This window comes from Panthera onca, chromosome B2, assembly GCF_046562875.1.
Source record: "Panthera onca isolate mPanOnc1 chromosome B2, mPanOnc1 haplotype 2, whole genome shotgun sequence".
Classification (NCBI taxonomy): domain Eukaryota; kingdom Metazoa; phylum Chordata; class Mammalia; order Carnivora; family Felidae; genus Panthera; species Panthera onca.
Genome location: NC_138343.1, coordinates 104,486,632 through 104,547,579, shown reverse-complemented (window position 1 = coordinate 104,547,579; position 60,948 = coordinate 104,486,632). Strand labels below are relative to the sequence as shown.

Here is a 60,948-nt window from a genome sequence, read left to right as displayed (position 1 = left end):
CCCCTAGCACCCTACTTTTGGAGCTCAGGGTGTTTTCATTATTCATTGTCAGATGTAGGAGGAGGATCCTCCTGACACCTACAAGGCCTTGGCAGGTTGGCGAGCTGTCTCCCGTTGCTGTATTCCAGCACAGTGCTATGAAGTGTAGTATCAGAAGTGAAACCACCAGGGCTGGATTCTGGCTCTATCACTGTAAGTATGGGTCCTTTGGCAAGTTGCTTGACTTCTCTTTACCTCAGTTACCTCATCAGTAAAATGGGGGAACTTATTTTATGGGAGTAATATAGGCTTGGGTTCCCATTACGACCCATGGTTCCCCAGTTATCTCATAAAATATCAGTGAGAAAGCATTTCATCTGTGTAGAACTTTACACAAAATTTCTTCACATTCTCTGGGTTGCTTAACTCCATGTCAGCAAGTCATATCAGAATATGTGATTCTGTTTCCCAGTTTGTTGCAAGGAGGACTTGGGATAATTCGTTTGAAGTAGCTGGCATACACGAAGCACTACATTTTGTTGTTACGACTACTATCACCACTACAGATGGGTGCAGATACTTGTCTGGCCGCTGGGGGGCAGCAGAGTAAACAACAATCGAAATCCATTTCTTTGTAAGGTTCTGATGTACTGAGATTAGAGAAGTTTAATCATACTTAGTGGTTAGCACAGAAAAAATAATTCCATTTCAGGAATGATGTAATTTACCTCTCCGGAAACACCATTTATTGCTCTTTGGTCCACAGGTCACATTTAGAGATGTGTGCCCCCCAACCCAAAGAGCTAGTTGTGTAGCTGTGTAGCCTGCCAATATCTGTTCTTTAGTGACTGGGGCTAAATTTGCATAGATTTATGTAGAAGCCAACATCGTGTCTCCACACCATATATTTTGAGGTAGCAAATAACTACTTAGTCTTGCATTTGGAAGGCCTTTGTTTGGCTGTGATCTTTCAAAGTTTTAAGGTTAATGTGATTTTCCTTGGTGTTAAGCAAAATGCAGAAAAGTAGTTTGGAAATTCACATTGTTGTTTCTTATTACAGTCTTGCATTTGAATTTTTTTTTTAAGGGAGAGAGCATGTGAGGGGGACAGAAGGAGAGAGAGAATCTTAAGTAGGCTCCACGTTCAGTCAGCATGGAGCCTGATGCAGAGCTCAATCCCATGACCCTGGGATCATGATCTGGGCCAAAACCAAGAGCTGGACACTCAACTGACTGAGGCACCCAGGTGCCCCTGCATTTGACTTTTTTTTTCTTAAATGTTTATTTATTTTTGAGACAGAGAGAGACAGAGCATGAATGGGGGAGGGTCAGAGAAACAGACACAGAATCTGAAACAGGCTCCAGGCTGTCAGCTCAGAACCCAACGTGGGGCTCGAACTCACGGACCACGAGATCATGACCTGAGCCGAAGTCAGATGCTTAACCGACTGAGCCACCCAGGCGCCCCTGCATTTGACTGTTAAAGTTGAAGATTGAGAACAGAGAAGGGAGACAAAGAAGATGAATATAAGTATGATTCCACAATTCGGCTTTGGAAAACATAAAGTTGAGTAAAACACATCTAAGATTGTCTCCTAGAAAGGAGGCAGCTTAGATTGTGGTGGGAGAATGGGAGAGCTGGCAGAGTTGAAGTTAAGAAATGAGCAAGTCTGTATATATGCCACAGCATTTGATGTAGTAGCCAAAAGCATTTGGTAACAAAATACAAGGTAGTATTAGCACATAATTAACTTTAATTATATGTCTTAAAACTACATAAATCCATTAGGCATAAAGAGGAGGAAGTACAATGTTCCTGATGGAAAAGTCTTGTCTCACTTGCTGTGGAACAAAAGAATATTCCAGACAAACATACGCACGTGCACGCACACACACCGAGAAATGGGAATTTGATTTATTTAATTGGAAATGGATAGTATACAATGAAATGCCACAGATGTGTACTACCCTTCAAATGTTCACAGATGCCATAAAGCCCTTTGAAGCCATGTGGAGGAGCCAAAGAATACTTAAAATCCTTTGCTAGAAAGCTACGGTAGAAGATCATAATTACATGATTTAGAATATTAACTGTGCATGTCATACAGAAGTTTGATGTAGAAAGCGCTTCCAGGGTCTAGTGAAAAGAAAGTTTCCTGGTGTTTAATGTGTATAAACAACTATTATCTTCTTTCTTTTCTTTTTTAAATTTTTTTTTTAACATTTATTCATTCTTGAGGGACAGAGAGAGCATGAATGGGGGAGGCGTAGAGAGAAAGGGAAACACCGAATCCGAAGGAGGCTCCAAGCTCTGAGCTGTCAGCACAGAGCCCGACGCGGGGCTCGAACCACAAACTGTGAGATCATGACCTGAGCCGGAGTCGGACGCTTAACCAACTGAGCCACCCAGGCGCTCCTATTATCTTCTTTCTGATGATGTAATACTTTTACTTTATATACTCTTTGATTTTTCTGTTAACTGAAAACTTATTAAAGAGTATTTACTGTGGAATATCCCCCCAAACACTAGTAAAACAATTCTGAGCATGGTGTAAAGTGTTGATTTAACTATTATGTTCCAAATGGAGAAATTTCAAAAATTACCAGATAGAGGGATAGAATTTTAGTGCTGGAGGAGACAAAGTGGACATGATCTTCCATATTTACACAGCTCATTTATATCAGAGCCAAAGGAGGACTCTAGTTACCTTCCACAACTTCTTTTTTGTTAACGATCCCTCTCGTGATTTCATGTCAGTTTTGTATATGGATTTAGGTGACAGAGTGGAATGGCTTCCCTTGGCCATTTGAAAAATATCAGTACATTAACACTCTTTTGAAAGTGGAATGCAGCAAATGTCTTTAGAGGAAGAATTGAACTCAGTAATACTTTCCTTGTAATGGAGACAACCTGGGCCTACTACTATTCCAGAAGATTGTATACATCTGGACCTGTATACGTACGAGCATAAACACAAAAATATTATCAGGTTTAAACAGAATCTCAAGAATACATTTCTTTCAGTTCCTTTGCCCTACAACAGGTAAGGTATCATCTATGTTTTATAGATGAAAACAGTTGAGTCCCAGAGACACTAACTGACTTGCCCAGTAAGTAATGATGAGGGAGGGACAGGTCTCCTGTCTTAGCAAAGTGCATCACTTCTAGATTTTTAAAAAAATGGTCTTTGGGGTGCTTGGGTGGCTCAGTTGGTTAAGTGTCTGACTTCAGCTCAGGTATGATCTTGCAGTTCATGAGTTCGAGCCCTGTGTCGGGCTCTGTGCTGGGCTCTGTGCTGACAGCTCAGAGCCTGGAGCCTGCTTCGGATTCTGTGTCCTCCTCTCTTCCTCTCCCCCACTCATACTCTGTCTCTCAAAAATGAATAAATGTTAAAAAAAATGTAATGGTCTCCTTAAAATTCTTTTTCTATTTCTTTCCGTTAAGTGTGTGGAACCCATAATTGCATACAGAATAGACTCTTTCTTCCATGATTGTGTAACAGAATAGTAAGTATTTGATTGCATTTTAGGTACTCAAGTAACTGGTTTCCTTGAAAATGAGTCTTGAAAGTTAGCTTGACTATTGGGAGTTGGTCCATTATTACCCAGTAAGCGGCCATTGTTTTGGCTTAAAAAATACACAAACGCCTTCATTTTGCTTATTTTGGCCAACGAACCAGTTGCTTAGGTGAATGTGACAAACATGAGGCATAAGACACTATATATATCAGAAATAACCAGGATCAATTACAAAACTGTCAAATTTTAGAGGTGTAAAGTCACAGAGAAGAGTCAGGCAGGTCTCCGCTTTTGGAGTTGTAGATAGTGGATACATAAATACGTATAGCAGTCGTACTTCCCCAAATGGATTTTGAACAAGGGCACAAAGTGATAATGAAAAGGCACAGATGGCATCTCTGCAGTGGAGCACAGAAGGGAAACTTTCTGGAATAAACTTTATATGTTGTGACTATAAAAATGCTCCTAGTACGGAGGTGCTACAAAAGAACATTTGTATGCTACAAAAGAACATAGGATACTAATGATGATAGAATAATGCATCATCTTCCCCTGGTTATGGCAGAATGACTCAAGACCTTTCTGCATGAGCTTCTCTCTTACATGTTACCAGTTTAGAAAGGGCATTTTGTCCTGGCTCCCAAAGATCAGATATTTAAGATCAAAGGAAGGGGTAGAAGCAAGTGAAAAGTTCCTAGATATTACATAGGGGTAGAAATAAAACCAGAAATTAGAGTCAGGGAAATAGTGATAAAGGACATGGGATGCAAGGAGAAAGGGGGAAAGGAACATTTATTGGCACTTATTTTAGGAAAGGCACTGTGCTTATGTTATCACATTTAACCCTCACCACGGCTCTGCGAAGTAGCCACTGTGTGCAGGTAACAAGATGGGGCTCAGAAATATTAGTTTCTACAGAGATACTGAGTCATAGAATCAACATTCTAATTTTGATACGACTTCAAATTCCATATTGTTTTACTTACACCAATAGAGGCATCACCAGACCTATATTATACCATTACCACTTCCACCAAGGAAATCCCAAAAAGAAAGATTGGCACAATGATCAGATAAAGTGACTTTGGAACTAGCATCTTGGATGGGCTTATTTAAACAAATACCAAAAGACACAGAAAAAGTTACAGAGATGACACTGAAACTCCATCAAAGTATCTGTTAAGCAACCTGACCTGTGAGAGGTGCTATAATCAAGGTCGTAATTCGATGCCTTCAGATTTGCTTTCCTCACTCTCCTCATCCAGCCTGTCTCTACGGAAGCTGTAGTGACCTTGCAAATCGTCCCCCATGCAGAGAAGACTGGGTGCTGAAATCTCTTTCCAGTCCTGACACGAAGGAATGCGGATGCGTTTGACGTCTTCCTTTCCAGGAATGAAGCCAAAGAGTTTCTGTATGCGCTTCGTGATGAGGAGCCGCGAATGCTGTTCTGCAGCTTGTTCAAAGAGCTCCCTCTCGTTGCGGAGGTGGTTGGTCCAGTACCAGTGCTGCCGAGAGGGGAGGGGGGAGCAGCACGTCGCCAAGCAGCGGGACACTAGGATAGCGATGGTTGCCAAGGTGATCAAAATCCAGCCCAGCATCTTCACATAATCGTTTAAAAGAAAAACAGCATCAATATAGGGAATATTCGAGGGACAATCATAGCAATGGGGATTTCTACAAAACTGGGGGTAAGAAGTAAACTGTGGGTAAGAAGCTTGTTTTCCTAGTCTTTGAAATATGAACAAGGTGCTGATCACTTGGTATGGATACAGGTGCGATGGAGAGAATAAGCCCAACCATTTCAATTTGGTTTTTGGATCACAAAGGATATTGACCACTTAGCTTGGAATGGATTATAACTACTGTTCTTGAAGTGACAGCTGCTATAACCCACCAATTACTCTTGTGGAAGGTACCTAAACTACATCTTTTGGCTTTAGCTGAACTTTTCCCCCCCAACCATGAGGAACAGGCTCGACATCTTTGGGTGCTTAATAACTATTTGATAATGATGGTGATGAAAATGATGATATGATAGATAATAATAGTAGCTTCCTACGTGCCTTCGTAATAACGTGCTAACATGTATTCATTGACATTTCTTCCTGAGTTGCTCTTTTCTTTTATTTTTTGTGACCAAGGAAGACTCATGTCCCTAAATGTAAGGCATCTTATTATTTTCCTTTTCATATCCCTCCTCCTTTAAATAGTTATTTGCTGACCAGTTTTATGATTCATTTTTGAAATATACTTTGAAAGGAAAATTAACAATATTTCTCATCTGCAATTATTTAGTTTCCTCTTTTAATGACTGACATAAATGGCTGTTTTCTAGTCTTATTTTTTTTAATTTTCTTTTTTTTTTAATGTTTATTTCTGAGACAGAGAGACACAGCATGAGTGGGGGAGGGACAGAGAGAGAGAGGGAGACACAGAATCTGAAGCAGGCTCCAGGTTCTGAGCTGTCAGCACAGAGCCCGATGTGGGGCTCGAACTCACAGACCGCGAGATCATGACGTGAGCCGAAGTCGGACGCTCAACCGACTGAGCCACCCAGGCGCCCCTGTTTTCTAGTCTTAGAACCCTTTTTTTTAAGTATTCTTTTTTCAATAGTTAGTGATTATTATATAAAGTGAGAGAGGCAAGTTCCATACGTGTAGGGAAGCCAGCAGTAGGCAGCTTCCCAGCCACAGTCTCAGAGGTGAAGTTCTCTCCCACAGCTTGTGATTCACCGGTAGTCCTGGAATTACCAGTGTGAGCACAGCGGGATAGCTGTGCTCAGTGGAGGCTAAAACCTACAAAGTGACACTTAGGGCAATTTAATTTAATAGAGGCCAGCATGGTGGAGGAAAGGGCATCTGAGATGCCCATTAATTCATTAGCTATCATTTATTGAGTCCCAGGTTGACCTCACACCATGTTCTCTATACATGGTGCTTGGTTATAGGGACTCAGATGTGAATAATTTAAGTTACGTTCATCCTTTCCACAGTCTTTAAGTCTAAAGAGGGAGACAAAATAGCAAGCCAAGAAATATGGTAAAATGTGATCATTTTTGATATCAGTAAGCATGATGGGACAGAAGTGAATTTACTTAAGGAAGAGGAGTACCAGGGAATACTTCCCAGAGGAGATGATGCTCAGACTTAAACATTAAAGAGGAGTTCACCAGTTGCAAGAAGTTGAGAGCTCTAAAAAGAGAGGAAGAAAAGTAAGAGCGTGAAGAGTTGGGAGAACCTCAGGAAGTTTGTCCTCACGGGGTCATAGGAGTCATGTGGAAAAGTGGTCAGGAGCCAGACATTGAAGGATCTTGTATTCATGACAAGAATTTGGATTTGTGATTGGGCTTGTAGAAAATCAGTGAAGAATTTTATATGGCAGATGGGGTGGGGCTCATCATTCAGTTTGCATTTAGAAAGATAATTTTGACATGGTTGTAGAAGATCAACTGAAATTCGGTAAAACTAATGTCAGGAAGCTATTTTAGAATAAAGTATGGGCAGAGAAGCGGTTTGAAGTTAATATGATCTTGTCGGTCATCTCAGAATAATGAAACTTATAGTGTATATTCCTCAAATGAGACTGAAGTTCAAGGTAGTTGTGAAAGGCAACCTGGTGAAATGGAAACGGCATGACCTTTGAATATCTCTATCAGTCATTTATTAGCTCTGTGAACTTACAAAAGTTACATGAACTCTTTGAGCGTTGGTTTCCTCGTCTGTAAAATGGGGTTGATTAAACCTTTCTCTTAAGATTATGAGGGTTATAATTAAATAGGAAATATTTATACAGTATATGAGAAGCGCCTCAATAAATATTAGTTTTGTTGCTGCTGGTCCAAGAAATCCACTGGCTGATGGCACTCAGAACTATACAATTGTGTCTTATCACAGAAGTCCTTGCATGCATTAAATAAGATATTATCACTTTAAGAAGATCTTACCAGTGTATGTTACATCTTAGTTTTTCTTGAGCGAGAACATTTTTTAAAGTTAGAATTCCCCCATTGATTATTTGACCTCTCACCTGTCTTCACACAGTTCCTCTGGCTGACCTTTAGGACTAGCATAAAAGGTTGAGACAGAGATACCTTAATGGGATATCTAACTTTGCTTAAATCAGGACATAGGCAACACTTGAGCATTCTGTGTGCCGATAGTAATTTTTTTCAACAAAATAGCGTTATCACTTCCTAAATTTCAATAACTAAAAAGTGATGGGTCAAAAAATGTGTATGCCTTTGCAATAAGTAGTTTAAAAATAATTCATTTCAATTTTATTTCAGTGGTTTGAAAATGTGTTTTTTCCCCCCAAATCCCTTGCAGAGAGTAATGTATGCCAATTACTCTTTCTGTACGGACAGAATGCACTCTTACACTTCTTAAATTTAAGCCATAAGTGCCGTGGATTTAGGCCTTTTCCCTACCTCACTCCACCCCCTCGCATAAATTTGTCTAAGGACATTACATTTAGAACTATCACTGGAATTTATTTTAGTCATAATTAAGCTTCTTATAGTTTTAGGCAAACTGTTAATATGTAGAATGAATATTTAAGAACGTGTATATGCAGAAAGCATCAAATAATACACTATATAGTAATAATAATTTTAATAACAATGTCTAAAATTTATTATATTTAATATCGATTCTGGACACCATACTGAGCGCTTTACATGTATGCACTCATTTATTACTCAATCCAACTTTATGTGGTAGATCCTACCAGTATCCCCGTTTTACAGCTGAGAAAAGTGAGGCATGGGTAAGTTAGATAACTTGCTTAAGGTTCTGCAGGTTGATAAAGGGCAAAGCAAGATTCAAAAACAGATCTGCTGACTCCAAAGCCCAACATCCTAACTATATCAAATAGCCACTCAGTAGAAATCACTTCGATGAATAGCGTCTAGTTTGCATTTTATATTCAGACAATATCAGAAGCGGTAGGAATGTGAAGTGTGTCCAGTGACTAGTTAAGATGGGATAGCATAGCATCAAGAACTTACTTGTGACTGGTATCTGTGCAGAAGAGCTACTTCATCTCTCACTTGGATCATGTCAGATGGAGTTGATTTGCAACATGGAAACCCAGCGAGGATCTGTTCCCGTCTGCTGGCACTGACATTGTCGAATACTGCGTAATGGTCCACAGATGCGAATTCACTTGCTGCACATTCATAGTAGGTGCCTGTCAGCAGGGTTGCCGCCAGCCATGTTAACGGAGCAACAAGTGCCCTCCCAGTGATGCTGAAGAACCTAAGGCAAGCCAGCTTGCGCTCCAAGAGGCTGATTCTCCGGCGTGGAGGAGCACAGCTGCAGCAGTATTCACGGCTCATTGTCCACATCTGGCTTCTCAGGGCATAGCCAGCAACCAGAAGGAGCAAGGCTGGAATGAGTAGAAAAGCAGAACCATAGTAGAAATTTTTCCCAACCTGGCAAGGACATTTGAATGTGAAAGAAGAGAACAGCTGTTGCCCACCAATAGTCGAAGCAGCAATTAAAGAATTGATAAATGTTCCACTTCTCTGCAGGGAAGACACAATATTGTTGAGAGTCGGGCTCATCGTCGGGAAGCTCTTACACGAATCAGCTTCCGGCCCTTTCTGATCATTAGACTCCACCAGCTATAACCGTTTTATGGGACCTTACTGGTTTAACTGGCTGCGTCAAGCAACCCAATATCCTCAAACATGTTTAAAGGATTCAGGCATCTTTCCTTATGTACTTTGTGAATCCTGAGCTAATAAATGTACTTCAGATTACAGCGGGAAGAAACTAGAGAGATTCTTCTGGTACGAGTGACAGGGAAAACTACTTCAGTGTATCTTCCCACTAAAAAGAGAATGGCCTGCTTGCACAGCAACTGCTGCCATCTTTCCACGTGCTGCCTTGATCAGCACCGGCAAATAGGGCAGTGGCAGCAAAACGGAGAACATTCTTACCCTGTACTAGCCCAGGAGTTAGTTACCATAAAATTATGACAAAAGGCATAACAGAACTTACCAAATAATAGAGACACCCAAAATTTAGGGCTGTCTGGAACATCCATAACCTATGAGTTCTTCCAGAACATCCCAAAAGCTTTTCCCAAAAGAAGAACAAGTCTTGGGTACCCCTAAAGTCAAACTGCAACAAACTAACTTTCTAACTTTGCATAAAAAATGTGTTTGTATTTATGCACAGAATCTAATATAATAATGTGTTGCTTTATAAGCTAAGTTGCAAATCTGTTTATAAGGTATCTTTTTGTTACATCAAAATGTGATAGGTACTAATAAAATTATATACCTATAAAAAGAAATTAAATAATCAAATATGTAAGGTGTTTTCTATATTTATTTCATCAGCAAATATTTATTGTATAACTTCTATGTAAAAGGCGTTGGACTAGGCTTGGTTGGGCTAATAAAAAATGAATAAGAAATAAATTTCTTTTTTCAAACTCTCAACTGGATATGGTTAATTACATAATTAGTGAATTGGAACATAATGCTGAGGAATTCACCCAAAGTACAGTATTAAAAGATAAAGAAATAAAATAATATATTTTAAAATCCAATTCAAGGAAAAGGAAACAGAGGACAGATTAAGCAACTCCATAATAGGAGTTCCAGCAGGGAAAAATGAAGGGATAGGCAGAGAAATACTATTTGAAGAGAAGTGACTGAGAATTTTGTAAAATCAAAGAAAGTTCCCACATCAGAAGAGTGTTAGATGTTCTGAGCAGTGTAAATAAAGACAAATCCACATATAAATACATCATAGTAAAACTTCAGACTGTGAAAAATGAAGAGATATTATTAAAAGCTACCAGAAAGAGGAGGCACGTAAGCCACAAAAGAATGACAGTAGACGGACAATAGATGTCCCACTGACAACAGTAGAGACCAGAAGGCAGTTGTCTTCAGGCTGTATGGTTTTGTTTTTGTGTGTTTTTTTTTTAAATTTTCATTTTATTTCTTTTGAGAGAGAGAGGAAAAAAAAAACGAGTGGGGGAGGGGCAGAGAGAGAAGGAGAAAGAGAGGATCCCAAGCAGGCTCTGCACTGTTAGCACAGAGCCCTACACGGAGCTTGATCCCACCAACTGTGAGATCATGACCTGAGCTGAAATCAATTAGTGGGATGCTTTACCGACTGAGCCACCCAGGCGCCCCTCACACACAAAAAAATTTTAAAGAGCCAACAATTACTGTGTGCTTGCTACATGCCAGTCACTGTTTTAAGAACTATGATGAGGTGCTAATATTAGCCTCAACTTGTTTACAGATGAGATAACTGAGGTGTTATGAGATTAAGGAAATTGCACAGGGTCACACAGAGATGACAGAAGAATCAGGAGTAGGTCCCCGGTGGTCTGTCATGCTCCTAACAACCACACCGAAGCTGGAGCAAACTCACCTCCAGACTGATTAAAAAATAGAGTCACACTGCTTGCAAGTGACACCTAAAACTTGACTGCACACAAAGCTTGAAAACTAGAGGTATTGAAATATATATAACTGGGAATCATAATATAAGGCAAAACTGAACCAAAGTCAAAAAGTGTCAGAAGAGCTAATTTTGAACACCCCATCATAATAAAAGGAACAATCCATTATGAAGATATAACAATTGCCAATTTGTAGGTCTGTGACTGCATAACTTTGAAAATACATAAAGCAAAAACTGATCGAGTTATAAGGAGAATTCTTTTTGACATTTTAAACATAGTTTTATAAGAAAGGATTAAACATTAGGATATAAAAGATGTGAAGAACAAGCCAGCTTTATCTAAGATATATGTAGTATTCCACTACAGTATTTTCATTCTATTTCATTATTAATGTCTAATAACAAAGAAACAGATTAATAAGCCACAGAAATAGAATGCTCTAGACTAGGGGTTGATCATGTATGGCTCAGAGACTAAAGTGGCCCACTGCCTGTTTTCTATGGTTCGCGAGCTAAGAATGGTTTCCCCATCTTTAACTTGGTTGGGAAAAAAAAAAAAAAAAAGTTTAGTATTTTGTGACCCATGAAATTCAAGAAATTCAAATCTCTGTATTTAAAAATAAAGTTTTATTCGCACATGGGCACACCTGTTCCTGAATTGTCTGTGGCTGCTTTCTCACCACAATAGCAGAGTTGAGTGGTTGTGACAGAGTCCATATGTCTGTAAAACTTAAAATATCCTCTCCCTGGCCCTTTACAGAAGTTTGCTGACCTCAGCTATAAGAAGCTGGGAAAATAAATTCACTAGAGTGGCAGCTATGGATCTGGATAAATCCTAAGGAGTAACTGGAAGGGAAAATGCAAGCTATAGAATACGTGCAGTATAAGAAATTTTGTAAAGTCTTAAAACAAAATGATACCACATAGTCTTTGTGGTTACTAACATTTGTAGAATTTAAAAACGTATAGGAATGACAAATATCAAGTTCTGCATAGCAGAACTGAGAAGGACAGAATAGAATTAAGGAGGGTACTGGCTATTTCAACTGTATCAGTATTGCTTTATTGCTGAAAATAAAGCCTAAAGTATAAATAGCAACTTGTTCGGTAGAGCTCGGTAGTACGAACTGCATCTTCCTTATGTTTAAAGTCCATTAAACATATTTAATAGTCCATTTAATAGAGCATATGGGAAGTGAGGAAGTAGAAAAGGAAATTGTAGACCACTCTTTCAGGCAACATTGTAAGAAAGGATGAATGAAGCATGGATTGATAAGAAGTCACTATTGAGGTATCAAAGTCTTGCTGTAAAGGAGTTTGTTGATGACAAACTCTTAAGCCTTATTGTTTACAGTTGAAAGAACTAATGACTTCATCAACAGTATCTGTGTGTAACTTGTCAATGATTGTGAATGATTACATCTGTGAGTAATCATTTTTCTTCTGGGTTTTCTAACCAAATGGTCTTTTTTTCTTCTTTTTAAGATAGCTTGCCGTCACCTGTCTATCCAACATATAAAATGTCTACTCCTTGGGGCACCTGGGTGGCTCAGTCAGTTAAATGTCCAACTTCGGCTCCACCCACATCGGGCTCTGTGCTGACAGCTCAGAGCCTGGAGCCTGCTTCAGATTCTGTGTCTCCCTCTCCCCCACTCTCTCCCTCTCTCTCTTTCAAAAACAAATTAAAGCATAAATTTTTTTTTTAAAAAAAGAAATATAACCTCTACACTTTCTTCTATTTAAGTGAAGACTGACAGAAAGAAAGAGCCTGTGGCACACCAAGCTTCCTTGGATCATAAGAGCCGCTGAAGGCTAGTGGGTTTCACAGTCTGAAAACCAGCAAACTGGTGTCCTAGCACCACAGGCTGCAGCTGTATTTGTGCAGATTGTGCTCTCATATGGGAACCCCAGGCAGGGACTGCTTCCTTAAGCCCTATGGTCCTGACCTAAGACGCAGGAGAGAGGAGAAGGTCAATCAGTCTGGAGGAAGAGCTGGCTTTTCCTAATGCACCCATCATGTCCTGAATTATCATGGTGGCCCTGATGTCACCATACCACAGCCATTAGAGTTTAGTGAAATTGATTCCAGGACCACTACTCCCCACCCACCAAATACACAGGGCTTTTCTCGGTTTTTCTCGGAACCCAGAACTACCCCCACAGTAGGCTCAGCAACATTCTCTCATCACACCTTAGTAGCTTTTGTGAGTCTGCCTCTAAAACCTTTGCTCTAACATAATGGGAGTGTGTGCAATAGAAAAAAATTTTGATTTGGAGTCAGCAAATTTTGGATTTGGAGTCACCAAATCCCTCTTTGTTGCCTACCACCCAGCCAACTTTGAACAAATTTCTCAACATGACTTTTAGATTCTTATCCTATAAAATGGTAATGATTACAGTACTGACTACTTCACAGATGGTAATTGAATCAAAATGAGATAAAATGAAAACCATGTTATAAATCGTAAACTTTATATAAATATAAGGTGTCATGAATCTGCCACTGAAAAATACCCTCACACACACACACCACCACCCAGCAAAACTGACTTTTCCTGAGAATGGAGTCATAAAACATAGGCACTAATGGAAATACCTTAAATATTGAAGAATTCCATTCAAAACGCTCACCTACAAGAAAAATCTATAGTAATTAGTGTTTATATGGTGCATTATAATGTGTTTTATAGCACACATTATCTCTTTGATTCTCCAATTGTTCTGTGAGATGGGCATTATTATTGCCATTTTGCAAATGTGGAAACTGAGCCACAGAGCAATAAAATGGCTTGTCCAAGGTCGCACAGCCAGTAAATGGTAAAACCGCAGCTTAGTCTGAGCCTTCCAAAGTCTCCTAGCTCTTTCAACTACACCACACTCTTTCAAAGTATTGAGTAGTCTGTCACGGCATAGCAAGAATTTTCTAGAACACATAGGGCCAATTAACTCAGATGGTAAAGATGGAAGAAGTAGGAAACTACTTTCTTAAACTGAGTTTTATGCTTCTATTTCTGGAACAGTTCTGATCCTCCACACCCTGCAGTTGTCAAGATGAGGGAGTTTCTTGTTTTAACTTTAAAGGTCTATACTCCTGCATAAATAAAGAGAGCCTTCAATAGCTAACATCTCAGGGACTATCAAAAGAAAGCTAAGGGCTTGCTTTCTCTGTCAGAAATATTATACATTATTAAACTGTAGAACACTCATTATGACCAACATTTTATGAAAAAATACCAATACCCCAAATCTATCATTCTTTAAAACTGCTGCTTATGAAAACAAAAATACCAGATACATTTGAATTTTGAATCACACAAGATGGGGTCTGTGATACTCATTAGAGTCATTGATTATTACATTTGAACCCAAGACATAGTAGGTACAGATTGCTGATCCTGTCTCGAATTCACACAACAATCAATACAAAGACTGAATAATGCTAACATTTAGATTTATCTTGGATTGGGAAGGTTTCTGTTTGTGATTTTAGAACAATGTGTTGGCATGAGAGCAAAACACCACTCTTATATTCCCTTGGGCTAAAGAATTTTCAGTAGCTGGTGTTTCTGGTCTGACTTCCCACTATCAGCTTTTATGTCTCTAGATTACAATTTGTCCTCACAAGTGAAGCAGTATTTGATCGGTGGCAAGGGACGTGCCTACAAGACAGTTCTGCTTGTGATTGTTTTCCTCTTCAGTTCAGCAAAGAGCAACAGCAGGGGAGTGCAGAAGTAGCACTCTTGTCTCAAAGCAAAAAGGAACTTGCGGAAACAAAAGGACGGAGATTGATACACCTGTAAGATAAAAGCCAACGAAAAGAAATCGAAGATCACATCCTTCATCTCTCAAGCACAATGTCTCGCCCTGCACACAGAAGACCAGAATACCATAAAATAGTAAGATCTTTTTATAAACATATTCTCAAAGAGGCTTTTCTTCTACTTCGAAGAAAATATTTTCTTCAGTGATTTCTGATTTATTTTAAAAAGTGACACTATAAACAGACTTTTTTCAGTGGGAGCAAGGGAGTGTTTAGTGGGTTGGATCATAAATGATACCTCTGGGAATAGTACAGTGATCAGTGATCTCTAACACTTTATAACAGAATCGATTCTTTATGCATATTTTAGGGTTTTCCTTTCTGACTAATTAGATCTATAAAGTGCCAAATGTATCTTCTGTCTCTGACGGAAAAAAGATTAAGCAATTCTTTGTATTTCATACTTAGAATTCTTTGTATTTCATACTTCATGAACTGGCAAGTGAAATGTATATAAAATAGTTGATTACGTGTTAAATTAACAGGAATAGATCAGCAAGAAACTCAGTATTAAAAGATTATTGCTTTTGGAAATATATTTCCTTGTTTTAAATGTAAGTATCTCTCATTATAATTTTGTATGTGCTACTGTCCTTTCTGTATATTCCAAGCTCAGAGTTATTTTTAAAACTTATTTACAGATTATATTTGGAAAAATATTCCTCTTTAATCCTCTATTAGGCATTTAGAAGTTACAGAAGTGAAAATTTATCATTACACTTAAAGCCCTTTTAATTATTTCAGGAAACTGATGAGCATTGGATAAAATTGAGGAATCTCAGTTATGGGTACTTGGAGTTGTATGATTAACTGGCACACCCCAGTTGGGAATGCCTGCAGGTGCCCCCTTTGGCATTCTGGGATCCTGACTGATTTTTATGTGGGGCTCTGAAATACGAAAAGATATTGTAGATTTCACATTGCACCTAAATCCCTTCATTTATATATCAGCTAAAACACACTTTTATCCTGACATCTCCAAAACCTCAAATAACTAATGGTGTTCTATTTTTCTTATGTGAAAATGACTGTCTTTATTGTTTTATAAACTGTGAAGATAAATTTTACGTTGACCTTTTCTGTGATCAGTAGTATGGATTTGAGACCCTCCCGGACATGTAGTTCAAGGTTCAGCCTTTTACTAAAAGGAAGCGGGATGGAGAAAACTGGCCCTCATGGGTATTGAACTTGAAACGCAGCTGCAAGTACAGTGTAGTTAGTACTCACCCATCAGAGTAAGAGAGAAAGAGAAAGAAGAAAATGCCATGATTTCAGGTTGGCCATAATTATAAATGAGCACAATGCTACGGCTCTGGCATGTAAATAGGGTATAATTTTATTTCCTTTTATCTCTTTTTCAAATTCTTCTGTTTTATTGCTGGTGGCAACAAATACATTATCAGTCTTTCTGTCTCTCTTGCCTTCACTGGTGCCCATTTTTATGCTGTGGTATTACCACATAGCAGTAATTGATCTTCTGTGGTGGCTCCTTAGATTAGGAAGATATTTCATGTATAATTTACAGACATTTCTTAGAGTGGATGATTAGGTTTTTAAAATTAAATAAGAACAGAACAAAAATTGAATATATTGTGACCCTTCAGTGATTTTGTTTAACAATATTTTTGTTAAAATCACTTGCTTTACATTTCTTGTTTTCTACTGGAAATATTAATGTACTTATTATTTTATTATACCTGACTCATATATATATTAGTCCTTGATGTAATGTTGATTAATATATCTAACATATATTCTACAGACACTTAGGACATTTTAACTTATTTTTTCAATACGGACACAATTTTTCACTACAACTATTTAGATTCTATCCATTTACAACTTATTTAGTTATAACAAATATTCATTCTGATTAAAGAAACATTTCTTGTGATATAAACCCACATATAAGGAAGGAGATTCTGGTGGTATTGGGCAAATTTTGTAAGTATTTGGATCAAAATTATATCATGTTTTACAGAAGCTACTTTGTTGAATAAACAATTTTATTGATTTGTTGAGCCATTTCTGCCTGTGCCTTAAAAAAAAAAAAATGAATGTATCTTATCGGATCTTATCTTACCCTCCACGTTAGGCTACCCAAGATACCTAGGTCTAGAGGTAAAGACGCCTCTTCTAACCTGGAATTCACATTTAGCTTTTTGTGATAATACCAGATTATACACAAAATAAGATTATTTCCAACAGTGGTTCTCCTCCCTACCTCTCTCTCTCACCCACTTCTACTTCAAATAAGTCTCTTGTGCACCTGAGAAATCATCACTACGTCCAAGTGGAGCCTGTAGTCTCGGGCTCCTCCCTGGCTCCCAGTTGATGGCTGGTTGGGCAAGTCATTCCCTCCTCTGTAGGACTGAGAGCTTTGGAATTGATTATCTCTAATACCTCCATCCTTTACTTAGTATTCAAGAGCAGAAGCAAAACCGAGAGACTTCTTTAAATGGATTGACTGAGATTTGTGTGCTCTGTTTCCCCTATTTTCTACCTGCCTATACTAAACCAAACCTAAATTATTCTTAGTTGTCATTCTCATATTTACTTCACTCTGAAAATAGGACATATTTTGGAGTTCTATTAGGAAAGTACAAATTCTCCTTTTTTCACTGTGTAAAGAAAATAACATCTCACAAATTTGCTGCTCTAGTTGAGTTCCTGCTGATGGTCTCCTTGGCAGATCTGGAACCCATTAGGGATTGTGCAGATTCATGAGAAGACTCACCCAATTAATTATTCCTTCCAACTGAAACATGGTCGACAATACCAAAGCCCATTCTAGAACAACAGAAATTTATATTAGCAATTATTTTTTTAAAAAACTTCCTCCATGAAAATACATTGCAAGTTATATAATGTAAGCAATAGATGCATATTTTTCCTGTTCAGAAATTTATTTTATTTTATAGCTCTTTTTCTCATCAATGTATCCAAATATAGATACAACTCACCCTCAAAAGTCAAAATGGTTGCAATAATTAGTAGGAGGGTAGAAAAAAATGAACAGATGATCTCAAAGACTGCTTCCATTGGAAAATTTTGTTAAAAAAAGTGGAGTAGCATGTCGTCCCTAGCTTTGCCTATAAAGTAAAACTAATTCTTTTTTCTCTAGAACAAAGATCTCTTTGTCCTCACCTATGGAGCTCTGGTTGCCCAACTCTGTAAAGATTATGAAAAAGATGAAGATGTGAATAAATATTTAGATAAAATGTAAGTAGAAGTCTTGTATTCTCATAGAATGTGCACTTTTTTCTTAACATCCTCTGCCTTTTGTCCACCTGTAAAGACTTTGCTTGCTTCACTTTCCCAGCTCTTATATTTCAACAAATCACATTTTAAAGCTGAACATAATTTCTGACAACTGCCATTTGGGTTGTCATAAAGCATAATGTAACAGGAAGGAAACTTTTTTCTATGAAAGTCAAGCATGGAACATTTTCTTTTTAATTAGAAATCATTTCTTTGCTAGTCACGTATAAGCAAGTGTATGGTAAAACTAAGATTGTTCTTTCAACAATGTGATGGGTCATCAAATTTGATTCTTTCCAGAAGTCTTTTGCTCTAATAAAACTCCTTCTAACATATAAATATATGCTTATATAAGTATAGACCATGTATGGAAGGATATGCAAAAAATTAATAATGGTGATTGCCTGAGAGAACTTGGAGACAGGGATTATGGGTAGAAGAGAGGTTTATTTTTTCCTATGTAGTGTTTTCATTGTTTGAATGCTTTTACCATTGTTATGCTTTACTTAAAAATATATTAAAGGGAGAAACCCACTTCTTCCTTTTAAAATAAAGTCCATTCTCCTTGTCTTCATTAATGGAGATTCCTTCTGTACAAATTCAGCCTTTAATTTTCTCAGAATAATTATATGACCATCAGATTATTGCTCAATAATAAAATATCTTTCAACCTTTTTGGAACCTCTTAATTATGGATCCTGAAAAGGACTCTAACTGGGCAGTGACTGGAAAACCTGTCCTAAATAGAAGATTTAGTTAGAAAGGTTGAAAGGGAAATCCAGCCTAGTTGAGCATTTTAGGGCTTCTAAAAAGGGCTCGTTGTGTTTTGAGGTGGAAAACAAAAAAGACAACATAAAGGAAAGCTTGAAAGGCTTTTTTTTTTTTTTTTTGGAACCATGGTTTCCCTCCTTTCTATGCTTATTCTTTTTCTATTGGAAAGCTCTTTTTTATTTTTTTGTGTTTATTTTGGTTCACATAACTTATTTTTCATTTCTTTTTAATTAATCAGGAGTACTTCCCAAGATAGTGTCTGGAATAGCGGGAGTTGCTTAACCTATTTACATTTAAGTCATACTTCAACACGTGATACGGTATTTCTGGAGTACACATCATTTTATGTAGCTTATGTTAAATTTACATTGTTTTGTGAAACAGATATAGAAAATGAAGAAACTCATTTGTCTGACTAAAAAAAAAACATACCTTGATTAGCACTTGGGTGCACAGTTTAACAAATATGAAATATGAATGAAATATTGAAGAATAAATTCTGAAAGTCTGTGGAAAGGCATTGCCTTAAGTAAAGCAATAATTCACATTTGGATTTCTTTAATAGCTTCTGCTGAAAACATCTGACATTTTTAACTCAATATATGAACTATCTACAGAAACATACACTTTGATCAAAGCAAGATGTGTGTGTGTGTGTGTGTGTGTGTGTGTAGTGTGTATGTATTTGTGTGTGTTATATGTGTATGTGTGTAGTTTGTATCTATGTGTGTGGTATGGATATATGTGCATGTGTATAGTGTGTATATATGTGTGTAATATATATATACATATGTGTGTGTGTGTGTGTGTGTGTGTGTGTACACTTACTGTGCTGACTATAACATTTTGGCCTTCTATCACCCCTCACTGTCCAAGGCTGTGGATATGCATAGAGATTAGAAAACGCTGGAAACATCTTTTTATATACAGTACAACCATTTCTGTAAAGTATATATTCTGTTCTTCAAAAGTTTTTTTTAGTGCGAACTTTCTAGCTAGAATCACAAAACAGTTTTCTCAGAAGGCAAGTAAGCCAAATTGAATATTTCTATCTACTGAGAAATACAGAGTGTCTCATAGACTTAGTGAATTAGTAAGCACTCTGACATTAAATCTGTCTCCCCCAACCACCCAGTTACCGATTATCCCCCACCAACTTTTAGGCCCTATGGAACAGACATTCCCTTTACACACCATGCTGTCTTTATCTTGGTGGGCCTTCTATTGTTGTGTTCAAATCATTTCACTTGTCTACGTACATGTGGTTGTGAAATTAAAAGACCAATTTTGTGCCTATTGGTTAGCAAAAGCAGCCTATTCCTTCTTATTTCCACCAGTAAGGTCATATTTCCTCAGCTAGATAGAAAGTTCTCAGGTCTATCTTGTCGAAGGTGTCTGCTCAGCTACATACTCAGCTATAGTATGACATCTCAATAAGATGCCTTCAAAACTGTACTTGAGATGCTACCCAATCTATTCATGGTAGGGTAGAGCTAACAGATAATATAAATACTTTCTCCCAAGTCCCATAGGTTCAGTTTCCCTAGAATGAAAAATGAATTTTCTGAACATCACTTTATTTTCTTTTTACCAAACTTCAGAGTTCTAACTGCAGAAACCTATGCTGGCAACAAAAATTGATTTTACTTTTCCCTTCTTCCTCTCCTTCCAGAGCCCATCCTGGATATGCCTGTTCCCTTACCATGATAACTATGCTAGGAGAAGAATGAACATCTAAGTACCATACCTGTAGCAGACAACAAGTTAGCTAGATCCTCGTTGGTTCCATCACCAGCTAGTGATGAGAAAGTTGCCAGTAAGAAACACTAGGCTACAAACACCAACTTCCCTTAACTTTAATCTACACTGTCAAATTTGGGCCAGACATACCTCTTCAGTCTTCTCTGTTTATAGGAAACTAGTTAATATTTCCCAGAGAAGTGCTTTGTGTTTCTGTGGTCTGTAAGACAAATAAAGAGCCTACTGTGAAATAGCCATTAGACTTGTCAAGTTTGCTTTACTTTGTTATCCATTTATGCAAGTGCTAAACCGATGACTCCATTCTCAAACATGGATAGAATTCACTACTTAAATATTATTTTCAGACCACACTCTTTCCTTGACCACAGGGGATATGGCATTGGAACACGGCTGGTGGAAGATTTTTTGGCTCGATCTTGTGTAAGAAGATGCCACAGTTACTCAGAAATTACAGACATAATTGCCCAGGTAAATGCATTTTTTGCCCTTTCAATATGTTTTGAGAAGCTTTGATTTGTCCTCAGTTCTGTGGTTTTCTTCCCTGATTAGATAGGTTCTATCTGTATTCATCACTAGGTGCTAAGAGATTCTGATCGAAAAGAATTTTATTTTGGCACAGGGATAAAGCTATTGTGAACAGAGATAAATGCTTTTAGGCATTTAAGCATCTATAGATTTTTCTGAACACGTGGTGTGTGTGGAGTGTATGTCCCACACTGGGAAAAATGTTTTGAGAGGTAAACAAAAGGGAATGTAATAAGGCAACCTCATAATATGCATGCCCCAAATCAATTCCTTTGTATAATCGTTTTAGTGCATGGAGGAAGTGGTCTTTGGCTGTCTTATAGAATATTGTTGCAGCCATTTTATTTGCAAAGCAATGTTTTCCCAAGAGAAAAATAAAATTTCTAAGAACCTTTGCAGACCTGATACATAAGAGAAAACTTGGAATCACCTAAGACTAGCTCAAATCTCTTAGATATAAGACGATATGGGAAATGCATCCTTAGCCAGAATCCCTTTAATCTGGAAGCCTATGGCTATTAACCTCGGGTTGTTCATTTGTGGGATACATGGAAAGAATACATGGGTATCAGATATTTGTAAGGTTCACCTCTGGGTTCTCACAACAGACCTGTGAATTCAGCCTCGTTCTCTTCTCTCCCAATCCTTAATATTATTGTACGTTGTCATACTGACTCTTCATGTGAGTGGCAATAATAGTTTTACATAGTGCTTTGTAATTCTAAATGCAGTTTTACGTATTTTTTTTTTGTCTTTCACACTTACATTATCCCTATGAAGTAAACAGAGTGGGAGTTATTCCCATTTTCCAGATAAGAAAACTGAGTTCCAGAAAGAATATGACAAAAATTGAAGATTAGTATATATTTTAAAAATGTAGGCATTCAAAAAACACAATCCAAATAAAAGATTTTTCCCACTTCTTGTTATAATTACTCTCATTATTTCATGGCTAGTGATCATGTGGTTGAAACTGAAACCCAGGTCTTCCAGTCTCAGTGTGGTGAGTTTATCACACAACTAAACAGTTCAAAAAATTCCCTTTCCATGTTTGCAGAATATAACTAAAGTGATAAAGCAGTAGTTTGAAAAATAAAATAACTTTTCACTAGGGCAAATGTATGGGCAATACTACAAAAATACTAGATGTTTTAATGAAAAATATTTGCACTATATAAATGTAGATGGTTGTGTTCTATTTCTGTAAGAATGCCATTGGAATTTTGATGAGGATTGCATTGCAAGAACAGATCACTTTGGATAGTATGGACATTTTAACAATATTAAATCTTTCAATCTATGAACATGGGCTGTCATTCCATTTGTTTGTGTTTTGTTTGATTTCTTTCATCAATGCAAGTCTTTCACCTCCTTCAGTTCATTCCTGGGTATTTTATCCTTTTTTGCTGCAATTGTAAATGGGATTGTTTTCTTAATTTCTTTTCTGGATAGTTCATTGTCAGTATACAGAAACTAATTTTATGTTGGTTTTGTATTCTGCAACTTTGCTGAAATCATTTCTTAATTCTAACAGCTTTTTTGGTGGAATATTTAGAGGTTTCTTGCATTTAAGATTGTACCATCTGTGAAAAGAGATAATTTTACTTTTTTTCTTTCCAATTTGTATGCCTTCTATTTCTTTTTCTAGCCTAACTACTCTGGCTAGGACTTCCAGCACTAAGTTGAATAGAAATGGTGAGAGGAGGCATCCTTATCTTGTTCCTGATCTTAGAGGAAAAGCTTCCCGTTTTCTACCATTGAGTATGGCAATGGGGAAAAATTGTCTTCAATAAATGGTGCTGGGAAAACTGGCTATCCACATGCAAAAGAATGGAATTAGACCCTTATACCATACATAAAAATGAACTGAAATGGATTAAAATGTAAACATAAAACCCAAAACTGTAAAACTCCTAGAACAAAATAGGGGGAAAGTTTAGTGACATTAGTCTTGGCATAATTTTATGGATATGACATCAAAAAGCACAGGCAACAAAAACAAAATAAGGAAGTGAGACTACATCAAACTGAAAAGCTTCTGCACAGCAAATGATCAACAGAGTGAAAAGGCAACCATGGAATAAAAGAAAATATTTGCAAACCAAATATCTAATAAGGGGTTAATGCCCAAAATATGTAAGGAACTCCTGTAACTCTAGTTTAAAAAACTAGTAACTGAGTTAAGAAATAAGCGAGGAACTTGACTAGATATTTCTCCAAAAAAAAGACATTCAAATGGCCAGCAGGTATACGTAAAAATGCTCAGAGTCACTTACCATCAGGGAAATGCAAATCAAAACCACACTATCACCTCATCTCACCTCACCTCAGGTATATATTTGCATTTATATTTATATTTATATTTATATTTATATTTATATTTATATTTATATTTGTATTTATATGCAACAAGTTTTGGGGAAGATGTGAAGATATTGGAACCCTCCACACCATTAGTGGGTGGGAATTCAAAATGGTGTAGCCACTGTGGAAAACAGTTTGAAAGTTCCTCAAAAATTAAAAATAGAATTGCCGGGGCACCTGGGTGGCTCAGTTGGTTGAGCAGCTGACTTCGGCTCAGGTCATGATCTCTCGGTCCGTGAGTTCGAGCCCCGCATCGGGCTCTGTGCTGACAGCTCAGAGCCTGGAGCCTGTTTCAGGTTCTGTGTCTCCTTCTCTCTGACCCTTCCCTGTTCATGCTCTGTCTCTCCCTGTCTCAAAAATAAATAAAACTTTAAAAAAAAAAAATAGAATTGCCATAAGGCCTGCCAGTCCCACTTCTGGGAACTTGTCCCCCCAAAAATTGAAACCAGGATCTTGAAGAGATTTTAGCACACTTATATTCATTGCATCGGTATTCACAATAGCCAAGATGTGGAAAAAAACCTAAAAGGCAATTGACAGATGACTAGATTTAAAAAAATGTGGTATATACATACAATGGCATACTATCCAGTCTTTAAAACAAAAAAAGAGAGAGAGATTCTGCAAGTGAAACAACATGGTCGAAGCCAGACACAGAAAGACAAGCACTGCCTGATTCCACTTAGGTGACGTATCTAAAATATTCACATTCATAGAATCAAAGAGGGGAATGATGGTTGCCAGGGGCTGGAGGAGGAGGAAATGGGGAGTTACTAACTAATGGGCTCAAAGTGTCAGTCAAGCAGGATGAATGAGCTCTAGAGATCTGTGGTACAACATTTTACCCATAGTCAACAATAATATACTGTACACTTATAAATGTATTAAGAGGGTAGATCTCATGTTAAGTGTTCTGATTTCAATTTTTAAAAAGCTTAGAAGAAAGAGATCTGTTTGATATAAAACTAAGAACATATACAACATCCACTTTCCAAATATGTTTCCTGTAAACTTTTTGTATGTTTCTGATGTCCTGTAAATTCTTATCTGCTCTCCATCCTCAACAAACTGGGAAAAAATCCACTCCACTCCTATGCAAGATTCCTTCTTAACAATGAAGACAATATTTCATCACCCTTACCCTTCTCTGGTGCAGAGGGGTTGTCTCCTGGCCTTTGCAGTTTCCTTCGAGGGCCCAATTTTCTCTCTCTTAATCATTTTCACTTCTACAGCAAAATGTTCTCTTACATGTGGGAATGATGTCACCCAATTCACAAGCTTTTTAACACAGAGGAAGGGGCAGAACTTAGTTACATACTTGCCCACTGATGCTTTGCTTATAATTAGCAGCTTTCATTAAAAGGTCTGGCCTTCAGCAGCATTATCTCATTAATCCTTGTAAACTCTCCCGAGGGGAGGCAGGTGTCAAATGTTACAGAGTAGTTTTAGAGAGGAGTGGAGCAAGGGCAGAAGCAATTTACCACAGTCTTATGGCCAGGGAGGATTGCAGGGTCAGGATTAGAACCTAAACCCTGTGATTTTTGTTTGGCTGCAAGCTCAGACAGACCACGCCTTTATCCAGAACACCATCCTCATCCTCGCGCGGACTCAGCGTCTGAACAATTAGCTTTAGGCCCAAAGTGCGCCATCTAGTGGTCTGAAAAGAAATCCCATGGCAGGCCAAATCATTGCTCGAAAAAGTCTGTAATCAGGCCTTACATTTTACATAAAAAAGAGATGCCAGGCTAATTCTAAAGTCATATTCCTGCAACATCAAAATGCATCCATTTTTAAAATATGATTTTATCATATACAAGTTACTTTTGTGGTGATTGCCTCAGCACTTCACACTTCAATTAAGACATATAATTTATAAAAATTGCCAGCAGCGTTGCAACATGATATTGCAAAACTTTAATGATACAGTGTCTTTCTTTAGAAAAGCTCAAAGTAGTTGCCACTTATTATTTCTTCCCCTTACAAGAGTCCTGTAAAGTAAAAACGGTATCTATCATTAGCCACATTTGACTGATGACATAATTCAGATTTAGGATGATGTCGTCGCCAGTTACATAGTCATAAAAGCCAGCTTACAATTTAATTTTTCTGAAAAAGAGGGAGAGAGAGAGAGAGAGGGAAGCAAACCATAAGAGACTCTTAAAGACAGAGAACAAACTGAGGATAGCTGGAGGGGAGGTGGGTTGGAGGCTGGGCCAGATGAGTGAAGAGTGAAGATTAAGAAGATTAAGGAAAGCGCTTGTGATGAGCACTGGGTGTTGTATGTAAGTGATGAGTCACTGAATTCTACTCCTGAAACCTATGCTGCACTGTATGTTAACTAACTAGAATTTAAACAAAAATTTGAAAAGAAACAAAGAATTTTTCTGATCTTATTCTAGTGCTTTTCCCAAAAATTGTTTCTTTAAAATGTACTTTTGAAGATTTTCTCCTGTTATGACGGCTGTTCTGAGAAAACTGAAAATGTGGAAATTGCAGTAGAGTTAACATGGCCGATTTTAGTTGTAGTGATGAAACATTGGAGCGTTTAAGTGTAATCTAACAGGCATAAATCTCTCAGTTTATTATGAAAGCAAGGCAAAAATACAGTTGTACCTTACTCTGGTCTAAGGTCTAAAACACATTTCCTTAGTTATGCAAAAATATATTTCATGGTTTCCAAATACATTCATGACAAATGTTTTATTATTAAGAGAAGTGAATTAGAGATTAATTTAATCCTTTACTTTTTTAATGTTTATTTATTTACTTTTGACAGAAAGAGAGAGAGAGAAACAGAATCTGAAGCAGGCTCCAGGCTCCAGGCTCTGAGCTGTCAGCACAGAGCCCAACACAGGGCTAGAACCCACAAACCATAAGACCATGACCTGAGCCAGACTCAGACGCTTAACCGACTGAGCCACCTGGATGCCCCAAAACTTAATCCTTTAAAGTTAAGATGATCATAAAGTTTACACTTGGCAAGAGACATTATAACGTTCCCTTTGAAAAGTCACTTAAACACAAGAAGCTCTAATCCATCATCAGATGTAGAGCGATAGTCTAACCATACCCAGTGCAGTCGAGATTAAAAGATAAGGATCCACATCCTACTCAGCCACATTCCCAGTGTGTGACCCTTAGCAAGTCATGTTGCCGGTCTGAACCTCAGCTTCCATATTTATCAGGTGGGACCTCTTTCAGCTGTAGTTTTTCAGATTTTCAGGCTTTGCTTTCCCTCACCAAAATCTGGATGTGGAACTATAATCATAAATAGCTGAGTGTGATGGGTGTAGCTTCCAAAGCCTCCCTCAGAACATCCATACCGTCTAGTTATTGATGGTGTTTACAACTGCTTGGCTTAGCACAAACTCTGCCCATCAAAGCTGGGAAAGCTTTTTACTGTTAGGTCAGTGTCATCATGATGTCATTACAAAGGGTAGAAGGAATTGATAATTTTTCAGGATAAACATCACATCAGGGGTGTTGTCACAGTAAGATGAAATTTTTAGAGAAAAAAATATAATATCTAAAAAATATAAAAAGACTTGTAAAACTTGAAATTCCAATCCTTAGGTCAAAAAATTGAACCCTGATATATTGTCCTTGAAAATTCTAAAAAGTGAAAATGAGATCTTTTACTTTTAATACTATAAATTGATATTTACCTTAATTAAATAATGTGTGCAATGATTTTTTTTGGTGAGTGATAGAAAATCAATGAAATAATTGAAAGGAAGCATTCATAGGAGGCAATATAAGTAAGAATGCCTAAAGCAGGGAGGGAAATCTAAATGGTGAATGTTGTAAGCACAAACTCTAAGGCAAAAGGCTTAGGAATATAACCCAGAGGAACTTGAATGGCAGAAGGATTTTTTTTAACTGGACGATCATTTTATTTAAGGAAATTGGTTCATTTAAGATTAGAGTTGAGGCTATACAGAAAGGTTTTGGTAAATCGTACTGGCCTTCTTTCTTTTATCTTGCTTCTTATCTGAAGGCACAAAACCACCAAGGCTGCATCTATGCAAGTAATTCAAATATTTTGAAGCATAAAGCTCCCGAGTCAGTTCAGAATGGTGGCGGCTCCACGGCAATCTCCAATACAGATTTGTACTCAGAAGCACTGATGTTTTGCTTCTACGGGGACATACAAATGACTTTATTAGACACTTCCAGAGTTGATATTTACCTTAATTAAATAATGTGTGCAATGATTTTTTTTTGGTGAGTGATAGAAAATCAATGAAATAATTGAAAGGAAGCATTCATAGGAGGCAATATAAGTAAGAATGCCTAAAGCAGGGAGGGAAATCTAAATGGTGAATGTTGTAAGCACATTCATGGCACATGTGTGCCATGGCTGGGAAGGTGGATCAGTGAAGGCCCCATCAGGAGACAGAAACCACACAATCGTTTCAATAAGGAAGGTTTAACATGAAACATTATTAACTATTTATAGGGTACTAGCTACTAAGAAAGGAGAAAATGCTAAAGAATATCCTGGGGCTGAGGGAGAATACCCAAAGAAAAAACACACTTTGAAGAGGGTCTCTCTTCCCAAGGCTGAGGTTCAAACATCTTTGGCGACATGTGATTGCAGCCCGTGGATGCTGAAAAAGGCCTCTGCGTTGTCAGGCTGAGATGGGTGGGTAGGGAATTATGGATCAAAACCAGTGAGCAGAAATCCCCCACTGGGGTGAAGGTGGACTGAGGCTGGCAGTGAGGAAACCTTGAAATCATGGCCAGAACTGAGAAGTGAGTGCCACTGGGTATACAAAGCACTGCCAGTCACCGTTTCCTGTAGGAGGAAACCAAGAAAAGGTGCCCCAGAGCCAGGAAGAGAAGTCTGTCCTCCCGCTGCATCCCTAGAGACCCTTCTACTGGCAAAGGAGAAATGTTTGTGAGATCTATCTCCAGCATCACTAGCAGGGCAATGATGAGTCGGTTTGGAGCTGAGAGGCAATACTCTGACAACCAGCACAGAAGGCATGAGTCAGTAGGATTGTTACATACATTTCCATGGCTGTTGTTTACTTTGGTGGCTTCATGTTTGACCCATCCAAAAGGCTTGCCCACCCAGGAACTATTCTTCTAAGAAGCTGGCCAGTGGAAGGGAGATGTGATGAGAAGGGAAGCTGCATCCTTCTCCCAACAGGGTGCTGTCAACTTTTTGCAAATGGGGATGCAAAACAGACTGAAGAGCATCATTTTCAATATGCAAACATCTGAAATAAAGACTTTCCATTAAAACACTGAAAGTTATTAAATACAGCCACTGGTTCGTTACGAATTTCTCTCTAGCCAGATCTGTTCTCCCTCCCACAACTATGAAATCTACTCTCTCCATTTATTAGTGCTAAAAGTGCCATTAAATGACTTTGTGGGCCAAGGGCCCAGAATACGACTGCCTAATAACTTGTGCTCTCTTCTCTAGAAGTCCAAAGAAGTGAGATGCAAGGCACAATGGTGGATTGGCACTTCAGCTGCCACCCAGTGAAAGATGTAACGGGGTTTAGACTTACCCGCTGTGTTAGGGCTTCATAAGCTTCAAATGGACCAGGTCCATTTTCTGAAATATGCCAAAGGTGAAACTTAGTTTTCTTTGTAGGAGGCAAGAGTTGCAATCACAATGAGTAAACAAACATGACAGAACAACTTTGGAAAGGTAAGGGAATCCAGGAGTATCCTTACCTACAACATTTTTATTGTGAAAAAAAGAGCCACATAAGTCTGAATTTTAGCTTAATGTTTTAGTCTGTGAAACACAATTTTATTGTGTTTTGTGCCTGCTGATCTTCCAAGAATTTGCTCTTGACCAGCTTTTTTTTTTTTTTTTTTGGTATATATTTCTATTCTCCATCTAACCGGAGCCAAAGTATTTTACAAAGAATGGAAATAATGTAGAGTTTTCTTGGGTTACTTTGATTTGACACTTGAGTGAAGTTATCTTTCATCTCTGGAAATTTTTATTTCCCCATCCTGTCTGTAAGCTTTTCAAAGGGAGGGATAATTTCAAACATTCTTGGGGTTTGGCCCACGGTGCCATGGCATACCAGTACATTGTAGACATTCATTAAGAATTGTCTAAATGAATTTGGAAAATATTCTAGATCTTTTCCCTCATGTGCACACTGCTGCTTCTCCTATTCTGTCCAGGAGAGGGCAGTGGTCCACATTCATCTCCAAATTAAAGCCTGCCTTCCATCCTGCCCTGATTTCTACTACCTGCAGAAGCTCTCTTACTTCAAGCAATATTTACCACATACAAAATCCAGTGCTGTACTGGGTGTCATATGTGACTGATGGACCACGGGAATCTGCTCCTGAATCCAAGACTACACGGTATGTTAGCTAACTTAACAATAAATTATTGAAAGAAAGAAAGAAAGAAACAAAGAAAGAAAGAAAGAAAGAAAGAAAGAAAGAAAGAAAGAAGAAAATGTCACATTAAGCCACAAACTAGAAAGAAAGAAAGAAAGAAAGAAAGAAAGAAAGAAAGAAAAAGAAAATCCAGTGCTCCAAAAGTGCCTGTGGCTCACCATAACCAATTTACAATAAAAAGATTAGAAGTGCCATGGGATCCTGGACAGGAAAATATTCTCATTAAATAATAGACAGTGAACGCATTTTGATAATTTTATTGAAAGTTTCATCCCCTCCCCCCACCCTGCTTACTTATATGACTGTAGAAAGTTTCAGGAGAAGGGAGAGATTCAGTCTTGCCCCTTTGAGGTCAATTGTGATTGCAAAATGCAAGCACTAAATAGATAATCAAATCATTAGAGATTACATTTTACATAATTTACTCAACAGGCATATATCACTTCCAGTTTATTATGAGGGCAAATAAAAAGTACAGTTATACCTTTCTCTGGTATAAAATCTAAAAAACGTCTCCTTAGTTGCACACACAAAAAATATACTTTCTAAACCCATTTATAAGATTTCATTAAGAGAAGTTAAAGATAAAATTGAGCATTTAAGTAAATCATTTCCATTTATTATAGAAAGTATTTGAAATGTATCCTAAAACTCATCATAAAGCCAAAAATTGTGTTGAATGTTTGGGTTTATGTCAGGTCATAGTGGTTGACTGTAATGATATTCTGGGACACACCAGCTGGCCCCATGGAAAAGCAGAAATCGGGAAATCCCTCAGTCTACCCTGTCATGTCAGTAGCAGGTATCTGTGGTTCCCTCCTCCGGTCCTCGTCATTTTGGTGACTCAACTATTCTCTGCTGATTTTGCTCTTCAGCTACCTGCTAACATCTCTCTATTCTTTATCTTCTCTCCACCTGAGTGACTCTGCTGCCTCAGGACTTCTCCTTACCCTCTTTTAGTCTCTCCTCTCTGGGTGTGTCTTCTGTGAGTCTCTGTGTCTCATATTCAAAGTCCCAAAAAGAGCCTCTAACCTGTCTTCTGTGAGTACAGACTTCATGCCACACGTCTTCTGTGGCCAAGCTGTGGACTGAGTGCCCAGGCTCTCAGATGCCCATCCTAGTCCATTATCTGTGATCAGAATGGCAGTGTAATGAGACACAGAGTCTGGCCATCCTAGAGAGCCCTCCAAGAAGGGGGTTGGGGTACGAAAAACGTTCTGAGATTTCCCCAAATGGGGCAAAGCAATTGGCAAAGACCATATTCTTCCTGTCTAGGAAATTAGCAACATTTATTTATGAGTCTTACTTTACCTAAGAACCCTGTGCTTGTGTTATTTGTCTTACTGATGCTGGTGTTTGTTTCCTTTATTCCAGAGGCTAGAATTCCTGTATAGAAGAGTATAGCAGGCTCCATTTAGCATGCTAACTATAAGGTATTGAAATAGAGAGAATTGTCTTTGTTATGTATTTTGCAGATAATAAGTAAGCAAACTTTAAAAAAAAAATGCATCCTCTGGGAAGCAATCTGAGCCAAAACACGTTATTTGTTGAAAGTAAATATTTTAGACCATTAGCAAGAATGGGGCAGGGGGTGGGGGGGAGGTACATTTCTCAGAACAGTAAATTCAGAGGGAAGCTTCAGTGGATGGGAGCCAGCCAGATTCTCCTAAGCAAAATGATGTTGTGCTACAACAGACAGTATTAGGTTTCCTTTTGAATTTATTCTAAAGGAACCAATCATAAAAGTTTGTTCTGGTCCTTTAATCCCATGGGCCTTTTGCTTTTGTTTCTTTTTCTAAATCTTTTTCAGTTCCTTCTCTTGGCATTCTCTGTCTTTTCAGAAAATGTTACCAGATATGACCTGATTTTTTTATGTGAATAGGAAAACTGCCCAGGTGAAATTAACTTGAACCAGGCCATGCAAGACAGAGACATCAGCATATCTTAGGTTTTTTCTTTCTCTTAAAAACAAAACAAAACAGGTTTTATTCCTTATGCTTCTGTATTTTACTTTCCCTCCATTCTTTTTCCAGATTGTATTTGGCTTCCTCCATTTTCTAAACAATGTACAGGTTTGAAAGGAATACTTTCCCTAAAAGGCCTATTTCACAGTTCTGGGTGTAAGCCTAAGTGTAATGCACCCAGTACAATGCACAACACTTGAATTGTGTCAAAATCCTGATTCTATGCACAAAATCAGAAGACTTTTCTCAGTCCTTTGAATGTTTTGGGTTTTTTTGACCAGGATGAAAATTTAGATCTCAGTTTTAAAGTTGCCTCCATTCCCACCCCCCCTTTCCCCCTCCCCCGCCCGCCAACCCCCCACACCCCTGACACACTCTCCTCCTTCTTACACACAATTTGCTTGAAGGGATAGACTTAAAAAATGCAGCTTGAATGGCATAGAACAGAGGGGAAACCTGGAACCTTTTTATTATTAGGCAACCCCTGCCCTTTGTTAAAATCTCTCATTGATGTGGAGGTCAGGTTTTTGCTCATGATCCTCTCAAAGGTGACTCATCTCATCAAGGCTGGGAGCACTTCACAGCCCCTGTCTCGCTGTCAGCATCACTCCGTGATATGCCCTGGCTCAGCCTTCTGCCTTCCAGGACACGGAATGGAAGCTTTGTGCTCCCCACACAGATGCTCATGGAGGGGAACTTCCCTTCAGCTCAGATCTGCTCCACCTCAGGCAACTCAACGCTGTGGGCAAGATAATCTCCAGACAAGCTGGATAATCTGGGCGAGAAGAGAGGAGAGGGTGGAGGGAGGCTACCACTGGTTTCACCTACCTCAGACACCCTATAGTTGTGACTGTCAGTTCAAAGATATGCCCCCACCATCCTAAAGTATTTAGGTGTCTTGCCACTGTTTTATACTAGAATAATCTGTAAATAGATGTTTGAGAAGGTGGCCATGATTGTATGTGCATCCCACCTCCACCCAGAAAATTGAAGTGGGAAACTGAGGTCCTGGAATGGCAGAGTCCTCACAGTCTAGGTTGGATTTGGGACCCAGGCATCCTTCACCATGTGACCTGTGTGGGGAGCTGATGGGGTGAGGAGAAAATGAGTGAAGAGCTCAGTAATTAATCCAAAGGGTCTGGACGGAACTGGAGAGTGAGTGTTCACAGGTGACAGGACGCAACTGGAGACCAGGTCACTAAGAGCACTTCCCAGTGTGGTTCCGGGGGGGCTGGATCCTAAGGGTAAAGCACTGTAGGTGCCTTCGCCCTCAACACCTTCCCAGGATTCCTGTTCCTTTTCATCCTTCAACTGAACAATGGAAGCTAATCAGACTAAGCCTAAATAGAACATCTTTCTTTGCTTTTTATTTTTAATTTAAATTCAAGTTAGTGAACATATAATGTAATAATAATTCCAGGAATAGAATTTAGTGGTTCATCACATACTTATAACACCCAGTGATCATCACAAGTGCCCTCCTTAATGACCCTCACCCATTTAGCCCAGCCCCCCACCCAACACCCCACCATTTAGCCCAGCCCCCCACCCAACACCCCACCAACAACCCTCAGTTTGTTCTCTGTATTTAAGAGTCTCTTATGATTTATCTCCCTCTCTGTTTTTATCTAATTTTTCCTTCCCTTCCCTTATGTTCATCTCTTTTGTTTCTTAAATTCCACATATGAGTGAAATCATATGATATTTATCTTTCTCTGACTGACTTATTTCACTTAGCATAATACACTCTAGTTCCATCCACGTTGTTGCAAGATTTCATTCTTTTTCATCACTCAGTAATATTCCATTGTATATATATACTTCTTTATCCATTCATCAGTTGATGGACATTTGGGCTCTTTCCATACTTTGGCTATTGTTGATAGCGCTGCTATAAACATTGGGGTGCATGTGCCCCTTCCAATCAGTACTCCTTTATCCTTTGAACAAATACCTCGTAGTACAATTGCTGGGTCATAGTGTATTTATTTTTAATTTTTTGAGGAACTTCCATACTGTTTTCCAAAGTGGCTGCACCAGTCTGCATTCCCACCAGCAGTGCAAAAGGGTTCCTCTTTCTCTGCATCTTTGCCAACATCAGTCACTGCCTGAGTTGTTAATTTTAGCCATGCTGAGAGGTGTGAGGTGGTATCTCATTGTGGTTTTGATTTGTATTTCCCTGATGAAGAGTGACGTTGAGCATCTTTTCATGTGTCTGTTGGCCATCTGGATGTCTTCTTTGGAAAAGTGTCTATTCATGTCTTCTGCTCATTTCTTCACTGGATTATTTGTTTTTTGAGTGTTGACTTTGATCAGTTCTTTATAGATTTTGGATACTAGCCCTTCATCTGATATTTCATTTGCAAATATCTTCTCCCATTCCATCGCATTCTAGATATAGAATCTGTTAATCTTTGCTATTAATTACTATTTTTCAAAGGCTAACTCACAAGTTAGTGTTAGGGGCCTATGGAATTGCTTTACTTTTTCCACTTTTTCCAACATATGATACAAAAATAAGTGGGAGCCCTTGATAAACAGGGATGGAATTCCATGGAAGTCACAGCACAACACCACACAACATTCCAGAGAAGGCTGGCCTCACAGCTAGCTGAATGTCAGGCCGTTTTCCTACTGAGTAACATTTGTGAGCAGAAAAGGAGTAGAAAAAAATTAAATGGAAAGAAAAACTCTTTATAGTCATAAAATTCTCCATATTTAAAAAACAGTTAATATTAACTGCAAAAGGAACTCATCAAGTATTTTGAGAAATCTTCCCATTTGGGCCAGAAATATAGCAGATGGATTATTAAAACTAATAAACTTGCTTAAAGAAATATAACCATTTAGGCTTAATTCTCTTCTCTGAGTAGGCAGAACTGCCTTACATAAACACCCACACACTCAATCTATTCCCCTTTGTACCCCTGGGAGGGGTGAAAGAAGAAAAGTGTAGGAAGTTTTCTTTTGTGGAAAAGCATGTGTGCATAACCACAAGGTCTGTGGATTCTGCAGACTGATCAGGCCTAACCCAGCAGACCACATACTCGCAGCAGCATTCCAATACGAAAGCAGGGCACCTGCAGGGAAATTACCCATAAGTTTTTATTATGACTACATTTGTGTTGTATTCTTTTTCCTTTAGTCACAGGGAAGTGTCTCTGAAGGCTCAGTTGTCAGTAAATTCTGCAAGTTATCCCCCCTTACCTGTGAATGTCCATCATCCAGTTCTGTTTATGATCAGGTCTTATAGGAAATCTGGCTGTCTCTAGGCGTCTTACCTCCTTGGCACTATTACCAAAGATGCTCCAGGGGAAAGTTATCAACGTTCCAGATATCTCAGCACATGAAAATCTAGGCTGTCTTAACTTTCCATTGGAGAGTCTTTGTTTTCTTTTTCTTAACTCATTTGGATGAGATTCGTGAGAGCCTTACTTATGAAACAAACCAAAGCGTGTGCACTGAAAACAGCATTAGTGTCGGAAGCATTTCGTTACTGTAACTATCGACAATGAAATTTCTTACCAGGAGATGAAAACTGCTGAGGAAATACTCTGGGACCCCAAACCTCAAAGGCTAAAGCAAGGTCCATCTGAGCCTAAGAATTCAGAGACACTAGGGAAGACATTCACGCTCTGGGGCCTCCCTGCTTAGTGCATTCTTGTCAGAAGAAAGATTTTGTCCAAACTTGCCTGGACCTCTCAGTGATGCTCCAGGGTAATGACTCTCAATCCTTATTGCCCTACAGAATACAGCTTTTCCAAAACAAAACAAAACAAAACAACAACAAAACAGATGCCCAGGCCCTACTTTTGACCTATTGAGTGGGGTCTCTGGAAATAAGACCCAGGCATCAAAACTTTGAAAATGCTCCCCAGGTGATCTTTATGTGCATCCGCTGATTTAAAGCAAGGGTTTGCAAACTGTGATCCTTGATTGGTGCTCCAGGGTGATTGCTATAATGGCAGGGAGGCATGGGAGGCCTGCTATTCCTCCAGACCCTCAGTCCAATTTCTTCCAGAGTTGCCTCTCATTTTATCTTTTTTACATATTTCAAATAAAAGAAAATGTCATTGGAACAAAAGTAGATAGTCTTGATTGAAACAAAGCCCACCCAACACTGGTTTGTGACTCTATATTTTTTTTTAACTATTTCCTATACAGGGTCAGTGAGACTCACTCATAGTTAGCCAGGTGTTTAATGAAGTGAGATTTTTAAAAATGCCAATTTCCACCCTTCATGTTTCCTCCCATGATGCAAATACCAAAAAAAAAAAAAAAAAAAAAAAACAACAAAAAAAAAAAACCAAAAAAACCCAGGGAGAAGTAAACTTGTTCTGTTGATAACATCAGCAATCATTATTAATACAGACGCACATCTGTTCATGTTAAAATCTAGGAACAAAATGTTGTTACAATGCAACTAGAAACCATTTTATGGGTTATGTACTCTGCCCAAAGATGTATATATTTTGAGGTATTATTCTTAAGTGGAATTACTCATATCATCTGAATTCATACGTATCTTACCTTATCCTATTCTTGGAAATGATTTGAAGAATGGGATTAGATGAAATAACTAATTCATTTTCCCCATTTTCATTTCAGTTTTCATTATAATTTAAAACTTTTAAAGATTTTTCTCTAGCATTAGTGCAGCTATATGATCAGGAACTCTGTAAAAAATATGGCTAGTTCATATGGACAGACAGAAAGACGGCTCTAAAGATATAAAAATTAGAGCTTATAGACTATTCTAAATCTTGTATGAACTTTATATTGCTAAAGATTCCTTCTTTATCAATTATCTTTTAAAAATTTTTTTAATGTTTATTTTTGAAAGAACGAGTGGGGGAGGGGCAGAGAGAAAAGGAGACACAGAATCTGAAGCAGGCTCCAGGCTCTGAGCTGTCAGCATAGAGCCCAACACGAGGCTCAAACTCATGAACTGTGAGATCACGACCTGAGCCGAGGCCGAATGCTTAACCGACTGGGCCACCCAGGCGCCCCAATTATCATTTTTATCTAAGGAAATATTAGGAAGGTGACCTTATTGATATAGTGAACCAGAAGCATAGTTTGAGCACAGCTATCCCAAATGATCTGGGAACTCAGAGTAGAAAAGGATGGGAGAGAGGCTGGGAACCTTGGAGTTGGATATCAATTGCCAGGAGTACAGCAAGAAGTCCATTGATGGAAGTCATGTGCTACTGGCTATGAGATTTAGGACAGAAGAATTGAAAGAAACTCTGAGATGTACTAATTCAACACTGTAATTACCATGAGGAAACACGCTTTTAAAGATTAAATAAAAACTTGATATTACACCAACGTGAGACAACACTTATGTGGTAGAAGTTAAGAGCTCAGACAAATCCAGGTACAAATTTAGGCTCTTATTCTCTTACCCGTGGCTTAACCTTGACCTTTCTGAACTTTAGTGTTATTCATAAAAATAGAAACAATAATACCTCCTCCCCAGTATGGTTGGGAAGTTTTCAATTTAATCATATGTAAAGTATCCAGCACATAATAGGTTGTCAATAAACATTAATTCTGCCTTTCCTCCTTAGCGGAAGTGCAAAATTTAGAATATGATCCCTCTTCCAGGTGCACAAATGTTCTTTCTGCATAATTCAGTTTTAACCAACTGAACACTGAAAATATTTTGTGAAGCTGCCTAAGAGCAGATTTCCTTCCAAACTCAAATATGACATTGTGTATTTGCAATAAGTATTTTGCAACCCCAAAAGGGATTTAACTAACTCAATGCTCTTGATCAAAACCCTATTCAAACGGGCATAAATACACTTGCCTTGCCTGCAACTAATGAAGACTTCTTTCTGGGGCTTCCCTCCTTGCTCGGGCTCCAGCCCCAGTAGCTCAGCTTACCCTTTTGTCTCTCTTAAAGTCTCACTATGTCCTGGGACACACCGTGAAGCTGGTGCTATAAACGATGAGAACTGGAGCCCAATCCTTCCTTATGTCAGCTCCTCGGAGCAGTGTAGGCTCCCTTGGGAACTTTGGGAAATGATGGGATTGGGTTGAATATATGATACCAATCGAGACAGCAACCACACAGAGAAATCATCCTTGCAGCCGCCACATAAGAGGTGCCTGTACAGATCCACCGCTCCTCTCTCTTCACCTCCTAGGTCACAGGCTACGAAGGTCAAAATGTCAAGTATAGGCTCTATTCTAGTTGCATGGGCAGACTGAGGAAAAGAGAAGGTAGAAATAGATGAAACAAGAATCAAAACCACAAGATTAACTTAGGTTTTTAAAATTATTATTAAATAAATGAAAATCCAATAGGAGCATAGCAGCGGCTTCGTTCTGAATTCAAAACCACAAGGTTTCTTGAAAATCATATAGTGCAATAAGGAGAATGAAGGGAAATTCACAAACTCCATTTTCTTGAAACCGAAGAAAATGTTTCTTCATAATGAAGAGTATACCTTGGAGCAGGGAAAACTGATCCAAAAGAATCATCTGAAGGCAGATTTAGTATCTTTAAAGACTTTAAAGATGTGAAAATATAGGCCAAAGTATCGTGTTAGAAATAAATCGGGATGGCATTGGATTTCTCCTCAGCAACATTCAGTGGCAAAAGAAAATGGACTAACATTTAAAATTTACCCAAGTAGAGAAAGTGTGAACCAGCCAAGCTGCTCTTCAAGTAGAGAGCAGGCCATTTGAATATCTAAGAATTCAGGGAATAGTATTCCCAAGAACCTTTTCTGAGAATGATACCAGAGGGTAAAATTCAGGCAAGCAGGAGTTGATTGACAACACTTCAGCAGAAGAACTGAGGTGAGCATATAATTCATTTCATTGCATAACTATTATGGAAATTTTCAAGCATACACAAAGGTAAAGAGAATGTACCTGCTCTCCAGCTTCAATAAGTATCAATATTTTGCCAATCTTGTTTCATCCTTCAGCTACCTCCCCTTTTTGTGACAAAATATTTTAAAGAAAATTCTAAACATTATGCTAATTCATACAGAAACATTTCAATATGAGTCTCTAACTGGTAAGGACTTTTTAAAAAAATATAAAGTACCATGCTATAATTATACATAACAAGGTATATATTTTATATACAGGTCTTTGATTTATAATATTATTATAAATAATTCCCTGAAATCATCTAATATCCATTTAATACCATTCATATTTCCCTAAATAGCACAAAGATACCCTGTTATAGTTGGCTGTATGAAGCAGGTTATACATAAGGCCCACGTGTTGCTTCTGGTTGTTATGTCTCTCGTGTCTCATTTTTTCTCTTTTTTTCATGCCATTGGTTTGTGAAAAACTGGGTCATGTGTCAAATAGAATGTCCTATATCATAGATTTACTTGGTCGCTTCTTCATGGTGCTAATTAACTTGCAGATTTTTTGCCTGTATTCCCTATAAAGTGACAATTTGGTCTAATACCTGATTAGATTCAGACTTAATTTCCTACGAAACGATACTTGACAGGTGACGCTGTGTACTTACTCTTGCACTGCATGGCATAAGGGGACACAGAATATTGGGCTATCCCATTTTTAGGGACGCTAAGGGAGATAAGTGGCCTCATGTGACACAGTCCCCATCCCACTATGCTTTCACCTAGTACTTTAGAATTCATTTAGATCCATTACATCACTAGGAGTTGCAAAATGGTTATTTTCTAATTCTGAAAAGCTCTACAAATAATAAAATAATAAAAGAAAAGTTGAATGATACAAAATTGATGTGCATAAAGAAATAATTTTTTCATGGACTGGAATAACAATGACTGAGAAGACATCATGGGAAAAAGAAGCCATTAACTATAGCCTACAAATGCGGGAAACTTACAAAATGTGTGAGGAAATCTTTAAAATATTTCTAAAGGACAAAAGGTAGCCTTGAATAAATGGAAAATAAATGGAAAGGCACCCCATGTTCCCAGACAGGTTGATAACAACACAACAAAGGTGTCTAATTCACTAGCGTTGGGGTGGAGCCCAAGATTCTCTTTTAGCCTGCCTTCCCCAGTATGGCCTGCTTTATGCTTTAAAGCAGTTCTCAAGAAATGATCCCTGGACCAACAATATGAACTCGGTTACACATGCAAATTCTCTTGCCTCGCTCCAGACCTACCAAATCAGACACTCTGGTCTCAGCAGTCTCTGTTAACAAGCCCTCTGGATGATTTTTGCGTGAGCTGAAAGTTTGAGGACCACTATCTCTAGTGCTTCTAAAATCTAAGTTGCATAGAAATCACCTAAGATTCTGTTAACCGGACTGGATTCAGCAGGTCTGGGATGGGGTCTGATTCTGCATTGCTAACAGACTCCCTAGTGATGCTGATGCTGATGGTCTGAAGACAACAGTTTGAGGAGCAAGACTAGAAAAACAATCTGTTTCTAGTTTACTCAAGGCCAACCTACCCTGTGCCCTCTGCTCCCATTTTGTTCTAGGTATTAATGACAAATCATATGTTACTCCTCTCAGTTACATGTTTATTTTAAACAGAATTTAACCCACAGAAGTGTGTTCCTCTCGAAACACATTTAACCAGAAATAATTACAAATTAATCTCAGGCTTTAGTGAAGCAATTTTGGAGAGAAACGTATTCAGCATCTATCAAAGCATGCCATAGAGGACATACTGCTAAATGGAATCTAGAGGAGAAAACTACTAAGGAAAAGCTTATGTATAAGGAGAATCTTTGTTTAAATCTATGTATAATCCAGTTTGTATAAATCCAGTTTGCCTCTACTTTCTCTCCCTTAATAAATTCTTATTTTCATGTATTAGGTTTGGTGTAGGCCCTCGTATTGCTTCATAGTGCCCCAAAATTTGGTGGCTGAAAACACCAAACATTTATTTAAGCTCATGATTTTCTGGGTCAGAGATTTAGAGAGTGCCCTACCATGTCTGCAGCCTCAGAAGTGGTGGCTCAAAGTCTGAATGGCTGTAATGGCTTCTTCCTCTCCACTTGGCTGGCTTGGCCAGGCTGAGCATTACCAGAGACAAGTCATAAGATGCAACATTTCCACAATCTGGCTTCACTTCTGCTATAGTCTATTGATTCACTAAGGCCAGATTCAAGGGGAGAAGGATAAGATTCCATCTCCCAGTTAGAGCCATTGAGCCACATTTCGTTTACCATGGTTAGTTTTGATTAGAGTGAAACCCAGAAGGACCAAAGATGCAGTGAAGTTGGTTTGGTTAGAATCAACGTAAATGAAAAAAAAAAAAAAAAAAATGCTAGCTTTAAGACCTTCTTTGAAAGCTCACAGGCTCAGGAGAGCCTGCGGTTCGCATTTCTTCCCCACTCTGCCTTCAGTGACCTCACCTTGGAAACTTGAATCTGCGTCATAGAAATTGGCAAACATTTCACATCAGGGTGTTTTTTAGGAGCCATTTGTTAAATACTAATCACATACCATGTTTAAAATCCAAGTAATATATCAAATATATTACAAATATATTGCGACGCTACATCCTCCACCTTCCCCTCTCCCACTTAAACACACACACGCCTGACCCTGCTCCTCTAACTTCCCAAGGATATGTTCCAGGTCTTAACACTTATAGGGTCCTGTCTTCAATTTGGGGTAACGTTCCATGGTAATAAAGGGTTCATTCCCAGGATTGTCCAGCTAGGGAGCCAGGATTTTTAGTGATACAGAGTGCGAGCCACAGTGTAAAATGTAGTGCCTCTTTACACATCAATTCCACTCAGAGATTTAGGGAAACTTTAAAAAAAAAAAAAAAAAAAAAAAAAAAATATATATATATATATATATATATGTATGTATGTATATATGTATGTATATATGTGTGTGTGTGTTATATATATTATATACACACATATGTGTGTATATATATTTAAACTAGTGTGGGTATATAACATAGTAGAATGCAAAATTTGCATTATTTCTAATAAACATAAAACTACAAAACAGTTTTACACCAGCACTGCTTTGACAGTTTCCCCAGACCTCCAGTCAGGGCCGACTTACCCATTCAGCACAGTAGGCACTATGCCTAGAAACCACCATACTTGTAGGGGTTCCAAAAGTGTTTTTAATTTCTTTTAAAATTAGAAGAAAATGAACTTTGGGGTTGAAAAAGTATTTTAGTATATAATATTAATTTATTTGTATTTATATTAATACAGTCATAAATGTGTATGTGCATGCATATGTGTGTGTGTGCGCGCGCGCGTTTAAAGTAAAAAGGGGTCTATGGAGGCAGAAGTGCCTAGGGCCCCCAAAAGTCATAATACAGCCCTGCCTATAGGGACATGCTTTCAGAGCACAGTGGAAACATGTGAAAAGCTCTAAATTTTAAGCACCATATCCTTTCAATGTGTTATTCTTGAAAACTGCTGTCTTCAGATTCCAAGGAAATGAATTCCAAATGGTAGATTTTCATACGTCCTTGAAAGGCAGTAGAATAGATTTGCAGGACGAGGATTTCCGCTGACCGCACCACTGACCCCACTGTCTATAGCAGTCAGTTAAGAGGATCTTGGTTACTCACAAGTCACCACTTCTGCTCCCAGATGCCATGACCAATATTTATATAGAGCAGCAGACCTTCTTGCATGAGTCTCGTCAAGCCATAAAATCATAGAACTTGAAGCCACGGAGCCCCAACCCCCAACCAATGGAAGAGCACCTTTCTCGCCATCCTTGACCGTCACTCGGCATCAGTTTGAGCACATCCTGACACAGCCCTGACACATCCCGACACAGCCTTCCCTCAGGAGCTGCAACGCTGCTTCTCTTTGGGTTGTTGTCTTCAAGGAAACACTGACGGCGAGAAAACACAGAGATACACAGGTTGCTGTCGATGCAGCCGAAGATGTCAGAATGAGCCCTGAACACCGTGAGTCCGTGTGGTAGATGAACTACACGCTGTGCGCAGTACCCACAAGTACCAGTGTGGTCTCATCGTCCTCAGGGCTATGTTCCAGACCATCCTCCACCACCTTATGCAGAGTGCTGTAGTGTTGCCGACTTTGGTGGAAAGAATGCAGCTCTGAGGCAGCCTCCCAGGCCGCAAAGGTGGGCATGGGGAAGGCATCTGGCCTCTTGTTTTCAAAAAAGCACTTCAGGTTTCGCTCACTCAGCTTGTTGGCATACTCCAGGAATGTATTCTCCAACTGCTCCTTCTCCTTTTGTGCGTACGTCTTCCAAAAACTCAGCTGCAGGTGGCTGACTTTAGATCGGCAGCGAGCATAGCAAGTGGTGAGCAGAGAGAAGAAAGACGCTGAACAAATCAGGCACCATCCTAGAATCTTAGAAAGAAAGAAAGAAACAGTGAGGACATGTAGAAGCAAAGCCACTTCCCAGGGAGCCGGGATGGTATTACTGGTAAGTGTTTGCTGAGTTAACACCACAGGCATTGCTATACCTCAGTTGAAATACTTCATGTTAATTTTGTAACAGTCAAAATAAAGTTCGAGTTTACCTAATCTCTATCATCCATCCTACCCAACGTTGCCGGTATACAAAGAAATAGCCAGAAGACAGACACATGGAAAATTGCAAAAATATAAATTACCCAAGAATCAGTTAAACCAACCCCTCAAATAGCTATTAAAGGAAAGAATTCTGTGCATGTGGAAGTGTGGTCATTTGCACAAATGAGCAATTCCTCAGCCAGGAGTTTTCAGGCATTGATAAATACACATTCATGGCTAGTGACTGATTTTTCCATGTTACGTTGTTTGCAGCGAACAACAGACCCTCTCTCAGAGAAGTAGCATTACTCATTACCCATGATCAAGTGAGACAGGCATAATACAATAAGGAAACTGAAGCCAGAAGAATTGAAAAGCTGCATTAAAAAAGAAAAGAAAAGAAAAAGAACCTCAGCGTCATTCTAAACCTTCAGGATTACTGGTTCAGAATTTTGGTAATCAGAAAAAAAAAAAATTCCTGAGTAAAAACTGGTTCAGGTGGCATTTTTTTCCCTGAATTTTAAAAGCAGAACTCTAAATAGCTCGACGTACCTTCTAAACTTTTTTGTTGCTCTAATTGCATTGGTCACAATTGGAATTAATCTCATATTTGGACAACTAACAGAGCCCTTTCACAGTTTCTCTTGACGTTTTCAATGACCCTTAGTATTTCTCAGCAAATGGGCCTGTTTGAAAATAGAAGCAATAATCTGCAAATGAACCCATTCAGACCGTAACAGAACTACAAATAAGTTGCAGTGCTTTAAACCAGTGGTTCCCACACTCTGGCTCAGACTGTGGAGGCATTGTGAGGGTCTCAGACTCCACGTGAATGCCAACTCTGGAGTGGAACTAACTGGATTTAAATCTCAACCTTCCCTTTCCTACAGGTGTTCTCATTTCCTATGGGCGCCTCATTTCCTCAGTTGTAAAATGGGGGTTACCCACCTCAGAGGGGAATTTGGGGAATTGAAATGAGACAGTGTAGACATACATACGCATTCAGTATGTGTTAGCTATTATCACATGCTGCAATTTTTCGGATGTTATATATTCACGTAAAAGCATTACTGAACTCGTGGTATCTTTCTTTCGTGATTTATGAATGAGGCACAGCTTCCACCACGGTGAAAGTCTTCATATTTACCTTGAATCCCTTGTGGTTGGCTGCCTCTTCTCTTCCTCTTCTACTTTCCTCTTTCCACGCAGCCGGACATCCTGCAGGCCAGCAGACCGTCTCACCTCAGCATCTGAGCCAGTTCTGCCTGAGCTATACTATCCAATCAACTACAGACTCCTCCTTCCACACTGCATGATTTTGGTGTCACCTTGCTCTGAGTACTGAGCACTGAGCCCTCTTGTTCTTCCCCAGTTCACAGTATCCAGAATCTAAATAGACATGGTGGATGCTCTCACACCAGCCCTCAATATGTTCCATTCTTCATGAGTCTCCTCTCTCAAACCCTGGCAGTTTTCTCATTAATTTAGAACCCTTACTGTGAGTCAACAGCTTCATGCCCATTTGTGTCCTTCATCTCTACACCTTTCAGCAGCCGTCCAAGGTAGGTGTTATTACTCCCCGCTGTGAGCAAACTGGGGCTCAGAGGGGTGAAACCATTAGTTCTGGGTCACAGAGCTGGTAAGTGGTAGAGTCAGGATTCAAACCCAAGGCTAGCTAACTCTAAGACCAAGCTCTTGCCACTTGTCCACTCTAACTGCCTTAAGAATAGAAGTTAGAAAATCCAGCTGGATCTCTTCTTTCTTTGCGTCCCCCCCCCCCCATAGATAGGGAACTTTTTCCACCCCCACCCACATATCCAACTATTGGTTTGGATTCCCTGTTGCTCCTGCCTGGCTGAACCACTGTGGTCAGCAGCTGTCATTGATATAGCTCCCCTTGTCTACATCCCGTGTGCATCCTCCCGTAGAAATCAGCCCCGGGTCTTTCTCATTCTGCTGAAAAGTAAACAGGTAGTGTGCCCAGGATAAGCTATGACAGGATATTCATAATTCCTTATGCCTGTGTTTAGAGAAGAAAAGCTCACACAGTGATAAGTGTTTGGATCTGGCATGAACTGAATAGAGCCTGGTGCCTGAGGACATAAATCATAAATCGCTCATTGTATCATAACATTTGTAATTAGTACCTTCCTTCAACAAAAGAAGGAAGACATTTGGGATCCTGGAATGTTTTTATCTAAGATGAGCTTTATGCATTAAACAAAAGATTTTGTTGTGGGGCATTTTGAAGCTTATCAGCTTATGAAAAAAGTACCATGTGACTATACAGCCAACCAGCTTTGGAAAGTATGATTTTAAAACCAGACTGCCTTGATGTGTTGTTGAAAAGGCACGCCCTTGTTAAAAAAGTAAAAATATACCATTTTGAGTGCCTTTATTCTGAAACAAATAGCATTCCTGACAAATTGTGGATCTGTTTATGTACTCTTATTGGTTGTTTTGGTTTGGGGAACATAATCTTACTACTCCCAAGTAGGAATTCAGTCTTTTCCTGAGGCCAGGGCAAGGCTCCACATCTGGATTTGTGCTCACGTACCTGGACGGATGACAAGCTACTTCCCTGTGTCAATTAGGTAAAGCTACAATTTCCTTCTATTAAATAAAACCTGTAGAGCGCAAAGAGCAGAGGACCTAACCTCCCTAGAGAATACCGTCACTTTTCACTGAAGGCTATTTAAAGACTGCCACCTCCCATTTTGGACAGGAAATCTTTCTCAATCTTGACAATATTTATACGCAGAGATAACAGTTGCCAGAAATCACTTGAGGGAATCTCTACACTAATTATATTACATGCAGCTTTGAAAAATAGGAGTTCATTTGGTTCAGCTATATTTTAATAGATGAATGCTATGTGTGTTTTTCTGAGAAACCAGTTTGAAAATAATTGATAGAAGGCAGTAATTTCTAATTACAGCTCTGTCATTAATGCTCAATTATGAGTTAGCGTCATGCATTATTTACAAAGTCAACCCGGAGAGATTGTTTTAAAGCACTTAAGTATTTACATACGCATAACCCAGAGGATATTTTCTTTTTGGAAGTGGAAAAGACAATGCAATCAGCAATTTTAGGGAGCCACCAACCTCTAAAAAGCTTTCCCTGAGATTGTCTTACTGCTGCATGATGTTCCAATTTCCATTTGGTTTCAAAATGTTCTAACAAGATTCAGACTCAGCTCTGCCGGAAGTGAGTACAGACAGAATACTTTGCGCGGGGAGAAAAAGGCAAGTTTGTCCTTTCTTACCTGAGACTGGGCTTGCAGGGACAGTTTCAGTTCTTCGTTGTCCGTGGGGGCCATGCTGGTTTTGCCACAAGACACTTTGTAAAGTTCATCCCAGCATTCCTGGGGCTTGCCCTTGCAAATCAGTCCCAGGAGTCTTGAACTTTTGGTCCCGCTCATGGCACATTCATAAAAAGTCCCATTGAGCAGAGCCACAGAAAGCCACATCATTGGAGCCACCAATGAACTCAGAGTGATCTGGCCGAGGACATAGAAAAAGTGGCAGCTGTGACCTTTGGGGAAGATTTTCCTGGGATTCACACAGCAGCCGGTGAAGAGCCTCATCGCCTTGCTGTTCAGAAAGAATCCCAGGATCAGTAACACCCAAGCAGGAGCAAACAGGAAAACCAGCCCATAGACCACATTCTCAGTGCTGCAGGGACACTTAAAAGCCACCAGTGAAAAGAGACGCTCGCTCCCCACGGTCAGCAGAGCCATGAAGCTGTAGCCAATAACAGTTTTCTGGTTGAGGAAGAATTTTAAAATCCCCTGAAAAGCATCCATGTTGAAGATACACAAAGGGAAAATGCTTTGCCCTTATTTATTGGCAGAGCAGCTGCGGCAGCGGCCGAGGGTGGAGCTCCTTCTTCATTAGAAACAACAGTCCTCCTTCTCAGACTGAATTCAGCCAGATAAGGAAACAATGTCATTGCCTAGGAATGAGTATTTCCCAACCATGCTCAGATAACGCCTCCTACTGGTGAATTTTGTGCCACGGAACCGGGGCCCAAACACTGAGAATCTGAGTACATTCAGAGTGCACAGCTTCCATTTTATGTTATTTTCATATGGCTTGGACTGAGAATCAGAATTTTTTTCGGATTCTCAATCCTATAAATAATAGTCTAGGAATTTTCCAGCCGGAGGAATCAACATTAGCAGAAATGGGTCTCAGCCAATTCACTGAGAGCCAAATCTAGTCTCCAGGCCAGGAGTCTCATGATGATTTTTCCCTTGTTACTTAAGACTGCTACTTTTGCTACTTTGCCTTAAGATCTGAAAGATTCATTTTTTTGTGTCCTCTTAAACTGACTAGTGTCAGAGATTTGAGCCAAATTTTAGGATTTGGGCTACTTAAAATTTCTATGGAAAAGTTTAGGGAGCATTTGATTTTTCAGTGAAAGACAAAATGAGAAGGTCCTCATCATTTCTTTCCTAGTAACCTCTTGATTACTATCTCTGCCTTTGACCTCCTGCCCAACCCTACCCTCAACCCAAATCCATCCTCCAAGCTCACACAAAGGAGATCCTTCAAATGGAAATTCAATTCTGTCCTAACCTACTCACACCTTCGGGGCTTTATGCTACCCACAACTGATAAATACCAGTCTGCCCTGAACTTGATCATGGTATTTCCTGCCCATGACATGTTTCCTCCACCTAGAACACCTCCCACTCCCACCACAGCTGTCCACCTGGCAAATTCTCACTCAATATTCATGAGCAGAATAGCAGTTTCCTTCTCTGTATTTGCAGGATTGCTTCCTAATACAGAACACTGTACTTGCAGGACTTACACCATTGCAGTTTTTTTAATACCTTTTTACTATGAGCTCTTATAAAACAGGAACTCTATTTATGAACTTTTGTATTCTGGGCCTAAACATGGTCTCAAACACAGAATGGATGCTCATTTAATAATTTGTTTTTCAAATAGTTATTGAACTCGCATTGTGTGCTAGAAATGCAGTGTTCAGTGAGTACCTATTGAATGAATGATGAACCTTTCAGGACTTCTAACTATAAATAATTTAAGAAAATTGTTTCCATTTCTGTCCTATACTGCTCTTAATTTTAAAAATTAAATTAACTGGGGCACCTGGGTGGCTCAATTGGTTAAGCGTCTGACTCTTGATCTCAGCTCGGGTCATGATCTCACCGTTCATGGGATCGAGCCCCATGGTGGGGCTGTATGATAACAGTACAGAGCCTGCTTGGGATTCTCTCTCTCCCCCTCTCTCTACCCCTCTCCTGCTAATGCTCTCTCTCTCAAAGTATATAAATAAACCTTTTTAAAAAATTAAATAATTAAGACTCTTGAAAGAGAAGTTCACAAGTTTCCAATAATAAACTTCAAATTCCAGTGCATTTGGTGAAAAGAAAGTTCCTTGGCCCAGAAGTCAAGGGACTGAGCAATAGCATGGGCTTGGCCATGTCATTTGACTTCTCTGAATCCCAACCTGCTCACTTATGAAACTAGAGGTATAAAAGAAATAGTCTCCGGGACGCCTGCGTGGCTCAGTCAGTTGAGCGCCGACTTCAGCTCAGGTCATGATCTCGCGGTCCGTGAGTTTGAGCCCCGCATCGGGCCCCTGTGCTGACAGCTCAGAGCCCGGAGCCTGTTTCGGATTCTGTGTCTGCCTCTCTCTGACCCTCCCCCATTCATGCTCTGTCTCTCTCTGTCTCAAAAATAAATAAACGTTAAAAAAAAAAATTTAAAAAAAAAAATTAAAAAAAAAAAAAAAAAGAAATAGTCTCCAAGATTCTCTCCATCTCAACATGGTCAAAATCTGTAAGCCCTTCAATACGGCAGACTTTTTTCAGAAGTTACTTTATGACTCATTTATGTAAATCATACCACCACTATCCCTTGCTCCTTCTCAGAGACTAGTCATCCTTTGTGATATGACTTCCTCCACTTTCGAAAGCACACCCTTGAGTCTGATTGTCCCACAGCACCCTCTACTCTATCACCTTCCCATTGTGGTGGATATGTCCTGCGTCCCTTCTCGTTCAGGATCTTACCCTTTACTAGGCTCACATGACACCTATCATGCTGGGATGTTGATGACTGATATTGTAATTTCTTACCCTCCTGAAGGATATTTATTTTTGAAAAAGATTTTTTGAGAAATAATGCTTAACTCTGTTTCATAAAGCATATTGCTTCCACAGAAAACTAGTCCCTTAGGATATCCCATAAAAATAAAACCCTTTAAGACTTGTACAGGTCATAGGGTGGGTACATGCCAAAGCTGAGTGTGAACCCACACTGGCTGACTACAAACTCCACATGCTTAACCATTGTGCTGCACTGCCTGGAACAGAATATCTGGGTGCTTTGCTAATAATAGATACTTGTTCCAGACCAAGTTTTTTAGCAGATTTTTCCCCTCTTTTTATTAGGTTGCCTTTAAGATGTACCTGGGAATTACACCAAGTGTGACCTGTAACAATCCAAGCAGAACTGAATTTTCCCTGATCTTAGACAAGAATCCTCTGGTGGAGTTTGTGGAAGAGCTCCCTGCCGGGCGATCGTCTCTGTGCTACTGCAATTTACTCTGTGGGATTATCAGAGGTGCCCTGGAAATGGTAAAGCGTATCTATTTCATTGTGTTGGGTATATTCCTTATCTCGTGCTGTGTAACAGATTACCCCCAGGTACAACCGTTTAAAACAACTAATATTTATTATCTCACACAGTTTCTAAGAATCAGAAATCCCGGAAGAGTTTTGCTAGGTGGTTGTGGCTAACAGCCTTTCAGAGAGTAATACACACACGGTCCGGCTGTTGGTCCCTTCAGGGCTGCAGTCCCTGAACACTTGACTGAGGCTAGACGATCCACCTCCACGCTCACTCACGTGGCCTCACTGGCTGGCTGGCAGCTGGCTAGAGGCTTCATGAAAGTCCTTGCCACATAGGCTCCCTGGTAGATACAGTCACAACAGGTGCTGCTGGCCCTGGTACTGTGTGGGAGGACCCTACCTGAGGGTGTGTGAATAACAGGAGGCAAAGATCACTGCAGTCAATTTTGGAGGCTGGCTTCCACACCTGAATTATTCATTGACTGAACAAAGACGGTGAGGTGATTCGCATCTGTGAAAAGGCACTGAGCTCTTGGTTTGGGGAGTAGATTCCCGTGATTCATTGCTTACATACAAAAACCAAGAGCACACTGTATGTTAGCCAGTTTGACAACAAATTATAAAAAAAAAAAAAAGATATTTTAAAAATAAAAATTAATGAAGAAAGAAAAGAAATAAGAGATTTAAAAAGGCCTGAAAAATAGTTTGAAATGTAAGAATTACATTATCAAAAAAAAAGTAGCACTGACAGCAATTTTCTAGTGAATTTAATTTGTGTGGAAAAGTAAGTAAATAATTGTGCTTCCAAACAAATCTAAGTCCAGATAATTATTCAAAAAAGAAAAAAGGCATTGAGCGTACAAGGTGAATAAGACATAGTTGCTGCCCTTCAAGAGTTTCTGTCTAGTACAGGGGCACCTGGGTGGCTCAGTTGGTTGAGTGTCCGACTTCGGCTCAGGTCATGATCTTGCAGTTCGTGAGTTCCAGTCCCACGTCGGGTTCTGTGCTGACAGCTCAGAGCCTGGAGCCTACTTCAGATTCTGTGTCTCCCTCTCTCACTCTGCCCTTCCCCTGCTCATGCTGTGTGTGTCTCTCTCTCTCAAGAATAAATGAACATTAAAAAATAATAATAATAATAAAAGAGTTTCTGTCCAGTAGAGAAGTCAGATAGATGTGTAAAAAAGTGTGGATAAATGGCTAGGGGAGGACCTGGGTTGGGGTGGTTGGTAGGGCAGAGATAACTTCCTAAAGAAACTAGGATAAATAGAAGGTGAAGGCCATGGGGTAAGGGGAGCAGGGGAAAATAATGTTCCAGGTAAAAGGAATAGCATGTCCAAAGGCACAAAAAGAATGTTTCATTCAAGGAATGAGAAACTTGAATTAATTCCATAGAGATGACATGTAGATTGAGATATTGTCTCGAGTAAGGTTTCAATTCTTTACAGAGGCTTAATTTTTATTTTTTATTTTATTTTATTTTATTTTTTATATTAAATATAATTTATTGTCAAATTGGTTTCCATACAACACCCAGTGCTCATCCCAACAGGTGCCCTCCTCAATAGAGGCCTGATTTTTAAAAAGTGGCGGGGCACATTCATATGACAACCTTGGGAACAATCTAAAGATTGTTATATTGAAAGCAGCAGAGAACCATTATAGGTTTATAAAGAAGGGAATGGTATTTTGAAATTTGTGTTTTAGGAATTTTATCCCTTTGTCAACAAAGTGAAAGTATACAGGAGGAGGGTACAGTGCTGGAGGGAAGAAGAGGGCAGTTAGGAAGCTGATGATGGTAACCTCAAGAAAAACTAGAATAAAGCCCTGACAATAGGAGTGGAGAGGAGATCGATGTGAACAACATTAATAAGGCAGATTACTAACTAATTAAACTTAAAACTAGGCTATTAGTTGACTGAAAGAGATAAGATTGGGAAAAAGATTCAGGAATTATTTAAGGTTCTGAGCAACCTGTAAGATGGTTGTACTGTTAACCAAGAGAGCAAAACAAGGAGGGGTACACTGGGGGTTGGGAAAGATAAAGTGAGGAGTTCGGCTTGGAAGATTCTAGAATTGAGGTGTCTAACATACAAACAAGTGATGATATTCAATAAGCAGTTGTTTTACATGTCTGGAAGCCACAGATGTGGGCTGGAGAGTCATTGGAACTGTCAAAGGATGCCTAGGAAGTGTGTAGAGTAAGAAGGAAAAGAAGTCACAGGTGGAACCGTAGGAAGCAATAAAACATAATGAGTAAGTTGAAGAGAGAATACAAAGACTGCAAAGGATACCAAGAAGGAATAAACAGAAGTGGGAAAATACAGGGAAAGAATGGAGTCAGAAACAAAGGAGGAGAGTATTTCAAGAGGTTCCTCGAAAAATTAAAAATAGAACTACCCTACAACCCAAAAAATTGCACTACTAGGAATTTATCCAAAGGATACAAAAATGCTGATTTGAAGGGGCATGCACACCCCAATGTTTATAGCAGAACAATCAACAATAGCCAAAGTATGGAAAGAGCCTAAATGTCCATCGACTGATGAATGGATAAAGAAAATGTGGTGTGTGTGTATATATATATATATATATATATATATATATATATATATATATATAATGGAATTATATATATGTATTATATGTATTATAATGTATATATGTACATTATACATATATATACATATATGTACATATACATATGTACATATATGTATATATATATATATATATATATATAATGGAATACTACTCAGTGATGAGAAAGCATGAAATCTTGCCATTTGCAACAATGTGGATGGAACTAGAGTGTATTATGCTAAGTGGATAAGTCAGTCAGAGAAAGAGAAATATATGATTTCACTTGTATGTGGAATTTGAGAAACTCAACAGTTAACATAGGGGAAGGGAAAGAAAAATAAGATAAAAACAGAGAGAGAGAGAGCAATACAGAGAACAAACTGAGGTTTGCTGGGGGGTGTGAGGGGTTAAATGGTGACAGGCATTAATGAGGGCACTTTTCAGGATGAGCACTGGGTGTCATGTGTAAGAGATTAATCACTGGGTTCTATTCCTGAAGCCAAGACTACACTGTATGTTAACTAACATGGATATAAATTTAAAAAAAGAAGAAGAGGGAGTGATTCCCAAGATCAAGGACAGCAGAGATGCTAAGTAAAACAAGACCTGAAAAATATTCACAACATGTAGGAAGGAAAAGGTCAGGAAGGACCTTAGTGGGATGAGAACCTGAAGGAAGAAGACAATCTGTCAAACATTCTTGATCAAGGGCAACTTAGAAAGAGGTAACAGTCCACAAAGTCTAGTTTTTCCAGAAGCTGAGCTTTTAAAAGTGGTGAGACCAGAGAGTAGCCAAAGATTAGACATGATAATGAGGCATGCATATAATTTTCAATTATCTGTCATAATTAGAGGAAGGATATAATAACAGGTAATCCAAAAGAGTAAAACAATAGCCATAATGTATTATTCACACAGACCTTCCATGCTCTGTCCTACCAATTTTTTAGGCTTGCCCTATAATCAAGAAATCAAGAAAGAGGAAGGGAGATATTCTGGGAGCTTACAGACAAAGGGAGGAACCATAAAACAAAGGCAAAAATAAGATAAATAATTCTCCAGTTTTCACGGACAACATTTGATTCTATATGCTATTTGACAAATAGCTATCAGGCCTCATGTGGCCTCATGTATCCAAATAGCTTCAACATAGCCTCCTTGCTCATTTTAACTGACTTTCTGACAAATTTTGACAAAGACAAAAAAGATCTTATTGGGGGAAAATGAGGGTGAACATAGCTTCTATATTAAGATCTTATTGGGGGAAAATGAGGGGAAAATATAGAAGAAATATAGCTTCTATATTTCAATTGCCTACTAGACCCAGGCTTTTTCACTTATTATTTGTTTTACCAAGTACTTTTGCTTTTATCTTATTTATCACAAGGACTTAAAATAGCTGAACAGATACTCTGTGAAGGATAGTTGGTCAGCAATATGATGCTCTTATGTGAATACATTTTAATGAATAGACAAGTAAGCCCTGTGGGATCACTTCAATGTATGGAAAGTGGGAAATTCTTTTTTTTTTTTTTTTTTTAAATTATTTTTTTTTTCAACGTTTTTTATTTATTTTTGGGACAGAGAGAGACAGAGCATGAACGGGGGAGGGGCAGAGAGAGAGGGAGACACAGAATCGGAAACAGGCTCCAGGCTCCGAGCCATCAGCCCAGAGCCCGACGCGGGGCTCGAACTCACGGACCGCGAGATCGTGACCTGGCTGAAGTCGGACGCTTAACCGACTACGCCACCCAGGCGCCCCGGGAAATTCTTTATGGTAGAAAAGAAGGGCTGGATATCAAATATTCATGTCTGTAATTTCAATCTTTAATTTTATATTTATAATTTATTTAGTTGATACTTTTTCAAAGCTCTCAAAGTCGTGATTGCTACATGTTGTTAGCACAAGTGATGCTATTTGGCTGATGACAGAATGATTGATAGCAAGTTCGTTGCAAAGAAATCATTTAAGAATCCATTTATCCTTGGAAGTTCTGCTTGACAAGGCACATTGGGTCAAGGCTATAGATGAGCTCTGCACTGTGAGCAAAAGTGGGCCCATGTCCCTTGACTTGCCCCGGAATCCCCCAGGTTGGGCGTGGCCTGGACCACCCTTCTCTCTGCAGGCTCACACCACAGAGCTGACCCACAGCCAGATCATCTCTGGAGGACACACAGTAAAGGGCCCTTCATCCATGGAGCAAACTCTTTTTTTTATCATTCCATAAGTAAAGTGAGCCCCTTATTGGTTATAGAAAGCTGAAAAAAAAATTTAGAGAGTTTTTTTTAATTTTTTAAACCTAAATGATGCGTGCCTGTTTTGTTTTGTTTTTTTCTCTTTCCTAGGTTCATTTGGCTGCTGATGTTACATTCTTGCAAGACACACTGAAAGGCGACCGTGTGACAGAAATAGGAATAACATTTCTGAAAAAGCTAGATGAGAAAAAATACAGACGGAAAAAATGAAGAATTGCATGCAAAACGCCACAGGGTGGCCATTTGAGGAGTTAATATTATCTAAACACATATAGCCATAGAAATTTTGAATTGTTTAATAATAGCATGGGATTTAAAAGGCTTCTATATCCACCAGAAATTTGAAGTGCAGGGCACTAGGAGTTAAAGCTGTTTTCTTTCTTTGTTTATAAATCACACATTTTTAATCTTATGTCCATAAGATTACATCTACAAATAACTCTTCGTAAGATGGGATACATGAATTTCACATATCATATAGTTTGTCCTAACAGAGTCTATTGATTTCATTTACTTGTGGCAATGGAAAAAAATCACAACCAGCTACTCAGTATATCTACCCATTCTCATTGGAAAAATAGATGAAATGATACAATATAGAGTTCACTATATAGAGATAATTTCTAGATACTGTATAGAAACAGTGCCATTTATAATACCTTTCCATCTTTTTGAGAAACTATGAATACGATTTCTCTCATATATTGGCTTCGTTAATCACTTTAGCCTCCCAAAGTTGCTCTCTCTTGATTTATAAATACCAAGGCAAGCTGTTTATTTGGACGTTAATTTTAAAATATTTTTAAATAGCATTTAATTTTAATTAATTTAATTTTTAGATAGTATTAACCACATTTCTTCCTTTTCTCATGAAATATTGCTGATAGTCAAGCCAGAAAATCTCTAAAATGAGAGGTCAATAATGTTTTTTTCAAAGTACTTTCTTACCCCAAAGCTTATTAAGTGAGAAATTTTGCTGTCATTTTTATCCCCTAAACACCTTACAAAGCATACTTTGTGCCCAGAACATATTTAAAATTCAAAATGTACTGGATTAAATACACAATAATCATTACCAGACCATCAGCATACAGGTAGCCTTTATGGCGGTCCGGGATCTAGTGGGATCTTCAGAGAACTGAAATTACAAGTAAGCTATAATTAGTATGGGCCCATCCGTTAAAACTGGTGTAAGTGATATGAGAGTGGTAGACTTCAATTGGACTCGGGAGCCTGAAGACACTATCCCTCCAGCCTAAAGACACTAGTCGCTTTCTAGTGGATTCAGGTGATCCTAATTAGTGGCTGATCTTGGGAAAGGCACATAGTCTCTCAGGCACACTCTCTCTCATCTATAAAATGGCACGGTTGGACATGATAAATATCTTAAATTATATAAATGAGTTTGAATGGCATCAAGAACCACTCTAGGGCCCCTGAGTGGCTCAGTCGGTTAAGCATCTGACTCTAGATTTCGGCTCAGGTCTCACGGTGTGTGTTTGAGCTGACAGCATGGGGCCTGCTTGGGATTCTGTCTCCCTCTTTCTCTGCCACTGTCCCCCTCGCTCTCTAGCTCTCTCTCTCAAAATAAATTAAAAAAATAACAATAAGCTTAAAGAAAGAAATATTTTTAGAAGAACCACTGAAATTCCACATTTTTGGACTTTAGAAGACGATGAGGAATTTCTTTGTTCCCTGCCTACCCAGCTGTCTCTTCAAAAGGACATTGAAGTGGGTATTAGGATCAAATAGAGTCCCTGGGGCAGCTGTAGCGACCATGGAAGGAACTTCAAACCAGTTCCACAGACGACCAGGAATAGAATCTGGAAGAAGATTACCTGACATCAGAAGGGATATCACAGTGCCACGTATTTTAAACTGATGCCTCCAGAAGAATGTTTGCAATCCATCCCAAAGCTTCTTTTGGGGATGTTTCCATCTTCTGTTCAGTTTCCTCTTTCTCCTTTATAGTACACTCACCTCTCCAGGAACCCAAAGTACCCATGTCTAAGGGCCTCTCTCTTCAATCAGCACTCAAGTACACTTCCATGCTCTGCAGTATTCTCTTGTCTACACTTTCCTCTCCTCTCCCAACCCAGCCATCCAAACTCCCTGGGGCCGCTGTCTTCATTACCCACCCACCTGAAGACAGCTGATTCTGATACTCTGATGCTGAGTGTTAGAACGGGTGATGGTTTCAGGATGAGTTTTGTTCTCTGTTCTTTGTTTTCCCTTACCTTAGAGAGGGAGACCAGCCTTTTGGATTGAATTTATGGTACAAACAGTGACCTATATCACCAAGAGAAAAGACTGTTCAGTAGTCCCCTCCACCTTATCCCCAGGGGATATGTTCCAAGACCCCAAATGGATGCCTGAAGCCACTGATAGTACTGAGCCCTATATATATACATATCTGTGATAAGGTTTAATATATAAATTAGGCACTGTGAGATATTTATAACAATAATGATAAAACAATGATAGCAATGTACTATAATAAAAGTTGTGTAAATGTGGGCTTTCTCTTTCTCAAAATATCTTAGTGTGCTGTACTCACCCTTCCTCCTGTGATGCCGTGAGATGATAAAATGCCTATGTGATGAGATGCAGGCATTGTGACCTGGTGTTAGGCTACTATGGGTCTCTGACCAGAACTCAAAAGAGGTATCATCTGCTTCCGGACTGAGGTTGACTAATGAAAGCAAAACCACAGGTGGGGAGAGACCACTGTATTCAGTAAGAACTCCATCCTGAAGAATGGGAGAATCTAAAAAATGCTGTTCATGAGAATTAGAGCCACATAGACACATTTTCGAATAGCCACATTCAAAAAGTGAAAAGGAGCAGGGAACACTAATTTTAATAATATACTTTTTTTAGACTAATTATCCAAAATATTATTTCAACAGTCAATATAAAAAGTATTGACGGGGCGCCTGGGTGGCTCAGTCGGTTAAGCGGCCGACTTCGGCTCAGGTCATGATCTTGAGGTCCGTGGGTTCGAGCCCCACGTTGGGCTCTGTGCTGACCACTCAGAGCCTGGAGCCTGTTTCAGATTCTGTGTCTCCCTCTCTCTCTGACCCTCCCCCATTCATGCTCTGTCTTTCTCTGTCTCAAAAATAAATAAAACATTAAAAAAAATTTAAAAAATTATTGAGACCACTTACATCCTTTTAAAAAGTGTCTTTGAACTCTATATTTTACACTTTTAGCACATCTCAATTCAATGGTAAATTTTCAAAGCTTACAGTGAAATGTAGTCCTACCAAAACAGTAAAATTGTGTTTAATAACTTCAATTTTTTTTTAATTTAAATGAACTAAAATTAAATTAAACTTAAAAATTCATTTCCTCAGTCACACTAGTCACATTTTAAGTGTTCAGTAGCCATATGTGGCTAGTGGCTACTCTAATATACAGCACAAGTCTACAATTCCCAGTCACAGACCTGTAGGGTCTCCTTGACCTTCGACACAAAGTATTAATGGGGAGGATCCAAGTTCGTAGAGAGGGAGAAAGGAGACAGAAAGAAAAAGGTCTTTCTCAGAGACCATCAGAGATCAATGAAATGCTTAGTGGTGATCCATAAAAACAGAGAGGCTTCTAGGTAAAGATTTCACACTAAGGAAAAGGTGCACACCATCCTCTGAGTTCCAAGTGTATTTTCACCCCCTTTGTGTGAAGTTGTCTTTCTTTCTTTTTCTGTCTTTCTTTCTTCCGAAAGAGAGAGAACGCAAGTGAGAGAGCATCAGAGAAAGAAGCCGAGGAGGGGCAGAGACAGAGAGAGACAGAAAGAGAGAGGGAGAGAGAGAGAAAAGCAGGGCTCACCCAAAGTGGGGCACAAGCTCACCTGATGTGGGACCCAAACTCACAAACCATGAGATAGTGACCTGAGCCAAAGTCGGATGCTTAACGCCTGAGCCACCCAGGTGCCCCTGAAGTTGAGTCTTTCTAATAAAGGCCTTGTGGAAGTTGCACGGTGTAACTAAAGAGGTATAGAATATTTTTATTTCATAAAGGCCTTCACTCTGTACTCCAGACCCTGATCAGTGCAGAGGGAAGCCAAAAAGGAAGAAAGGTTGGGGGCAGAAAGATAGTTTATTGTTATTCAAATGACATCACCAGATTGCTGCCTGAGCTGTTTACTGGGGAGACCTGCTGTGGTTGCCTGTTCACTTATTTAAAGTTGCCAGGAATCAGAAATACTTCCCTCAGCAGCCTGCACAGTTGTTTATTGTTTTCTCAAATCTCTTAGGTTCATCCGTTAGTTATTAGAAGCCTGGATCTCTTCAGCAGTTGGAATGGACTATTAAGAATAAGCGGAAAGTTCCCTCTTCTTCGTTTATGAAGGATCAAAGTAGAAATATGGGAAAACAGATGCATGAAGTGAGAGAATGTCATTAAAACTTTCGTAACCAAAGAGGCCACTTTAATCAAGATCTGCTAAATGTTAAGTAACAAGTAAATGCTGGAAGAGATCGTATTATTCATTGTTAAGGGTCTGTCAGTTGGGACTGTAGACTGAGTGGTGCTCATATTCCACTGTCTCATCCACCAGCTAGGGAGGCTAATTAATTTCTCCTCAGTAACACTGAAGTCCATGATGAAGGCAGTAGCCTCCCAGCCCTAGAAACCTGGTATGACAAACATTTCCTTCTTTAAAAAGAGAGGCAAACTTTGTTTATTCTGCTTGGTTGCATATTAAAAAAAAAAAATCTGTCCAGTTGCTATATTTCTTCATTCTGGTAAACCTTCCAGAACTTTAGCTGGACATGACCAGTGGTTAATCAACAGTGGCTATGGCAAAACAGTCAACAGACAGAAGGAAAGGGGTTGCAGCAGTATAACGTGCCAGTCTATAATCGAGGCGACACCCAGTACTGATTCTATCAGCTATAGTCACCCTAAAATTGAGAATAAGGCCTGGCCATAGCAATCACTAGCAAAACTTTATTTTTTAAGTGCTTCATTAAGAGAGGAGGAGGTAAACAAAACACATCAAAAGTTGGAAATCCTTCACTAAAAACAGGTAAGAAATAAATGTCCTAAGATAATTCCTTGTTCCCCCTCAAACTGAAACTCTTTCCCAATTAAATCTTTCTTTGCTTTTCTTCCTTCAGTTTCTTTTGTCTTCCATTTTTTTTCTTCTAGAAGCTCTGTTGCCACGACATATGCTTCTCTCTTTTTCCTAAAGAATCTTCCAGCAACTCCTTTATTTAATCCTTTGTTCCCCTTCCATTTCCTTTACATTCATTATGCTTCATGTAATGGGTATTTGTTAGCTGCATATATCTCCACTAATAGAATGACACTTTCCTGTTGAGGGGTCCACCATTTTATTAGGCCACCCATCCATCCTTCAGGAAAAGTCATCTCTATCCCCTGCTCCACTGCTATCACCCGCGCACAGTGGCTCTTTCCCAGTTTAAAATCACTGCCTTGCCAGTCGGATCGAAGCCAGTCAGGACATGGCATCCCCTAGCCCACAACCTTTGCTGCTGACATAGGGCAGAGGTCCAGGATGAATGGATTGAAAGAAGAAAAGTCTGCCTGTTACATGAGCTAATAAATTCGCTGTATTCTTTAAGCGAGTAGTGTTATGTTTCACTGCATAATTAGTATGTGAAAGGTCAGATAATTTGCATCATATTGGAGAATAGCAAAGAGAATAAACTTTATTATTACATTTTTCACATGGTTGAATGCTCAACGAAATGAAGTTGGATTTACAACAGCTCTCCTCCTCACAGAAAGGAAAGGGCTGTGGGAGACAGAGAATAGAGAGAGACCGGCATGATAGTGTGCATCCACCCAGCACACAAGTCCCAGAAAGGGGAGATCCCACAGGGAGAAGACCTTTTAAATCAGTGGTAGCTCTTTAAAAACAAACAAAACTCATACATTTCTGGTACGTCAACTATTTTTCCTGGAAACTTAAATCACTTCAGGAGTCACCTGGGGATTGCAAACTCAGAACAATCCCGATTTCCAGAGACTCTCAGTGGCCTCAATCTTTCAAGCCAGCAGACTACTTAGTGACTTTGCTGTTTCTGTGCAGTGCATGAATCACATAGAGTTTAATGGCTTAAAAGAGGAAACGCTAATTCCTTGTGGCCTGTATATATCAAACAACAGAGGCACCTGGAAATGCTACTTTCTTGGTTTGGGATTCAATTAAGATTTTTATTAGGTGCTATGCACATTAATTATATGCTGTGTCACTTAATTTTCATAACAATCTGCGAGTCATTAGGTTGATAACAAAGACAA

The 60,948-nt window shown here is 39.0% G+C and overlaps 3 protein-coding genes across 4 annotated transcripts; 1 reads left to right on the top strand and 2 right to left on the bottom strand.

Annotated features, from left to right (window-relative positions):
* Positions 1-4,493: 4,493 nt before the first annotated feature.
* On the bottom strand, positions 4,494-9,061 carry CALHM4 (calcium homeostasis modulator family member 4). Its single transcript, XM_060614531.3, has 2 exons — positions 8,504-9,061; positions 4,494-5,096 (listed from the first exon to the last, which is right to left on the bottom strand). The coding sequence occupies exons 1-2, from the start codon at positions 9,059-9,061 to the stop codon at positions 4,710-4,712; spliced, it is 945 nt and encodes a 314-aa protein (XP_060470514.3). The 3' UTR covers positions 4,494-4,709.
* A 5,439-nt stretch (positions 9,062-14,500) lies between these two features.
* On the top strand, positions 14,501-55,489 carry TRAPPC3L (trafficking protein particle complex subunit 3L). 2 transcript variants are annotated; one of them, XM_060616463.3, is made up of 5 exons: positions 14,501-14,824; positions 17,873-17,970; positions 20,910-21,009; positions 49,663-49,848; positions 54,769-55,489. In XM_060616463.3, exons 1-5 carry the CDS (start codon positions 14,783-14,785, stop codon positions 54,886-54,888), a joined length of 546 nt encoding a protein of 181 aa, XP_060472446.1. In that variant the 5' UTR covers positions 14,501-14,782; the 3' UTR covers positions 54,889-55,489. The 2 variants fall into 2 exon arrangements, with proteins under 2 accessions (XP_060472446.1, XP_078303368.1); XM_078447242.2 differs by having other exon boundaries at positions 20,886-21,009.
* On the bottom strand, positions 41,581-47,234 carry CALHM5 (calcium homeostasis modulator family member 5). The gene is made up of 2 exons (XM_060616462.3): positions 46,501-47,234; positions 41,581-43,067 (listed from the first exon to the last, which is right to left on the bottom strand). Exons 1-2 carry the CDS (start codon positions 47,038-47,040, stop codon positions 42,678-42,680), a joined length of 930 nt encoding a protein of 309 aa, XP_060472445.1. The 5' UTR covers positions 47,041-47,234; the 3' UTR covers positions 41,581-42,677.
* Positions 55,490-60,948: the final 5,459 nt, after the last annotated feature.

Excerpts from the sequence above, each read along its gene's own strand:
- CALHM4 (XM_060614531.3), bottom strand. The coding sequence starts at position 9,061 with ATGAGCCCGACTCTCAACAATATTGTGTCTTCCCTGCAGAGAAGTGGA. Across the intron at positions 5,097-8,503 it reads TGCACAGATACCAGTCACAA|ATGCTGGGCTGGATTTTGAT; the intron begins GTAAGTTCTTGA and ends GATTATGTGAAG.
- TRAPPC3L (XM_078447242.2), top strand. The coding sequence starts at position 14,783 with ATGTCTCGCCCTGCACACAGAAGACCAGAATACCATAAAATA. Across the intron at positions 14,825-17,872 it reads GACCAGAATACCATAAAATA|AACAAAGATCTCTTTGTCCT; the intron begins GTAAGATCTTTT and ends TTTTTTCTCTAG. Across the intron at positions 49,849-54,768 it reads TCAGAGGTGCCCTGGAAATG|GTTCATTTGGCTGCTGATGT; the intron begins GTAAAGCGTATC and ends TCTCTTTCCTAG.
- CALHM5 (XM_060616462.3), bottom strand. The coding sequence starts at position 47,040 with ATGGATGCTTTTCAGGGGATTTTAAAATTCTTCCTCAACCAGAAAACT. Across the intron at positions 43,068-46,500 it reads CCCTGCAAGCCCAGTCTCAG|ATTCTAGGATGGTGCCTGAT; the intron begins GTAAGAAAGGAC and ends TTTCTTTCTAAG.